Genomic DNA, 72,089 nt, shown 5'->3' on the forward strand with positions numbered 1-72,089 from the left:
ACCCAATCAACTACACTTACACAACTACACCTTTACTCTTTACACCAACATAATATGTAGGGATCACATAGGCACCGTGGGGTCCAAATACCAGCGTTTGAGTTAAGGATCGTTATTGCAACAGGTATGTAAATCTGACAGTATCCCTTCCCATTGTTTCAGGTTTGTTTTTCAAAAGGAAGTCATTTCACTGGGGGGAAGTCATACTGAAATGTAGGACCCACCATTTCCGTATCAGCACAGTTAGACAGTTTCCTTTACTCTGCACCTGTCAGATTTCCTCTGACAAAGAATGCCACAGGAATAGTCCTCCCTCCACCTGAGTTTTATCTAGGTCTCAAGCTGCATGGACCTTGTGGAGTGTGAATAATAAGGCGCTCCCTACAGCAGAGGTAGGCCCCAAACCATTGAGGGCCTCAGAGACTAGGACCAGGATTTTGAACTCAGTTTTTATAAAAACAAAGTTTATTGGACACCACTCCAGATGTACAATTTGGAGCTGATAGACAATTTAGTTCACTCTTGAAGAATGCTGTTTTATAAAGTGAAATCTATATCCTGAGGGAGACACCTTGCATTATTAATAGCAGCTTGCTTCCACTTTGATCTAAAGGGATCACCCTTTGACCCCAGCAAGCAGATCCCTAGAAACTTCTCCATCCTCCTTTCCTGGAACTGGTCCCCCCCCCAGTCTTTGCCTTCCCTCCCTCCACACACAGGTACAGGGATCTCCCTCACCTTTGATAGTGTGGTGACCTCTTGTCCATCCTCCCAGCTTGTAGTGTCAGCTCACGGTTCTTCAAAATGTGTCATTTGGGGTACCAGCTGGCCACTTCTCACTGCAGACATCTCCAGAGAGCCACCCATGATGGCTGCCAGCTCCCTCTTCCATAGAAAAGTCTCCAAGGAAGGCTGAGCAACTGCCTAATCAGGCCCCCATATTGCAGCAATAGAAACAAGAAAGGCTTCTGTGTGCTGCTGTACTGTCAGCCTGGAGTTTAATGATGCACGACGCTCCTTAGTGACTGTCTGTAGCTAGGGAAACCCCATGGATTCCCTAACTATAATTCTAAGCTTTCAACCTGTTGCTAGGGAAACCCAGGTATTTCCTTAGCTGTAGGCTGCCTCTTCATAGCCTCCTTTCCCTCTCAGGCTGTCTGTGGAATCAATGCAGCTGTGTGGCAGGAGACTTTCATGCAACTGCAGTATCACTTTACTAGTGACTACAAGAAAAAAAAAAAGCTTTACTGTGGCATCATTTAGTTTCAAGCCCCTGCCTCCCACCATACCAAAAATCTGGGAGCAGGGCTGAGATGACGATTAGTTGTTCCCCTAAGGATTGTTGCTAGGAAAAGCAGCCACCTGGCATGCTATGGAAAACCAAGTAGTGGCTACCTGAAGTGGAGAGGAGCAGTTACAGGCCACTTTTCAACATTTTTCCCCAGAAACTACCACAGGTGAAAGGAAATCTTGGAGTTTGTGACAGTCCTGGGTACAGAAGAGAAGCCCTTGGAAAGGGGAAGGGGCTTCTGTAATCAATATAATCATATTATCAGAATATCAGGACAAAGTGGGTTTGTCCATTGCTATTAGTCACATCACTGCATTTCTCTATTTTAGGAACTAAACAAGATTAGGTATAAATCAGATCAGAGTGGTTTTTGATGGATTGCAGTAGGTTGAGGTAATCAGTTATGTTACACGCTAACAGATCTTTCAGCAAATCAGGAAGTGACAGAGAATTTCAAGGGTGAATGAGGAGAAAATAATTTTTAAAACATAGGTTAATTATTTCTACAGGTAACACTACCACTGAAGTGGAGGATAGTGCATGTTTCTCTTAACTCAAGTTTTCATTCTAGTTTTGCAGCTCACCTTTAAAACTCAAATGTTACAAATTGGGGATTGCTGATGATCAAAGTAAACATCAGTTACCAATTATAGTGATACTTTGGGCTGAAAGTAAGAAGCTGCATTTTCCAGAGTTCATTGTTTCTCTCTGCCATTACATTTTTTCAGTATCTTAGGTACAGTCTAATAGTTCTTGGTCTTATATTACTTGAGGCTGATAAAAATCTGTTTATGATATTTTTATCTTGGAAAATTGATGACAGTCTTGTTTCCTATAGGGATTTTCTTTATTTGCTAATAAAGTCTTTCAAACTGAGGAGAGCAATGACATGATATTGACTAATTCAGATGCAGTTCTCTTACCTAGAAGATAATAAAACACCGGTGTCCAGGGAACATGGCATTGTAATCTCTTGCAACTCAAAAATGGCTTTCATTCCTACCAGTAATAAAGCAATTAGAGTTATTACTTTCAAGAAAATAAATTCTAGGAATTTGACAGAGACTCTCTTTTAAAGTAAATATGCTTTTAGCAAGCCTTTGAAAGCAGTATTGCAGACAGCTTCTTATCACTCTGGGTACCCTTTCTCAGATTAGAGAATTGCCAACATTTTTTCCTTCACCCCAACTCAGAGCCTATTTCCCTCATGTGTCAGATTGTATTTTATCAAATCTTTCTGTACTATAGACTGTATGCAAGAAAAATGAGGGTTTATTAATCTTGACCCTCACTGAGTGCTTTATTTCCAATTTCTTTAATATTCTTGTAGACAGCACTTCAAAAGTAGGACTTTACTATATAAGTAGGTATTAGTTTGAATATTCAAACTGTGTCTTAGTTACATTGAATTTTATTACCTTTTTCTGCCTAGAGAGATTTGTGAATTTTGTTTCTACATTTGTTATTAGAAGAGGTAAAAGAGTTGTCACACTTCAACATAACATTCCATTTTAAAATAGTTTTTAAAGGGTTAAATAATTTATAAATGTTTGAATAAATGGTTAATCGATTTGTAAGAATTTATAGAATCTAATAGATCAGTGGGCTGCTTACAATGGCTTATAACCATCACTAACAACATCTCCTGAAATGTTTATAACCATCTATAACATGTTTATACCAGGCAATAGCAGATACAGGCCATTTCCATAAATGGAACATATATATCAAATGTAACCCAAAACAAAGACCGTACAGTACAAGTCCCATCACAACTCATCACAAGTGTTCTTATACAATATTTGAATCTCAGACTTGTACTCTGAGCTTATGTGCTGCCAGTGTTTCTGTGGTTTGTCAGTGCCACTCCTCAGCAAGCTCTGAAGTGGGATGGCCACAAGGAGAACAATCAACCACAAAGCAGGGCCATCTGTGTTCCAGGGATCTAAGAAGGAATTATTCTTTCTGAGACACAGTTCCTCCCTAAGCTGCCTCCTGGAGCTGTGCAACTCCACACAACAGAGTCTGTACCTCATACACACACAGCCTAGCCCAATATTTCAGATTGATTTAAGGACCAAATTATGGTCTTTAGCTATTTGCTCAGGCAGGAGGATGGTGCACAACTCCCACACCCTATAGGAGACAATTGTGCAATCCTTCTGCATTCAGCTAGTGTGAAGAACAACTTTGCTGGCTTCCACAATGAATCTGGCTTACTCTATTAACTAGTGTGGAAGGAGGCAGGCCTATGGCTATACTACCTTCCCACACCTTCCTGTCCCCTTTAAGGTGCCGTACATATAATTTCAAGAAACCAGGAGGGCGAATAACTGAACAATCTTTATTTCATATGACCAGAGACCTTTTATTATTATTCTACCCCAAGGCCCTCACTAATGGCCTGTCTACACAGAGGCTTTTGGCAGCTTACTAGGTAGAACACACTCCCCTGGGAAATTCTGAAGCAGGAAGGCCCACCACATTCTTACTCAAAATTGGCATAGTAGGATTTTTAAAGCCATTAAGTTAGCAGACTGTCTACACTCAAGACTCCTTTTTATCCTACTAAAAGTATCTAACCCATGCTCAAACAGCATGGCTTTCTGGTCCCCTCTAGAAACTATTCCAAGTTTATGAATCAGTAGAACCTCTGCACTGCAGAAGCTGGGTTCTTCAGCTCAGGTAGTGAGGCATGTGCTTTGACATCTCAAAGTTCAATCCTCTCAATCCATGTTCTCTTAACCAGGGAACTGGTACTGCAACTGTGTAGGTTTGGAAATGAAGGAGGTATAAATTATTATTCAATATTTATATTACAGTAGTGCTCAAAGCCCCCAGTGAGAATCTGGTCCCCCATTGAACCAGATAATAGTTTCTGCCCCAAATAGTTCACAATCCAAGAAATAAAAGCTAGACACTATGTTAATATCCCAACGATATTAATACAGATTTAATGCAATTTTTTCATAGGGTGATCCAACTCATGCAAAATGTTGGGCCTGATTCTGTTCTAACACTAAGCTAAATTAGGAGTAACTCCTGAAATGAATGGAGTGTCAGACAGGCGCCAGAGGAGGAGAATCAGATTCTTCAACTTTTCTTGCATGGAGGGGAAGTAAGGGCTTGTCTACACCGTAAGGGCTTGCATTAGTCCACACCAGTGAGAGATAAATTTTAGTCTACACTAGTGTGTTGTGCACTATTGGCACGTGTGGACCCTCCTGCCATGCATTAAAAGTTCCCTGGTGTGTTTTAACACAGTCCCAATTTGAACAGCAGACAAGCCCTATGTCTAAATGATAAGAACATTAGAGAGGCAATAAAGAGACAACTTTTCTTCAGACATAGCAATTGGAGCAGGAAGTTATCTTTTCTATGCATTTTAGAGGCTCTTTTTAGTCACCATTAAGAAAGCAGTTACAATGAAAATCAAAGCCTGTATTTTGATTGGAGAAGTAGGGAACCCTGTGCATATGTCTGGATGCTCCAGGAACTACCATTCAAAGTGTACTACAGGAAACATTCTTCAGATGTTGATAGATCTTCAAGGACTGGCCACACAGTCACATTCTTAGATGAGCTTTTTTCTCCATATTTTGGCACTGCTTCATGATCACTTGTGTGCAAAAGACTCATGCTTACGTTTATGCATGCACACATGCTTGAAATATAAAATGTAGTGGTAGCTATATTTTTACCATTTGTATGTAATTTGTGTGTGCCTATCAAATACAATGTGAAAACAGATTGTACAATTTCATAAGTACCTGCTAGAATGGTAAACATCTCTAACTGAATTTGTGGGAAATTATAGCCTGTCATCCTCAACAAATCCAGTTATTGTGCTAATAATGAGGACAATGTTACAACTGGGCAATTTCAACTGCATCTAAAAATTTACTGCAAATGTCAGTTGGGCTTTTGTTGTTGGAATTTTTGGCATTTTATTTGTAATCTCCCGGCCTCAAAGAGACACTGCTTTAATCATCAGCCTTTTTCCGATCTAATATAGGTCTTTGACCTTTAAACATTGGCTTCTCATTTGTGTAACGGAAATGCCTAATAGCTAACTCAATACAGCATCAGTTCCAGGTATTTAACATTCAGCTTTTTAACTTTAATTCCTTTTTAGTACATGTAGGTGTTAATCATGGCCATGATTACACTATTTTGGGTCTGATTGGCAGATAACATCATGGCTTTGAGCACTTGAAGGTTACTATGTACTTATGGAGGTTTAAAATAGTTTCATCTCAGCTTTCCTCACAGGCTGCTCACTCCTCTTGTGACTTATGACTTTTGTTGCCTGATATGGTTATAAGAAAGCAAGAGATGTGAGGAATCGATTAGGAGTGGATTTTGTCAATGGGACAGAAAAGATTAATGCACAATTATATGGGCTGGTGGCTGCTTCTGAATGAAATAAATTGACAAAAATCTATCTCCAAGTAATAAACACAGAAACATGTTGCAGTTTTTCCTGCATTTAATAAACAAATTACACTTTTGCCTGCATTTTCTGTAGTGTACTTTGTTGATGAAATGCCAGAAAAATGACAAGTCTTTAATAAATTGAGAATCTACAGTAAAAAGCCTGGGGAAAAAGAAAGGGCAGAATTGATAGCAGATTTTAAGATCTGTTTCTTTATAATTGTGACCCGTCCGTGCCTAGGGTAGCCACCTGAAAATGCCAAGGTCAGGACAAGTTGTAAAAGGAGAGCAGATTCTCCCAGCACTGGTGGGTGACACTGAAGTCAGACTTCCCAAACAGCCACAAACAGTGCTCCCGATTCCCCACACTGGTTATCTAGATGCCAAAATAAAAATATACACAGCCCCCCTTTGCTGCATTTCAACCTCTGGCTCCCAATCATCCACTAGGTCCAGTAAAGAGATCAGTTATTTAAAACTCTATGTAAAGGTTTCTCCTGACCCCAAAGGGTCAGCCACAATACCAGATCAATATAAGTTTGGATCTTACCCAAAATACCACGCTGCCAGCCAATCCTTTAGTAACTAAAACTAAAGGTTTATTATAAAAAGAAACAAACAAACTATAAGAGAAATGTTAAAGGATTAAATCAATCAGATACATACAAATGATTTGAAAGTCCATATATATCAGGTTTCTAGTAGAATTGTGGAGTTTGCAGGCTTGTATAGTCCCTCTGGTATACATCCAGTACCTGGATGGGTCTCGGTCCTTTGTTTCATAGCTTCAGTTCAGTTGTAGATGAGATGATCCAGAGGTAGGTAGGTGGCTGAAGGCTGGTGATGACTGAAAACAAAATGGATGTGTTACAGCTGCCTTTTATGTCCTTTGGGCTTTGCCATGCTGCTTGTGGAAATTTACAGGAATAAAATGGAGTCCAGAGTCACATGAGTAAGTCCTGATGACTCATCAGGTATATCCCTGGCTTCTCCCTGGGGCCCCTTGTACCTGTGAATTTTTAATGGGTCATTAAGTAGGCTAGTGCTGCAGCCATCCTGTCTGGGGTGTCACCCAGACACAGCACAATTTGAAATACAGATATATCCATAACTTCCATTACACATATAACACATGCACATAAGCATCATCATCTTAGCACATTATAGCCTTTCCAACAGTACCTGACATGGCATATCTCATATGAATTATTATGATTTTGACACACTGATGTTAAATAATATACTATATGCACCCCTCTCCCCCCAAATCCAGCCAGCGTGCCAATAATATATTGCATAAACTAAAAAGGGGCATGTTACATTCATTGCTGAGTATATGCAAACTTGGGGTTACTGACTCTGCCATGTAAAACACGCAGTGTTGTGATTCATTATGCATGAACATTGCTACAAATATAGAAGTTTTATCATGTTCACTTCTTATTGTTTTGGTTAATTTTTGCGGAAAGTGTTCAGATACCACAGTGATGGATGACCTCATAAAAACCTAAGTTAAAAGTGTCTTTATCTCCATCATTTTGACATTGGCACCGTAAGTGTTGAGCCCAGAGTATTTTTTAAATCAGTGTACCTACAGCACATACCACTAGCCTCAGACATTTTATCAGTTATCCTTTAAAACTTTCATCTTCCTCCTACAAAAAAAGGACTCAATGTGAGTTACCACAAAGAATTTTGTCAGAGCAGCTATATGCAATAATTACATGCTACTTCCTTTGGAAACCATGGTAACAATCCAATAAGTAACATATGCCACAGCTACTGTAACAAAACATAGTGGAGTGGGGGCCAGGCAAAAGAGTGAAAGGAAATATTGTACATACTAGGTGCAGCCATTCTGTACATAGCTATTTTAAGCTTTTAAATTAAGCTTACTCTTCTCTCTGGTACAGCCCCATTCTCTGTAGATTTAGAAAACTGTGGAGTGCAAGCAAAGAAAGGATACTGGGCAAGATGGACCATTGGTCTGACCCGCTATGGCCGTTCTTATGTTCTTAAAGGAAAGCAGTCACCAGATACAAGTTGACCAGCCTAACCTGATGGCTCTCTGACAGAAATCTTATAATGTCTGCACCTGCAGCGGAGCAGGGACTGAATTGTTACTCTCACTCACAAGTTGGTCCTTTATTCCCCCTTGCTCCCTGGAGGCAGCCATCCCATTTCCTGGCATAGCTTACTGCAGCCTGTGCACTGACTCAGTTGTGCTGGCTGGTACATTAAAGGGGGCAGAGCCAAATTTCTATCTTCTCTCTGCCTCTGCCCACCCATCTGTGCAGGAGAAGGAGTAGTAGCCCAGGAGCAGGTAGCAAGTGCAGGGACATAAGAGGCACCTTACACACATTTCCTCCCCTGAGGATGCTCAGTCACAGCATAGGTTGTGATCTGGCTCTGACTCTGTCAAAAACCCTGAACTTGAATTGCAAGTGGCTGAGCAAGTGAATAGAAATGACTAAAGCAAACTAAGTATCATTCAGGTTGTAGCTCTCAGCCATGCAAACCACTCAGATTCTCTACTTTAGTTTGCTTACCATGATGGCACTTTCTCAGAGACTGAACTAGGATTAACATCTGCCATAAATGATTGGAAAGAAGCCTGAGCTGCTAATCCTTATGCAAATAAAGCTCTCTGAAATCAATAAGAGTTTTGGCTGCTTAATGACTGCTGGATTGGACTCTAGGAACATAACGGCTTCCTGAAGTTTCATCTCTTATATTATACTTAATGCTTACCTGTAATGTTTATGAAAGCAAGTTGTGTCCCATCATACAGCAAAGGCTATACCATTTGGCCAGTCACAGATCACAAAACACTGAATAGCAAAGTGAACAATTGCAAAAAAAATATCCATAGACTGAAAGCTGTTCGGCAAACACTTATGAATAGCCGTCAATTTGCAAACAGTTAAAAAAACTAAATCTGCAACGCATTTTGGCCAATTGTCAAGTTTGGCTGTGCTGCATTCCAGGGTTGGAGAGATGGAAAATAAGAGATCATGCAAAGATGGCTTTACTCTTTTGCACTCCTTGGGTTCTGGGATCAGGTCCTCAGTATAAGTTAGAGTAGCACGAAGGCTGCTGTAACTGGTACAAGTGCTCCTATATCCTCAAGGGGCTATTCAGGAGCCAGGGATAGCTTACATGCAAAACACTCTGGCTATACAATTGTCTCTCTCTCTCATCAGTCCCTATGCCAGTAGGCTTAAAGGGGGGATAGCAGGCAGCCACTGTGCCAGTTCTGCACCACCAGGGCTGGTGAGAAATCCCCTTGTAACCACTTACGCCTTCTTTACCACCTGTCATCAAAATCACAAAGAGGTCATAATGGATCTGAGAATTAGGCCCATCATTTGCAAAAAATTAGACCAGCTCTAAGTTCTGCAAACCCACAAACACCCATGCAGAATTTCTGCATGTTTTGCCTGGAGTCTTTGCTCCTGCAGGAGTCATAGATGCAGTCAAAGGATCTGCTCAGGTGGGACTTTCAGCTGTTCTTATCCCGCTGTGGCGGGGTGGGCCTATTCCACCCTGTGGGTCCTGCGCTCTACCGGACATGCCGGTGGTGCATCTGGGAGAAGGGGGAGGGACCCAACCCCAGGACCCTGCGAGGAGTGGTCTCACACTGCTTAGTCCCTGAGACCGACTAACTTCCCTGGGTCGCCTGTCCGCGGCCCCACTGCTTGTGGCCTGCTCCCTAGTACCGGTGTGAAGGGTTGTTCTGCCGTCCCCGGCTGGAACCTCTCTGTCTCTGGTATGGTGGCAGCAACGGGTGATAGTCCCAAGCTCCACAGCTGCGGCAGGGCAGGGCAGGGCAGGGCAGGGCAGGGCTCGGCTCTCTCTCCTCCGGCTGTTAACTGCCTTTCAGCCCTCCTGGACTGCCTGGAGTGGAGGCTTTTAGCTGCTGGGGCAGTTTCTTTGATAGGCTCCAGGTGGCCTAATTAGCCCAATTGCCTTGAATTAGCCCCAGCTGGGTTACCCAGGGAATGGGGCTTTATAGAGCCTGGGGCTAATATATACGCCTTCCAGCACCCTTTCATAGCTGTCTGATCTGGCCCTGTCACACCGCAGTGTGACTGCTTGGATCTGAATTGCAATCAGGCTGTGCAAATGCAAAGAGATAGAGCTGTATGGAGGCTCCATAGAACATTACCACTTGTAGAGTCACTTTTATCACTTGATTCAGCTGTATCATTTAACATGGGAAAATGAAATTTCACGAAGTGCGGCCAAATTATTTTCTCAATAATTTAGCAATTTCAGTAATTCGTTTATAATTTAATGGCTAAGTGGCCACACTTCACAAAAACTATTTGTAATCCGTAGACCATTCATTCACATAACATGTTATTATTCCATTACATGGAGCTCTGCTGGTTTTTATATGAGTTTTAACACCATCAAATCCCATGTGATACAAATTGGCATAAAACAGATTTGAAAGAAATTTGCCACACTGAGGCCCGGTCTACACTGACCGCGGATTTCGGAGGCAGTAGACAAGGGCTACGCAAGCTACATACAGTAACTTGTGTATCTCCTGTCGACTTCCTAACATCTACTTACCGCGACATCCTTCACTGCGTTGCACCGACGGGAAATGCCCTCCCATTGACGCAGTGCTACGCTTCTTGCTGGGATGAATTAACAGAGTCGACTTCCGGGTTTGACTGAGCGAATCTTCTCTGCCGCTCAATCAAATCCGCAAAAATCGATCCTGTACTGTCAGTGGTGCTGGCGGCATTGTAGACATACCATGAGTGATCACACATGATGTAGCTCCCATGACCACTAAAGCACGAGAGCAGAAGCGGTTCTTCTGCACTAACTATGCTGGAAAGAGTAAACATACCTCCTTTTTAGCAGCAGCTTAACTTATATTTTTATTTGAATATGTACTTTCAGACAGTAAGTTGGGGAGTTATAAAGCAATTTCTTTTAGGTTCATAAAAATGCTGGTGGTGTTCAGAGAGCAGATTAATAGGCTCTCTAAAGATGGCAGTGAAGGCAGAGATAGAACTTTCATTTCCATAAAGCATCATACAAACTCTCCTTTATCACAATCTGCCGCTGGCTCTAAAAACAACTAAGATTTATATTTATTTATTATGAGTTATCTCTTGATCTTAAGGAGACAGGCTTCTACACTTTACCTTCCATTAATCTGCAGTGAATTACTTTAAGAGAATTTTGTAGCGAAGCCATGCAATATAATGTAAATCCTGGGACAAATTTGAGGTTGGATAATAGATGGAACCCAGCAGTAATTCTCAATTCTGGCTAGTAGAAGAAATGAGAACCTTCAGACCCAAAATTAGAATTTAAGGTAATATTCAAAGCTATTCTGACTGAGTGCAGATTTACTCAAGCAACCCAACAAAGGTTGAGATTAAAAACAAAAACCAAAGAAATGCAAAATTATAGCTTCGGCTGTCATTCCTGTTGCTCTCAAAAAAAGCAAGGATCAACACAAGTTGTTACCTACTTATCATATACAGTGGACTACAATTAGAAGAGTGTGAAAAGATTGCTTTTTGTATTTATCTAAAGCCTAATTACAATTATATTACTGGTCCAAAGAGACTAATTCCGGCCTTCCACCAGTCTCTTAGAAAAACTATCAAACACTAAGATTAATGGAGCCTTCAAAACCACCAGTTCGGGCCCATTAAAAATATATATATTTGCAAGAAATTATCCATTTCACAAAATAGTGTCACAAGCAATGGAACTCGAGGAGATTTTTTTTTTTTTTTTTTTTTTTTTAATACCAGTCCCTTTTAAGAAAATTGTATGAAATTTCAATTTTCCACCACTACCGCCACCACCAAAGTCTCTAAGTAAAATTTAATCTAGTTCTCATTATGACACATACCTAGAGTGATCAAATGAAGGACAAAGTGAAAGTCATAGGTCTGAATTTCTTTTGTCAATCCGACTTTTAGCTGATTTTCAACCCAATTGAACTTGGTAGGATTACACCTTTTTTACATGAGAAATCCCAGGGCTAGATTTTCCTCTTTAATTTATGTTATAAGGACATTGACAATCAAGTCAGCAAATATGGGAAATGGACATTTAAGGCATGTATATGAACCTCAAAAATTGCAATCTGAGTATTCTCTTAAGGCACTCATGTTTCATCTCCAGAAAAATCTCAAAGCTTCATCTCCAGAAAAATAAAGCAATTCTATGTGATATGAAAAAGGAAGCTGAAGACTTGGCTTTAAGACAATAATTGGTTCATATGGAACTCACCAGTGTCTTCAGAATGGGCTTTTGGGTGCCTTTTAAAAAAGTATATTTGAGCTTGTCAGATCACTTGTATTTAAACTTTTGGATGGTAGCCTAAAAAGTAAGAAGATCCAAATGAAATGTAAGTGTCCTATAACCCATAAAACAGTGAAAATGTGACCACCGTGTCTCAAAGTCTATTAATAATCTACATAATAATGACAAATTAATAAAATATAAAACATTACCGAGTCATTACCGTTCATTTGATCATTGCTCACCTAGGGATTTTTTAACCCGTAACACATTGACATTTGCACTTACGTTTTGTCTTATCCACAGATTTTGCATAGTGGGCCAAAACCACTGGTGATGTACAGTACCATTTAAGATACAAGCATGGTGTAAGTAGGTTGAAAAGACAGGTGCTAAACAAGAAGGTGGTGCAACTTCACCACTTTGACATTCAGTGGGTGTGCAAAATTAACTTACAGTATCTTTCCATCTGCTAAGTGTGTAAATTAATTGTTTAATGCCCAAGAACGTCTCTCAGAGATTAACAAGAGTTGATCTAGTGTCACAGGAGATTTGCATTACAGCAGGGAAAAGTGACTCAATACATGTAATGTACATCTCTATTTTCCAAGGCAGTACATACTGTATGCACACAAATACTTATGAAAACTACTTCATGAACATTGTTTAATTGTTCATTTCCAAAAAGAATCAAAGCAATTTTTGAACTACAGGACAACAAATGAGGTAGTTTCTACTTAAAGAAATTTAAAGAAAGTTTCAGACCTAATTTACTGTACACCTTTAAATGCTTTGCTTAAAAGGTGAATTTTTTCCCAAGTTATGTATGAAGCCTCCTGAATTTAAGGGGGCCTTGAAAATGTAAATGACAAAACCATAGCTACAGTGTCAGCAGAAAGTGCTTCTATAGTCAAAAAGAATTCATTGCACTGATCTTCTTACCTCTTAAAATAACATATAGGAACTTTTCCTCTGTTGTAGTGTAAAATTACTCTTTGTACTGTATGTTGTCCACCTCCTCTAAGTTTGGATCTTCGGATCTCTTTTGATCAAAACCATAGTGGCCACAGCATTACTCTGATGAACTAGTGCCTCAATTCCTACTACTCTGTATCATTAGAGAGAAATCAGTTTAATGCTCTTGTAAACATCGTCAGAGAGCCAAGAGACTATTTGTGTTTGTTTTACTGTCACACACTAGACTGCCTTATTCCAACCCCGTCCATCAAATTAAAGTTTTGGGTTGGGTTCAAGATATTAAAAAACCTGCCATCTTCAGGCTGGCTTATATTACTACAGAGCCATTCCTCCACTTTCTAGTACAAACACCCTATAAATTTAGTGCCAAGAGCACTTCTTTTATCCTGTGAAAAGACTGAAAACTCCATACTGGAGAACACAATTGATGGAGTCAAATACTTAGATACCTTACATTTCAAAGTGCTAGAAGATTTCCAATAGCTCATTTTCATTGCACAGGAAAACAAACATTCTACTAAAACATATCCACTACAAATGTTGCATCTCTTTTAGTTAGTATATTCTTCCATTTAAAGAGTCTTCTTGTTTTTATTTATAACTATTGAAAATACTTAAACCAAGAATTTTTTCTCCATCATACTTAATAAATTACTAGTTTAGAACTTGTAAAGGCATTCTGACACCAGACTGACAATATCAAGATTTAGGGAGAAATTAAATTGTAGGTTAAGCAGAAGCAATTTTATTGACTTGAGTAACATTGCAACCAGTTTATACCAGTCTACTCTAGGCCTTATTAATTTTTATTCTGAACTTGTTGTCCTGCCTAAATTGTTTGTTCTCAAAACTCGGAGTTTTGTTCCCTTCATCCTTGGATAAGTTACTTTAGCTGTACAAATTAAGATCCTCAAATAAATTAGACTTCCTGGTGAACACATGCCTAAAATGAATGTTACCCAGCCTTGCAAACTTCTGCTCAACCAATCTCCTGGTAGAGATAGTTTTTTCCTCCCCATGGATGAATAAAATATCATCATCAGTCCTGATATTGAAAAAACTCAAGAATGGATGTAGATTTTGGGCCTAACCTGGTAAGTTTTCATGGCCATTTTACCAGGCTGAGGTACCCCTTTTACTAATTACCTTATTTTCCCTCAAATGTTAGTGTTCTATACTAATAATGCAAACCATTCTTACTGTGATCTGATCTGCAATGCCAGTAATCAAGTTCTGTTAGAGAAACTCTTACTCTGACCACACATCTTAAGTTTTGCCATTCTGCCAAGTGTTGAAGTAAAGGCTAGAATAAACTTTGAACAGGTTATGAGTCCATTGGCAGAAAGAGGTTTTTCTATTGTTTGGAACATATTTATGAATTGTGCAAGAGCAGACAAAACTTCTCATGGCAGCCAGGGTTGTACTGATCTCCAAGCTCTAGAACTAAGTTTCTAATTGTCACCGTTTTTCCTAGCTAACAGGCAGAACCTCACATCAGTGTATGGTAACACTAATCCAGAATACTGCACAGTTGATTGCCACATTTATCAGCAGACGGTGCTCTATGGCCCAATACAGAAAACAAACAAAGAACACCAATAGCTTTCCATAATCTTAGAATCTGTGATATTCAATTGGCAGCACTTGAATCAGAGGACAAGTTTGCATCATAGATTTTCTGGTCACAGTCAGTGTAAAAGTAAATGATTAGCAACAGGTGAATCTGAAAATGGAGGTTTGCTTTGGCTAACACTCCTCCTCTCCTCTCTGCTCCTCTAAGTTTTTAGATGCTTTTCTCATTCTTTTCCACATTACCAAGAGGTTCTGAACACACACCAGAGTTAAAGCAGCCTCTTACTTCCCTTTGACACTCTTGCTTCCTGTCATAGCTAGAACTAGAAAGTAACTAGGGCCCAGATTTTTAAAGGCATTTAGATGTTGCTGTGTTCAGTGTTGCAATGCCCTAGGATTTAGGAGCCTAAATCCCATTGGCAGTAGATGAGATTTAGACTCCTAAGTGCCTAAATCCATTTTAAAAATGAGATTCTCCCATAATGTAAGGGATGTACCTTGTGTCAACGGAGCCACACGGTGTAGACCAGACCTAAGGCTGGAATCCACAAAGGAATGTAGGCATTACAACACTGAGCATCACAGCACCTAACTTACGAGTGTGTAGAACGTTACAGGAACAACACTGCAATTCACCAAGCTGCGTTAGGTCCCTGGGGTCCTATACAATGAACGGGGAGAGCTAGGTGCTTAAGAATGTGATCCACAAAAGCCAGCATGCTCGCCACTGGGAGAGGTCAACTAGAGGGCAGTGTGCTAAGCTCCACCCCTCTTTCAGCGATAGGCACCTAAGTCCAGACTACATGGAGTAACCCATCTCTGCTTTGCGATCCACAAATGGGAACCCTCTGCATGGAGGCAGGCAGTTTAGGCATCTTAGCTACTTCTTGAGGGAATGAGTTAGGGTCTTGCTTCGCTCCCCTACAAAGTGGCCAGAGGAGGAGTGGTGGTGCCACCTCCCCTCCACCCAGCCTTATAAGTCTTAGCTCAGTGATTCGAGCACTTGTCTGAGATATGGGAGACCCAGGTTCAACTCCCCCCTCTGCGCCAGAACAGGGTCTCCCACCACTCAGGACAGTGCTCAAACCACCAACCTATGGGATATTCTCATGTGGGGCTCCCTCAGCCTCTCCTGCTGAAGCTGTGGATAAATAAAGAAATCATTATTACAGCTGGGGCTTTGGACTCTGGGTCTTCCACCTCCCAGGTGGGTTGTGTGACCTCTGGACTATAGAATCACACTCTCTCCCCCTCCCTCCCACCCGGCCCATGACTGTTTAAGTATCTATCCCACAGTGCAATAGTCATTGGGGTGAAGAGAGAGAAACTAACCCAGCCTTTCGGATTGCCAGGTGCCAATGGCAGCAACATTATAATGTATAATGGCTCAGCTTCTCAACTCGCCATTCATTCATTTAGCCCAGGATAGGATTATTAGCTCATGGGCAAGAAGGATCCTCAAGATATTTCAAGTTAATTCTGCAGGTTTATATTTCATTGTGAACTCAGGCAACTACTATCATTGGGACCCGTATGCTTGTCATAATTCACCAATCTACAGTGTCCAGGTACACTGTAATTGGCTTTCTGAATTTTTTTTGAGAAATGCTCAGATTTGATAAATGAGAAACTTTCATAAATGTTTTTTGATAGTTTAGCACCAATATATTTTTCTCCCAGTGAGAAGTAGAAATATGTTTGTATGGTATGTATAAAGGGTTATTATAATAATTAGAGTTAAAACTGACTATGAAAATACTTCTGGAGCTGCAGTTCCATACCATTGCTCCTTTATTATAATAGACAGCCACAGCCTAGTTTTAAAAACTACTGTTCCAAAGGATTGGTGATAGCAAATGTTGCACCAGTACTTGAAAAAGGCACTGGGGTGATTCAGAATTATGCCCCCGAACGTTTTACATCTGTAGCTGCCAAACTGTTTGAATCAATAATTAAAAATCAGAACAACAAAACATCCAAAAGACTGAGCTGACTGGGTGTAACCAAAACACTTTCAGTAAAGGAAATTCACATTTCACTAATCTCTTAGAATTCTTTGAGCAGGTCAGTGAAGTAACTATGGCAATTCTCAGCAATAAACTTTTAATCTCTTATTTTAAAGTGAACTAAGAGTGTTACTGCTCATTGTTTTCAGGTACTTTTGACGCTTGGCAGGATTCTGATTTCCACAGTTCCTGATTTATGCTAATGTAATTCCTGTCTTAGAAGTCAGTGGAGCTGCTCCAGATTTATACTGGAGTAAGAGAGATTTCACTCTGGACTCCAAAGTCTGACTTTGAATGTTCATTTTACAGTGAAGCATGCTACAGAGAGATCGTAAGACTGTGGCTCCCCTCAGATCCTTATGAAGATGAAATGTGCACATGGTGAAGCTAACATAGGGATCAACTATTAAATAAACATGTTTTATGTCCACAGAATGAAGCTCTTTGTTGTCTTTTCTAATAATCCTTTCCTCTTGACTCTTCCAGGATTTAAGCAGCTAGTATAGCCTTCAACATTACACTTAATGCACCACAAATTAAAAATTCATGCATTAAATGTTTTTTGTAATGATCGAAGTTTGGAGGGGAAGAAGGACATTCCTAGCTACTGTGCACTTCCAACTTTCATGGCAGTGTAATTTTCCAGATGAAATCCCTCCTTTTACAGCAGCAGACTGCTATTCAAAAGCTCACTGAAGGAAATCTCCTTTATCTTCATAAGCCCTCTAAGATAACTTCTGTACAACTATTAAAACAAACGTCAGGAAGCTTTTTCTACGAAAAGCGCTTGTAAGGCTAGGGGATCCTAAGTCAATTTGGAAAGACTCTTCTTTCACAAGCTCGGTTCATGTGAGTCAATGCCTGTCTGTACATTCAGGAAGGAGTGGATCAAAAGGCTCTCTTTTCCTGGCATGATTTCTTATGTTTCTAGCTGGGAAGGAGAAGTGAAGTGATGGCCCAAAGAGAAAGTAAGAGTGCCTATGAGGTAATAAACCAGCATGGAGTGCTGCAAAATGTCACTGGTTTCCTCACTTACAGACACCGATGACTTTATTTCAGTCACAGGGCACCTACTTTCTATTTGCTCTATTACATGGATTCATAGCTTGTTCCCCAAATCAAGAGAACAATTAATATCCAGGGTAAACATGTGTAGCGTCTTTGAGAGAATTTTAGCTGCAACAAAATGTTTAAGTGGATCATAAAATTGTTATCAGTGACTGTTTCACTTGAACTGATTTGGCATTCAGTGGATGTGAAAAATCAAGTGCATTACACTCCTTAACCTCTTAAACCTGATGTGTTATTTAAGCCACAGTTTGTCACAGCTCACTTGGCTCCACTAACATCTAAATCAGTTGATTTCCATCTTGTGAGCATGCTATTTTCCTTTGAGATTTAAAAACTAGCTGACATGGCCAGTTACATTTTCATATTAGTCCAATAAATTTGTGTAGCCTTCCAACATGCTTATACATTAGAACCAGCAAATGAATTTCACCTAGATGACCTGTTACCTCTTTTCTCAATATTAATTTAATTTATGCTTTTAGGGCTCAATTACAAGTTGCCTTAATGACCAGCCTAATGCAGTTTGCTCAACATGATTTTGGTATCTCTCTTCTGCCTTGGCCATAATTTCCTGGAAGCTTTGAAGAGTTTTTGCACAACATTAGATTAGTGAGAGTTCTGTCTAGGTCTCCTGCACCTAGTCTCTGTACCCTCTAGCTTATAACCTGTAACATGATCTGACTCATCACCTTGGTGCCTCCTAATGGTTATCTGGGCAATCAGCTCTCAGCCAGACAGATGCCCCTCTCTGCAGTGTCTCGCTATCCATCCTGTCTCTGCTGGACCCTCCTCATGTGTTCCCCACTTCCAGGGGATTCTGCAGTCTGTTCTAGCCACTTCCCACGGTGGCCACCACAGCCTGCCACTACTCCAATGGCCATTGGGGGGCAGGAGGGACTTGGGTCCACCCACTACTCCAGGTCCTGGCACAAGGACCCTGTGTGTAGCAACATTTTGCTAAATCTTCCCCCTCCCCCAACTCCTCCATGGATTTCCCCAGGCCACTTCCCCACAGCCCCAGGACCTTTGCTTCAGGACATTCAGCTCTGCTGAGCCCCATCAGCCAGCCACTGCTCTCTCCAGGTTGCTGACAGTCCTCTCTCTTCAAGCTCCTGGGAGTCATTCCAGTTGCTCTGCTCTGCAGCTCCCTTTTATACTGGCCTCTTGAGTCCTGATTGGCTGCCACTCAGCCCCTTCCTATTGGCTACCTTTCATGCAGCCTATCTAGGGGCCTTCTTAACCCTTTCCTAGCCAGTGAAGGGCAGGCGCCCTGTCACATAACCCAAAACAGTACTCTAGAAACAGCAGCAAAACACAAACCTCTTCCCCAGTTCCGTGATGCAGTACTTTCTCTTTTCCCCAAATCCAGTGATTTACTGACCCACCTGCTTCATTTTCTGAAAACTGATAACAGCTTGGTTTTAATACTCTTCTCTTGTGTATTATTTACGTGCCAGATGGAGTCTGGAGTGCCATTGTAAACTCCAGCGCTAGGCTATGTATCCTTTTTAACCCTCTCCATCTTTGTTTTACCACTAAATTACAGCGGAGTTAAGAATGAGAAATATTCTGCATTAATATGTATTTGAGATAATTTTGGTTAGATCTTATTCATGATGCTTTCATGTTCACTTTCTGCAAACAGCCAAGTGCTCACGCTTTACTACTTCCAAACACTTGGGAAGAGTAAGTTGTAAGCTTGACTATCCACTAAAAGCAATTTTCTAGTTGTATTTTTAACTAATATTCCTGGATGGGGGCTGTGATGATTAGTTATATGGCCCAACAGAAATACCTACTATGATTTACCAAACTAGTCTACACAACATGAGTTTCAAAGTTCTAATAGAAAATATTCACATCTGGTTGTAATCTATTCAGACACAGCCAGATAGCTTAGGCAGCTCCCTGCCTGGTGTGCTGGGTTTTGTGGATAGTATTATTAGGAGCCTATATCTCCCCATTCATTATATAAGAGTCTAGGTATCACACTTGGCTTTGTGGATCGCACTGTGATTGTCTAGGTGCCTAAAAGTTATGTACTGTGACACTCAGACCTTGTTTACACTAAAATTTATGTTGATATAACTTATATCACTCAGGGGTGTGAATAATCCATACCCGTGAGCAACGTATGTTCTACCAACCTAAGCACCAGTGTAGACAGCGCTATGTCGGGGGGAGAGCTTCCACCTCTCGTGGGAGGTGGAGTAATTAAGCCAACGGGAGAGTTCCCTCCCCTTGGCTTAAAACGTCTCCACCAGAAGCTCTACAGCAGCACGGCTGCATAGAGCGCTGTAGTGTAGATGTAGCCTTAGTGTTGCAACTCCAAAATCCCTTTATTTTCGCAGTCAACTAGGGTGGGATCCAGAGTGTTTTCCTTCACTGTTTGCTTTCTTCTGACACATGCTGTTGCCTGAGAGAAGAGGGGTTTTCAAGCATATTTGGGTCCTTACCACTATGCTGCTGCATGTTCATGTGATCATGGACTCCACTGCTGCATTACGTGATACAGCCGGTGGATGGGATATGGAATTCCAGTGAGGTACACAAGCTGTTCAGAATAGCACTTCAGCTGGACTAGTAAATAATGGCAGCCATTTCAAGCATTTATAAAGACAAACACACACCCCATCACGGGGGGGAATGGAGCGTGATAGGAGCAAAGAGGAACACATTTGTGTAACCCTTCTGCCAGGTGGAGTTGGCAGCAACAACAGCCGAGTTCAATATCTGTCCATCTTAACAATACAAAACCAAACTGGCTTAAGCCCACAGTAATCTGGGAAAACTTAACACCAGCCCTGGGCACCCCTAAGAGGCAATATTTCTCCACTCACAAGCACAGAGTCTGTGTATAACAAAAGATAATTTTTATTAAAAGGAAAAGCATTAATTTGGGAAAACACCAAGCCACATTCCAAAGCATGTGACCATCAGCAAACCCGATCCCACAGTGCATTGGGCAGTGTCTTTTGCCTCAGTTTCCCATCTTGTAGTCCCTTTAATGCATCACTCCCCTCTCCTTCCGCTGCACCCCACTCACAGTCGGCTGTCTTTGGTTAGTGAAGAGTCAGAGATCAAAAGTGTGTTCACAGGGCTTCACTTCTCACCCCAGAAAGGTGGGGGAGGAGGGGTGCTGAGCAATGTCTCTGTGGTCGCTGTGTGCCTCTGTAACTGGTTGTTTGGTCCATCCTGACCAGATTCTACATCGCCCCATCTCTGACAATCTCTATCTGGTCTGGGACTTCCTCTAACTTGGGTGTGGAGATGGTCTGCTGTTCATCCTCCTGTTCCTGGACCAGGAGAAGGCGTTCAGCAGGATGGACCATGGGTATCTCCTGGTGATGCTGCAGTCACTGGCTTTCAGGCACTGTTTCGTGGGCCGTCACTAGGTGCTGTACACCTCCACAGAGTGTTTGATCAAGCACAACTAGACCCTGGCCGAACCCATCATCTTCAGCCTTCTCCTTAGGTGAGGTCAAGCACTCCTTAGGTTCTGGTTGCACTTTTCCCCACAGCTCCGGATACATTTACTCCATCTGTGGCCCCACAAAATCGTGAGACCTCCTCATCAACCACCTCCTGGTGATGGTCAAGGTGGCCATCCACCATACCAGGAGGAAGATGCTGGATGAGGAGGTGCTCTGCGATTGTGGGGCCTATTTCCACTACTCCTTGAAGTCACGCCTCTGGGCAGAGTTCCTCTGGGCAGCGGCTCAGACTAGCCACCTGAACTCAGACCCAAGGGAACAGGCAGGCTTGGACTTGAGCTGATAGTGCAAGTCTGTCTATGCAAGCTGGGAATCACACCTCCTAGCTGCAGTGTAGACATACCGTGTAGGTCTTATGCTCATTCTCCAGGTTTACTGGTTTCCTCATCCCTTGAAATCAGTGGTTTATTTCCTTAATAATACTAATGACTAGTACCAGCTGAAAAATCAAAACACAGTTCTGTGAAAAAATTGAACATAGCTTCTGTTCCTCAGGTTTGAAATGGAAAAAAATATTGTTGTTTCAAATTTTCATTAAATGTATTTTCAAAATTTTTTCCTTTTCTCCACCCTTTCTGCCAGCTAATGCAATATAATTAATTACATCCAGGACTATTTTTTTTCTTCCCACCTTTTCATTTATTTCATTTTTCTCTTTATAATCTAACTTATCAAAGCTTCTCCAGCATTTTAGAAAATACAATGTGGCAGAGTTACAGAGTTTCATTTTCCTTTTGCCATGCTGTAGCTTTTCCAAAGAAGAGGAAGGTTTGAAGAGTTAGAGTAGCTAAAGGAAAAATGGAGGAACACACAAAAAAACCAAACAAAAAACCTAGATAGCAGTCATTCTATTGCATTCCATGGCAAAAAAAGAGGGAGGGGGGAAATGAGAGGAGGAGAAAAGACAAGCAAAAATTCAAAATTTTGAAGATTTCAATTTTGGCAACAAAACTTTTTGCTAAGTTCTCAGATATAAAGAAAGCTATTTTTCATAGAATGAATTTTTTTGAACAAAAATACTGGATCAGTTCTACTAATATATAGTGCTATAATACCTGTCATTCCAAAGTTCCACAATACAGCAGCTTATCAGTCCAGAACTTTACAAGAAATACAGTAGAACCTCAAAGTCGAACTCGGAAATGTTCATAACTGTGAACAAAACATTCTGGTACAAGTGCCCTACAGTCAGTGTCTTCTAGCTGAGGCTGGGGGAGATCTCTGCAAAGGTGGCACCTGGCAGCACTGCCTGGTTTGCAAGCAGCTCCCTGCCCTATTCCTGTTTCTTGCCTTTGGGGTGAACTGGGGGGGGGGTCCCTGCCCCGCATCCTTGGCACTACAAGCCCCAGCCCTCAGCTGCCTCTTCCCAGGGCTCACCCTGCTCAGTGCACTGCTTGCCACGCTCCAGAGGCAACACGTGGCAGGGGGTTGGTGCCAGCCGGCTGCCAGCACCCCTCCCTTCTCTGCCCCTCACACTTCCAGAGGTGCTGGCAGGATCCAGTAGTGCAGCCACGGGCAAAGCTTGGGCCATATCGGTGCACAGGCTGTGGCCCTTTAAAACTCCTCCAGAGCGCAGCTGATTCCCACTCAAGATCCAGGCCAGGCTTTGGCTGCAACCTTCAGTTCCTTGCCTTGCAGCATTAGCTGCTCAGCTGCAGCAGTTTTCTTTCTGGGGCTTGGAGGGGGATGCTTCCCCCTCCAATGGGGTGAGATGGTAGGGGATCAAACAGTGCCCTTGGCTTACAGGAACAGCGCAGACCCCTGTCTGTTTCTGCTCTGCACAGTATTTGCTTTCTTTTTTTTTTCGCCTCCCCTCCACTGCTGCCTGATTGCTAACAGTACTTCTGGTTTCACAGGGTGTTTGGTTGACCAGTCAGTTCATAACTCTGGTGTTCGTATCTTTGAGGTTCTACTGTAAGTATGGTGTGGCAAATGGGCATAACACACACACCCTGATAGGAGAATAAACTTTTTAGGAGAGGTCTACAATAGGCTCATTTTTCTAAAAGGTTCCTAGTTCTCGTTAAGGTAGTCTGAGGACTATATTACTAGGAACTAGGAACCTTTTAGTTCACGCCTGCAGTATCCACATGGGGAAGTTACAGCACAGCACTTCGGTGTGCACTGTAATTTGTTCCCCATAGTCCAAACTGCAGGGCAGCACAGATAAGCCTTTAGACTCTCCACTGCTCCTATCAGTAGTTTGGCTTCTCCAGCAGGAACAAAGATGTGAACCCTAGCGTGGACAAGCCTTTATATGGCTGCCAATGTTTTAAGTACCATGGTGTCTAAGCCTGCTCAAAGCAGCTCTGTGTGACACAGTGCTTAAAATTTAGCAGCTGCCAGTACCTTATCTTCACTTGCTCTCCTAATGTCGATATCACTGGTAGTAATAATAAAAGTGGAAATTTTACAGAAATAAGCTTAATGTCAACAAGGCCTAAGAGACAGCATTACTGAAACAATTCATAAAGGGCAGGCCCACAATTAGAGTTTTGAATGCTTTTATTTGCTTCAAATTATATTTTGCTCTAATCTCCATTCTTAACCTTTACATTTATTTCCTCTTCCATTAGGTTAGATAATTAGCTTATTCTGTTCAGTATTAAAGGCCTCGGAGTACTACATTTAAAAAAAAATGGGCAAGAATTCAGAAGAGCGCAACAAAAGTGATTGATGTTTGCAAAATAAGACTTATGGGAAAATGTTAAGAGAACTAGCTATTCAGTTCAGAGAAAATAGTTGAAATGTTATAATTGTCTAAAAATATATAAAGAACATGTGAGTGATGACAAGGCCCAGATATTCTCATTATGAGGTTCATGAAGTTGCCCAGCTCTACCATATTATAATTTGTGAGCTCAGAAAAAAAATATGAGTAGTATTTTTATACCATCTAGGAACTCGAGTCATGGACAAAGACCCCACTATGCATTGTACAAACACAACAAAAATACAGTTTCTGGCACTGCCCCAAGAGCATAAAGTCTAAGTATAACTCAGGAGACAACAAATGGATACAGACAGACTGACTGGGGAGTACAAGAATACAATGAAACAATAGTGATCAGCATGATAGGCTGTGGTATCAGCATACCAGCAGCCTAATACTTGTCAAGTTTTTGTAGGCTTCATGGCAAAGGAAACTTTTAAGGAGAGAGCTGAATGAAAATAAGGAGTTAGTTTTGCAGATGTTTACAGGGAGCTTCATGAGGGGAAGCATGGGAGAAAGCATGAATGATGTTCTTTGAAAATTTAACAAGTGGGTAATGTAGACTTGTAAGGGGAGATTTTGATAGATCAGTAAAAGGGCCAGGGACCACTTGATAGTGTAATACTGATTATCATATTTGTTGCTAACAGCAGCCAAACATGATAGGCCTTTCCACAGGCCTGTGCAGCCTTGGCATGACGAAGCCAGGAGAGGAGGGGAGCTTTTTAATTTTAAGAATAACTGAAATGTAATAACATCAAGAAATTGACCTGTGCACCAACAGTGGGTGGACCAATATGAAATAGCGTCACACTCGGTAACAGCCTTAGAATGTTAACCCTAGCCCAGTCTATGTTATTCTCTTTCAGATATTTTCCCATGAAATTTGCTTCTTGCTGTAAACTAGATTGCAACTGAGTTTTTTTTCCTATACTGAGCTCCTGAAGGCTTCTTCAGGAGCATCTTTTATTTTGACAGAGTGAACCAGACAGTATTAGGGAGACCAAAAGTCTATGTTCTACAGTCTTAGAAAGACATCAAACATTATGTGTTAAGCATGGCAAAAGAACAGTATTTCTTTTATATTGTTGCATAGATAGGGGCTCGATAGATAGCTCTCGTTAAATATGTCCTTTATTAGTCACTACTTACATTCTTCAAGTCTTAAAACACAAGTACACTTTCACAGTTACACAATAAAACAAAGTTGGCAATATTGCAGCTGGGCTCTCACTTCACTTCAGTTCATTCTTATATCTCACTGACTGACTCGCAATGCCCCGCCCCTTATATACCTGTGAAGGCATGACTGACAACATTCTAGGAGGTTTGAGGAAAATGCAGTTCTCAGAAAGTCTGGAAGATTCCATGAGATTCTACAAAGATCCAGAACATTCTAGGAGGTTAGTGAAAAATGAATCCACATATGGAATACCTGGAAACATTTTACTGCAAGCAGTCTATTTTCCCTTTTGTCACTAACAACAAAAACAGTGCCCTGATCCTGGCGCCCCCCTCAAGTCTGGGGTACCCCAGGCGGTCACCTGGATCGCCTGCCTCTAAATCCGACCCTGAATGGACCCGCTACCACCAGATATATTCAGAGCTGAATTGGGCACTCATCTGTGTGAGAGTATTAGAAATAGAAAGATCAAATGACCGTTATAAATCAAAGGACTGACTAGATCCACTTACATTGAAATGATCCTGCAGCCGAAGAGTTACAAGAGCAACCGTTTATTCGCAATGTGTGGGTTTCTAACTTGAGACCTCTTTAATGGGCCAGATATTCAGAAAGTGCTGCACACACACCACAGACTTCTTGTCATTAGGCATATCATTCAGTCTCACTGGCCCAGATCCTCAAAGGTATTTAGACTTCTAATATCAATGGAAATAGGGATTCCAACTACATTTCCAGACCTGGGCCTCTGTGTCTCAAGTCCCTATCTGTAAAATTGTGATAATATTTCCCTCTCTCACACAGGTATTACTGGGATAAATACATTAAAATATTGTGAGGTGCTCCTATACTTAAGTATGGCCCCCAATATGTACCTTACCTAAATAGATATGTTAAAAGGAACTATTAGGGGTTATGAAATAGCATCCAGGTTCTCTTAGCAAGAGAGAAAGTCAGCATCATAACATTAAGTATTATATACACCGAGTGCGAGTCTTCAGAGAGGTTTCCCTGATCTCTCATTCAGTCCAACAGACATTTTTTAGCACTGGCTGTAGGATGTAACCTGAACCACCTTGTGCAGCAGCTGGTAATAAAATACTTGCAAGCAGACAGACAGATATCCCTCACATTTGGAGATAACTGTATTCTTTCCAAGCCAGTTTGACTTATCTGTGCTTTGAATATTTCATGAAGCTCTTGAAAGGCAGTCCAGCTAATTGACATGTTACTTTTTTTTAATAACTTTATTCAAACTAAGAAAAATATGCTGTGGGATAAGAAAAATGTTTAAAGGTGTCAGCTTGATCTGTTTTGGCACCTTTAATATTGCCATCCCGCTGGCAGCCATACTGGCCATTATTTCAAAGAGTTTAATGCAATCAATATGACATTCCATTAAAAGCTACAGCTTGTCATCTTAACTTAATAAAAAGAGCAATATTTCAGAAAGAAATACCTTTCTGTCCACTGTGCAATGCAAGTCACGTAGAAGACAATGGATAACAACCCATTTTCCATGTTCTGCAGGTTTAAAGGCAGCAATTAATTATTAATTAGATAATTATTTATTTGCAATGTGGTAGCACCAATAGGCTCTGATCCTGATAGGAGTCCTGTTCTGCTGGGTGCTATACAAGTATATAAAAAGATCTGGGGTGGGATTCACCAAGGAGACTTGGGCACCTACCTGCCACTTTATGCACCTAAATCCAGCATTTAGGTGATACTGGCATTCACAAAACCACCACTCAAGCTGCTCCCGAAGTCCCTACCACCTACATTTCCACCATTGAAGTCCCCAAGGCGCCAAATTTCAGCAGCTGGGCATGCACAGCTGCTTCAGTCCTGACTCAGTCCTGCAATGTGGTGCCTAAACCCTGATGGGATTTACAAACTAGGTATTCCACTAGCTATCTTGCCTTTTGGTCCTGCTCTAGTACGCATGATCTAAACATGTCTAAACCCATGCAAAACAGACAAAAAAAGGAGGAGAGTGTATAAAACGATAGCCCAGTGGTTAGGGCACTCACACAGGAGGAGGAAGACATGGGTTCAGATGCTCCCTCTGCCTGATGTGGAGAAGAGGTTAGAATTTGGGTCTGCCACTACCCACCAGTGTGTTCTAGCCACTGCTCTATGGGGTATTCTGGAGTAGGTCTTTCAACTTCTCCTGTTGGAGCAATTTCACTGTGTATAAATAATTAAATATCCATTGGGTCAGAAAGCATGAGAATCACCTATGGCCCAGCGGTTAGGGCATTTACATGGAAGAGAGGAGACCCGGCTTCCTGCCCCACTACTCCAATGACTACCCAATGACTGACATCAATGGGAGTTTTATTATTGATTTCACTGGGCTCAGTATATGGCAACACAGGGGGCTTTCTGTTAGTGAGGTAGGTGGGCAGACTATGGACCATGGAGGAGATGAGGCGATCATGTAAAGGAGAGACTAGGCAATATGTGGAGATAAGATACATTGCAGAAAGTGTCAGGAGGGTAAAAGTAGGCACAATAAGGCAGATAACAGTAAATTTCAACAAAATAGGTCTATTAACTATAGATAGAGAAATAGAAAGTGCAGATTTGGAGAAAGTCTCTCAGACATCTGAGATACCTGACAACAAGAACCCATTCCATTTGTATTCTGCTGACCATCTGATAATGCAGATTCTGAGGTCCATCTGCCCACCGCCCTTCTTGTGGCTGAGCTCCAAAAAAGGGATGTGGTTTGGGAAAGAGAAAATGAGCATTGATTGCAAAGCAACGAGTCACTCATATTCCCTCTGAGGAAGAGGCAGATCTGGGAGGCAGTTTAGTAAGCAAAAATGTCACTGGAATTGGATAGAAAGCATATTGTGAGTGCACTTAAGCCTCTTCAGATGTTTAACTAATAGAGAGCTTTCTGGCTACCTGAGATATTCTCTCTCTTAGTTAAACCAAGGATCCAAATACATTAGCAAATACAGTAAAGAAACAAGCATATATGAATAAGCAAAAACAATGCAGCACAAAATCTGCTTTGTTCATGGGAGTACTTTGTGGAATAATATTTTATAAGAAAAATTATGAAAATCTCAGTAACAAGAGAACTCACTGCTGCTCTCTGGTATTAGATCTTTGTTGAGAAGTAAGGGGAGAGTACCATTTTTGTGGTGTACTGATTACCAAAAAGTGTAATTCAGTGAGGCAAGTGCATAGTGCAGTGGTTCTCAATCCATGGGTCACTTGCGGCCCAGTCAGCACACAGCTGTGGCCCACGTGACATCCTCAGGGCCATACAGGTAGTCTATATATTGTGTGGATGCAGCCCACATAACACACAGAGACCTGCATATGCGGCCTACAATGATAACTAGTTTGAAAACTACTGGCATAGTATATGATACTTTATATTGTTTCTCTGTTTAGTAGACAGAACAGCAGTGAAGGAAACAAGTAATATTTTTTCAATGCCACATGATACAAAATACAGAAAACGTCAGGAAGTAGGACAGATGGTTGTGTAGGAGGAGTGTGATTTGCAAGAGTGGAAGATATACATAGTGTTCTTACACATGTGGCAAAAGGGGAAGGTTGCTGCTGTTGCAAAGTTGATGGAGCACATTTGGGGATGTTTGGATCAGCATTTTGCTCCAGGCCCTTCCGCTAGTTGGGAATGCAAAGAAGTTCTTTGACAGGAAATACATGAGCCCATTGAGATTACATAAGGGGATGTGGCGTGGACAAGGTGGATCTGATCTATTTTGTTTTAACCCAGTTTAGGGTTGATCAAGGTACCCAGGGCTATTTTGATATTTGGTTACCTGATTGTCTCTAGGGCAATCATCATTTGGGGAGAGAAGGGCTGAAAGTTTGGTGAATCCAATAAGGCTTTGGCACTAAAGAAACCCTTACAAAACTAACTTTGTGCTCCTTGCCATACTGTAAATGAAGACCCTGGAGACAGCTAATGTGGTATCTAAAACACTGCAGTCCAAAGACACTGTCTCACCAAAGAATAATTGTTTCTTTGGAATACAAACTGAACTCTAATAGGGTATCAACATGAATGTAAATATGCCAATAGGTGCTATCAGACTGGCAGCAATATGAGGCATTGCAACCAAATTCAATGAAAAAAAAATACCAGAAAAAACAGTCACTTTGATGAACTATGTTTAACTGACCCAAAAAGTTTTTAAATGAATAAATTTTGTATGGAAATCTGAGTATCAATAGTCAGCTTGTTAATTCTTATTAGATTGAAAATGGATATTAGAACATTTGGCATTAAACAGCCAAACTTGCTTTCAGCTGCAAACAACAATACAAAAACAAAACTATACTAAGAGGCAAAGACATTTACTTACTGGTTTGAGAATATTTCACCCAGACAAATTTTAGCTTTGATTGTCTGATGGCAGATCTCTAAGAAACTCCATGCCAGAGACTCACTTGGCTGTCTTATTGATTACTGAAATCAGTACTTTATTGCCAAGTATCACAGGAGTCTGCACAGCATGTTTGATTTTAACTATCCCAGTGACAACAGTAAGCGTAAACATTCATTCTCAAAATTAAAGTTTATTAAGAACTACTAAAGGATAATGGATCAAGCAAGACTGAAGTAATTGGGGATTTTGCCAGCTGAGATCTAGCAAAAAAAAAAAAAAAAAATTATTGAAGTTTCCACCTGCCATCATGAAGGTATGCAAAATGAGCTTGAGATAGCTACATAATTTATACTACGAAATGACGTACTTACTGACAGCCTCCGCTAACAAAGGCCCCACTACTGCAAGCAAACACACATACACACACTTTAATCCCATTGAGTTCAACAAAACTATTTACACATATATAGCCTATCCATATATAAAGTATTTGCAAGAATCAGGCCTTAAATATGAGGGGGCCCATGAAAGCAGTGTCTTGCCACTGATCAAAACTGGTGTTTCTTTCATTCACAGCCAAATTGAGTAAGTATTCACATCTGAATATCAGAGGCATCATAGCAGAAGTTTCTGAATCCTTCATCACTAACTTCGAGCACTCAGCAGCTGACCTTCCAATGATCTGCCATACACCATCCATCCTTCTCCTCACTGGTCATGCCCTACTACCACTGTCCACCGTTCTTTCCAGAATAACTTTCTCAAGGTTATTTTCAACTCTATGCCTAATGAGATGAAAGAACATAAGTTTGCCCTGTTGATATCTGACATCAGGGTCTGCTTCTCTCCAATAATATTTCTAACATAGGCATGTGTCTTTTTCCCCCCATCCAGGACATGCGCAAGAGTTTTTGCCAGCATGCCATTTCAAAAGCTTCAATTTTCTTGTCAGCAGCATTGACTTCCCATGACTCACATCCATAAATCGCTATAGTAAAAAAAATTTTTTTTAAAGGGGGGGAGGGGAGTTATCACAAGTCACACCTTCACACATTTCAAGATGCCCTTTTTCCCCACACTTTCTTAAGTGAGGCTATCACTGAGCATGCAATCCCTAGTCTTCTTCTGATTTCCCAGCCAAATAGCAGCTACAATTTTTGTCATGAATAATGGTATAAAATATCAAGGAAGACCATTCACTCACAATATATTATATCTAGGTAGGAAATCGAACATATAAAAACTGTTGACACATTTGCTCCCGTATAAAAAAAAAGTACATACAATATTTGGTGATTGTAAGCAATACTTTTTCTGGCACAATTTTTTTACAATAGTTTAGTGGGGATTTTGTGTTTGTTTGTTTCATAAAGGAGGGTTATGTCTTCCATTAATTGTATTTAGTTGTTGTTTTAACCCTAAATAGTGAACAGTATTGAACTGTTGACATAGAGATCAGGTTGTCTGTTGAGGTGGGCATGATTACAATATTAACATTAAATTTAGCAATGAATATCTAAATTAGTAACTCACTGCTCAGGGAAGAAGTTCAGTCCAATGATAAAAGCTCACATCTGGGTCACAGGTTCAATTCCTGCTTCTGGCAATGACCCAACATGTGGCCTGCAAAAAATCACTTAAGGAAGGGATTTTCAGAAGTTGCCTAAGTGACTTAGGAGCACACATTCTATTTTAAAATCGCTGGGACTTGTTCTTTTCAAGTCTCTCAGGTGCATTGGAAATTCCATTTTCAATGTTTCAACCTGACCATCTGTAAAATAGGAATAATTATCCTTATCTAACTAATTGGGAGGCAGATATTTGATTAAGGTTTGTACTGCACATGGAGAGCCTAAGATGATATGCACTCTGTATTGTAAAAGGGAGATTATGAGAAGCCAGAAAATGTGTTTTCCATCACTCAATTTTTGGGCCTTTCCCCTTGCATATTAAGAAAGACTCGAGCACTACAAACATTAAAGTGACTACTTTTCCATTCACTAGGTAGAATACATCCTAAGATTCAAAGCTGTATCTCCAGAGCTTCTTCATCTTGTACATCACAAGGCACAACAAGAATTACAATGGTAATGTAAACAACAGTGTTACAAGTTATGTCTTGAAAAGTTCTTGCAATGAATAATGTGATTAAATATATAAAATCTTAATAATCTATCAAATATTAAGATTTCTTTTAGATGGGCACAGTATGTGCAACATTCCAATATGTATGTTTAATATTCCAATGTATCTATTATTTGAAAAACTTGCATTCAAGCAGTTTTAAGCTTGAGGTTTTAAATTAACAAAATTATGAGTCTACATTCTGATCTCAGTTATGCTTAGTACAACGGAGATGAGAATCATCCGGCCTATGAAATGTACAGCTGTGTTCTCCACAGGAGCCTTGGCATGGCTAGATTTGCATCTATTATATTTTATTGCTGAACAGTATATCCCATGTCCAGGGTTGCGAGAGCATGCAGTGAAAGACCCCATTAGAATGAAAAGCTGAAAATGAAAAGGCAATCTTTGGGACCTTTTTTTATAAGCAACTAAAATAGACGTTTAGTGAACACTCTTTGGTGTGTTTTGGTGGCATCTACTAGCCATCAGTCTCTATTCCACAAGAGGGACACAATACTACTAGGTTCAAAATGGAACATAAGACCCATTTTGCCATAGCTTTTCCAGAAAAACAATTATACTAATATTTATTATTTGTTTCCAGTTACCTCAAGAAGCTGGGTGCAGTACAAGCAATTTAAATGTATATATTGTTCAGCAACCACATTAATAAGGGCAGCATAAATACTTACCAGAGAAACAGACACACACATTAAATATAATGGAAGTGCCATCTCAGCACTACTTAGTATTGCAACTATGATGCTGTCATTATATTTCTCTCTTTTATTAACTGATCACTCCCAGTCACTGTGTAAGTAGTTAAGCAACATCTACAAATAGTTGTACCTTCTAAAATAATGATACTGAGAAAAATACTTGGATCTTTTCGTGGGAGGAGTGACAAGAAAGAATAGCTGGATTTAACAATATTAAGGTCCACATTTTCAAATATGTTAACTAATTTGGGATGCCTCTGATTTTAGATTCACTAGCTGAGTCCCTTAAGGACTGATTTTTATTTTTTTTTAAATCAATGTCATTTGCTCCATTTGAAGTCAATGGGAGCTGCAGATGCTCAGCCATTAGAAAAGTAGGCCATAGATGTCTCAAGTTGGGCACCCATAATTAAGTCACCTTCAAAAACTTTGACTCAGAACTTCAAGCTGTTAATGTGTGTTGTCAGTAGGTTTACAATAGAAGAGGCAAAACACTTCTATGTTGTAGGACTTTGTTTTTTAATTTACATTCTCAGACATTGGCATAAGAGCTGTTCTTGTCCCATGGAAGAGTAAACAATGGTTCTAGAATAGAAAGTTACAATCAAAGATTTCCTTATTGGTACTGTACAAAACAATCCATTACTTGTGCACTTAAGCCTCAATTCAGCAATGCACTAAAGCATGTGCTTCACTTTAAATGTGATTAAGTGCTTGGCTAAATCAGGGCCTTAGTCATGCAATTGTGTAATAAGGATGGGCATCTAGATTCTTGCCTCCTTCAGTACTGTAGGTCAGTTTCATAAACTGCTAGTACTTTAGGCTACTGTTGCCTAGCTAACCTTGTTTCAGCCTTCCCAGTGATTCATAGATTCCAAGATCCAAAGGGATCATTATGATAATCTAGTCTGATCTCCTGTGTAACACTGGCCGTAGAACTTCTCAAAATTAATTCCTAGAACATATTTTAGAAAAAAAACATCTGATTTAGATTAAAAAATTGGCAGTGATGGAGAATCTACCACAACCCTTGGTAAGTCGTTTCAATGGTTAATTACTCACTGTTAAAAATTTACATCTTATTTCCAGTCCGTTTATCTAGCTTCAACTTCCAGCCATTAGATCATGTTATACCTTGAGCCCATTGTCAAATAATTTGTTCCCCTTGTATGTGGGGTTTCTATTGTCACTCAGTGAGCAAAAACACTCTCAAGTGCCCACATTCCTCCATCCACTGAGATTTTTTGCCACAAAATCCAGCATGATTAGTTAAAAAAAATTTTTTTTTTAAATCACAAGTGTGTTTGCAAGTTGGCTCCACCAATTTGGTCTGGAAATTAGGAGTAACTGAACACTAAGTTTTGGTTTGTAGAGAGTCTTGCACACAGACATTTGCAGGATCTATTTTCAGAGACTTATTCACAGTGTGCCACTTGGAGTTGCATTTCCTACTGAACAAATCCTCTAAGGCAATGCCAGGCACATAGACACTTCTACCTCTCTCTCTTCTCAGGCTATCAGACCCTCCTCTTGAATGTTGTATATGTTATCTCCTTGGGGACAGGACAGTGGCCTGTTCTTCAAACCTCCTGTCACTGTACCTGGCATGGGTCACAGTTGAGAGGGCCAAGCTCAGTTCAGATTATCAAAAAACTGGGCAAAACACTCCCACACTGGTTTATATTCTATAATTAGATTTAACCAAGCCAGCAACAAATGTGCGCTCCTGGATCACTATACTAGCTTAACATGGAACCACAGACAGTCCCCCTAGACTCTCTAGACTATATGACCACTCAGGCAAACTTGATTTCTGTGATGAAAAGTAATTAAAACCAAAAATCACCACACCTTAGTTTCTTCCAACCCCAGGGGGCCAGTCACTTACCCACGTCAATGGATGCTCAGAACCTTACACCAAAGACAACGCTGTAGCCAATCCTTTACTAAACTAACTAAAGATTTATTAACTAAGAAAAAGGAATAAGAGTTATTAAAAGATTAAGGCAAATAAAATACATTACAGTTGGATCAAAGTATATAGTCCAAAATGATAGCAGAGATGTTAAATCTGCTAGTTTTCTAGAAGTCTCTCTGGTTGCCCAAATAGTTTTTGGGGACCTCAGTCCTTTAATTAAAATTTCCCCAGTTAGAATTCACCAGTCCAGAGATGGGGTAGGAAAGAGGTGGCCAGGGGCCTCTTTTTCCCCTTCTTATAGCTTGAACCTTTTAGCTGGCAAAATCCTGGCTGTGTCATGGGGTCAGGTAGTTCCATGGCATACGTGCTTTGCCATCTCTTTCATATGAATTGCAAATTCTAGTGTGCACCTTTGCATATGTGCTGTTTGAGATGTCTTCGGGAATGATATGCAGGAGCTCTTGTTTACAGCTCCTTGGTTATTCCTGAAGAGCTAACCTGTGGGTGTTTCTCAGACATACAACGGTTGAGTTACAAACATATAGCAAACTTTCATAACTCCATATACAATATCGATGCACACATTATAACAAGATGATAATACTCAGCAGATTACAACTTTTCCAATGGTACCTCACAGGCATATTTTGTACAAGGTTTATCATAATCTTGTAAGAGCGGTGACCATATTAGTGTAGATAGTTACCTTCCCCATTAGACAGTATCACACCTCCTATGCCAGATGATCCCTTCTCTTGCCTTTAAGGGACTGACAGATGAGTATTTGTGACAGTCTGTACCCTATGTTCACCCCTTTTACAAGACTATGGTAAATTTTGTACAAAGCATACTGTGTAAGGTATCATTTGAAAACTCTCAGTTTACTGATCATTATTGTCCTGGTAAAATGTGTGTGGCAACATTATGTGTAAAAATATAAGGTTCCACTGTATGATATTAATAAGACATGTTCCAACATGTTCTGGAGCACAGTCACAAGCAGGTTCCCCAGAGACAAAAAGCTAGCCGACACCTCTGCTAAGTATCAATGAGATCAAAGGGACCATCACCTAATTAAATGGCCACTCTTCAGCAAGAGAGAGGGTGTTGGGGGGGGGAGGGAGGGAGGGGAATCTACATTTTGACAAAGAAGCAGCTGAAGGTTCCTGGCCCCACAGATTTTCTGTCTCCTCCACATCTGCTGGAGAAGATGATTCTTGCACAAGAGAAAGGGCTATAAAAGGAGAGGACAGATGCTCAAATGGATTTCTCCCTTGATCTCCACCCATGGGATCATCAACACCTGAAGAACAAAGGAAGCTGCATTGGACTGTGGGGGAGATCCTGACTGCAAGAAGTTCAGCAAGTAAGACTGCTGGAACATGTGGTGAGAGAGACCTTTGCTTTCTTTTCACTTAACTTTTATTTCTTTGTAACCAATTCTGACTTATATGCTTCATTACTTGTAGTCACTTAAATCTTTGTGTAGTTAATAAATTTTTTTCGTTGTTTTATCTAAATCGGTGTGTTTGGATTGAAGTGTTTGGGAAACTCCATTTGGGATAACAAGATTTGTGCATATAATTTTCTTTTAATAAATGACGGACTTTATATGAGCGTGTGTTGTCCAGGAGGGTGCTGGGCAATACAAGATGCACATTTCTGGGAGAAAGTCTAGGACTGAAAGTTTGCTGCTGTTGCCCTGCAGTGTGATTCATGAATGGCTGGCTATAGCACTCATACAGTACAGCTGGGAGAGATTTACATGCTGGATACCATGTGTGAACAGACCAGGAGTGGTAGCTTTCACAGCAAAGCAAGGTAAAAGTTACCCCAAGTTAGAGTATTGAGGGGGACACAGCTGGGTAACATCACATCTGTGTCTTTGTGTGTGTGTATAGTGTTGCCTTGAAAACTGCTTTTAACTACTACCCTTCAAATTGTGTGTGCAATGTAAGATTTCTCAGAAATATTCTAGACGAATCTTCAATTCTGCATCACTTTTGATTTGTACTTTATACCAAGGAGACCACATTGTAAGTGGACTCTTGGGTTATATCCATTTCTTTGCAAAGAATTTTAACAAAGGCTAATCTAATCAGTACCTTTTACAACACTGTACAAGCGCTTATATACAAATGCTAGAAGTCAAAGTACTAAGATGAGTGCCTGTCATTAAATGAGGATATTGATAGAATAGGCATCACAGAAACTTGGTAGAGTGAGGATAATCCATGGTAATACAAGGTAACAAAACCAGGGAACACAGTAATAGCAGGGAACAAAATACATAGGAATGACGGAGTAAGTTGCGCTGGTGTGGGTGTGGCACTGTATGTGAAAGAAATCAGTCCAAAAAAAAAAAAAAAATCTTGTGACTTAAATGAACCATAGTAATGCTATGGATAAAAGCTCCATACTTGAATAATAAGAGTATAGGAGTACACTACCATCTACCTGACCAGGATGGTGACAGTGACTGTGAAATGCTCAGGGAGATTAAAGAGTCAGAAAACATAATAATAATGGGGGATTTCAGCTGTTCTCTTATTTACGGGGTATATGTCACCTCAAGAAATGATGAAAAAATAAAATTTCTAGACACTTAAATGACTGCTTCTTGGAGCAGTTTGTCCTGGAAGCTACAAGGGGAGAGACAATTCTTAAATTAGTCCTAAAAGAAGCACAGGATCTGGTCCATGGAGTGAATACATTTGAAATGCTCAGTCACAGTGACCATAACGTCATTAAATTTAACTGTCCTTTAAGGGGAAAAATGCCAAAGGAAGCCACCACAGTAACATTTAACTTAAAAAGGGGAAACTAACAAAAATGAGGAAGCTAGTGTACGTGAAAATTAAAAGGAATAGTCACAACATGAAACGCATGAAAAGTGCATGGAGACTAGTTAAAAACACCGTACTAGAGGCTCAAACTAAATGTATATGGTGATGGGATCCCCTAGGGTGCAACCTGGAAACTGTGGGAATGCTGTGCCCCCTTTAACACTCCCACTTGGGCTGGCTCTCTCAATGGCCTGCCAGTGAGAGGCAGAAAACCCCTTCAGGCGCTGTTATCACCTAGTCCCAGCAACATGCAAACATGCAGAGCCTCTCTCACTTAGCCAGATTGCATGGGTGTTTACCTGGTTTGGCTCTGACACTGTGATGCTGTCAGTAAGCTACACTTACAGAGACATTCATGGGCAAGGACTCACCCAACTGAGTTACATGAAGGCTTTCCTTAGCCACTCATGAACCAACAATAGAGAAAGACACCAGCCAACTCCCTCCAGATTTCCAGCAGTCTAAGTTCTTATATACTCAGCAAGATTTGAATCAAGCAATGTCTAACCCTAACAGATGATATAAGTAGGTTGCAGGTCCTTAATACACAGGCTGGACTGCTCGTCCAGTCCGGGACTCCCTCCCCAGTTCAAAAGTTTTTTATCCTCCAGACATTCCTTCAGAGGTTGAGTTGTAGGGGGAGAAAAGCCAAGTGATGATGTCATCTCCCCTCTTTTATAGCTTTTCCAGCTTGCTGGAAAGATCCATGCTATGACAGTAGAAGGTCCGCCCCTAATGGTCAAGCAGTCTTCATTGTCTATATGCTCCATCTGAGAAGCCTCCATTGTATGCAGTTCCTGGGATAAGTGGATTCTCTCCTTGATGGTTGTAGGTGAGCCATTAACACTGTCTGGCTACTCCATTGTTCTACCTGAAAGGCTGAAAGGTTGGGTGTTCCCCAACTTCACACATTTCAGTAGCATATACAGGAATATTCCGTAACTTCACATACAATCCAACAGGATATTAATGTGTAGCAGATCAAGACTTTTAAAATGATACCTCACAAGTCATACTTTGTATAAAACATCATAATTATATGACAGTGGTGAATATGAGGGTTCCAGGGTGCTGCTTTGAGACACAGAATGTCACCTATACCCCCAAATTAAAAAAAAAGTAAGGGGATCACAAAAAGGCCACCGTGGCTAAACAACGGAGTAAAAGAGGTAGTTAGAGGCAAAAAGGCATCCTTTAAAAACTGGAAGTCAAATCTTAGGGGAGGAAAATAGAAAGAAACATAAACAGTGGCAAGACAAATATAATAAGGCAGGTCAAGAAAGCATCTGAAGAGCAACTAGCTAAGGACACAAAATATTACAGTAATTTTTTTTTAGTACATCAGAAGCAGGAAGCCTGCCAAACAATCAATGGGGCCACTAGATGACCAATCAAGATGCTAAAGGAGCACTTTAGGAAGACAAGACCATTACAGAGAAGCTAAATGAATTCTTTGCATCGGTCTTCACTGCAGAAGATGTGGGAGAGATCCCACACCCAAGCCATTCTTTTTAGGTGACACAGTCAACGTGTGGAACTCATTTATAGGGGATGTTGTGAAGGCCAAAAGTATAACTGGATTCATAAAAGAATTAAATAAATTCATGAAGGATAGGTCCGTCAATAGCTATTAGCCAAGATGATCAGGGACACAACCCCATGTTCCGGATGTCGCTAAGCCTCTGACTGCCCGAAGCTGGGACTAGACAACCTAAAATTGCCCTGTTCTGTTCATTCCTTCTGCAGCATCTGCCACAGGCCACTTTTGAAAGACAGGATAGTGGACTAGATGGACCACTGGTCTGACCCAGCATGGCTCTCCTAATTAAGAATACATTTACCACTCCAGGGTCTTATACTACACCCATCACTGCAGAATCTGAGCATCTTGAAATGCAGAAGTTCTTGAACTTCCTCTCAGGTCTCTCTGACATCACTTCTCTTACTGAATTCTAAGCTCCTTATGCTAAAAAGGTGATCATAATATCTACAAACTGTCCAACATTCACCACAGAATCTTCAGAGGACAGATCATCTTATATCATGCTCATAATGAGTCAAAGGCCCATGTGCAGTAAGCACTCTGTGGGTTAAATTCTTTACAATGTTGTAAGAAAGGATCAGCATGTCCTATAGCAAACATACAGTAGGAAGCATTTTCTGATCAATTACAAGCCATTAAAAATTACAAAGAGAAAAAACCCAACAAGTGTTCTATACAATAATGGGCTAAATTTCTCCCTGTGTAACCCCACTGAAGTGAACAGAATTGCAGGAGGAATAAATCAGGCCCCTTGCTGTTAAATACTATGGGCCTGCTTCTCCACAGCCTTGCCCATTGTGTAGTCATTTACAGCCTTACAAAGTGGGTGTGAAATACTAGTGTAAGGTGCAAATAACAAGGCAGAGGAGAATCAGGTCTTTTAACTGTAAAACCAAATGTAGCCCCAGAATAATCACAGCAAAATACACAAAACCAGAACCACATCACAGAACACCCGCGGGATAGGTCCTATTTGGTAGTGGCTATTATGTAACCATAGATCACCTACAGTACCAATGCATGACACCAAGCTGCACATTAACTGCAAGAAGCCTACAGATGAATAGGAAATGCCAGTTATTGTGAAGGACGTCACTTTGTTGCTGTCCTGTGAGAGATGAAAGGTTAGCTGCAAGTGCAAACGGCCTTCACCTAGTAACATGCAAGGTGAACCTTTCCACTCGGAAGCAGATGTTAATGGAGGAAGGCAAGCGGTACAAATACGTATCCTCCATAATCACTTCATTTCAAATACTGCCACCTTCCTTTTCAAATTCCCTCTACAAGAACTGCAACCGTCCATTTAAAATAGCCAATAACTGGGCCAACGTTTAGATCCTACTGCTCTTGAGATCTATTCACATTTAACCAGGAAATGCAGCCTCAATTTCAAAGGACCATCAGGTACCATAAATTCAGCTCTTAAAATTGAAATGGCACAATTTCATTCCAAATGCACCACACGTCTTATGGCATATCATTCATTTTAGACTCAAATTTACCACATCCCACAACAATGCCAGTTTTATCCCACTCTGATACTATAAGTTACAATTAGAGATTTTTGTTCTCAGTTCTCCTCTCCCTTATACTGGTTTTACATATGTAAGTCCATTGACTTCAGCAGACTTATTCCTGATTTACCATGGAACGTTGAAAGGCAAATCAGATCCGCTATCTCAGTCTCTTCACCATGCCTGGACTAGAGTCCATATGAAAATGCCTTACCAACTAGAAGGCAAAAGAAAATTAATAATTGTCAACCCAATACACTGGCTGAACTTCCCATTTGATTCATCATCTGTCCTTTTCCCTGGCATAACCACCAAATAGCAAAAGAGACAATCTGTCTTTGGGGAAAACAAGTATTGTGTCCACAGAACACATCAGGTTTAATAAGAGGCTTCAGAGGAAATTTAGCTGCTTTCAGTAATCAAGACGATGTCTTCACCAGTTTGGCTTGAACTGCTTGCAAAATAGATGGAATAAATCTATTCGTGTGTTACACCCAGCCGTCATTTAAAGTATCTGTGACATATGGTCCTTTAGACATGGAAATAATCACAGGGGAAATTCTTGAGAATCTATTAAGGTTCTAAAGTAGCTGTCTCTGCCAAGTGGTGCTTGATGATGTCTAAATATGATAAATTTTGTCACTTGCTTTATTTTCATGAATGCATCTAAGAGAGGTTTTTTAAAGACTCTAACTCTAGTAATGTGAAGAAAAATGTATCCACTTAACTAGCTAAATAATAAGCAAGAAATGTATTTCTGATTCCATCTGACTCCAAGGCAAGTTAATATACAAAATAGAAATTTGCTGCTGAAGTTCAGTGATGTGAAAATAACATGCCTTTCTTTAATTAACGTAATCAGGGATTCAATGAATCTTAAACTTGTGTTCAGTACTAGACCTGGGCAGAGGCTGCATGATGTCTGTTTAAAAATATAAAAGATAATAATAATGCTGACGGACCTAAAATTTAATCTATATATTGTTCCCAAAAAAAGTTTAAAAAAAAATCCTCCTGACATGGAAAGAAATTAATCTATGCCCCATAATTATTGAACACCATAGAGGGCATGCCCACTGGGTTCTGGATTTATATTTGTAGATGTGTGCGTTCACGCTTCTTTACAGATCTGTAACTGAAAAAATCCTTTTTAAAAAAGAAACTGGTGAAAATTTGGAAAACATAAAACTGAGGTATTACAAAAACCAACTGAAAAATGTCATCAGATCTGCCACCATTTCTTCAATGTGTTCTTCTGTTTTTCTAAAAGATGTATTGGCACTTCCTATCACAGATTCGTGTCAAGGAATCTTGTTTAGACAAAGCAAGAGTAGTTAAAGAATTTCAAAGAACATCACAAACAATAAGTAAGTTCATGGCAGGTGACCAGATAGCAAGTGTAAAAAATCGGGACAGGGTGTGAGGGGTAATAGGCACCTATATAAGAAAAAGTCCTGGATATTGAGACTGTCCCTATAAAATCAGGACATCAGGTCACACTATTTCATGGGAAGAAGATATCCGATGGGAGAAGTTGCTTAATGACAATATCCAATAGCTGGAAGTCCAAGATAATTGAACTGATGAATTGGAGAATTGGTCTGAAATCAACAAGATAAAATTCAATAAAGACAAGTGTACAGTACTACATTTAGGAAGGAAAAATCATATGCACAAATAAAAACTAGGGAATAACTGGCTAGGCAGTAGTACTGCTGAAAAGGATTTGGGGATTATAAAGGAACACAAATTGAATACAAGTCAATAACGTGGTGAAGTTGCCAAAAAAAACGCTACTGTCATTCTGGAGTGTATTTATAGGAGTATCATATGTAAGACTGAGGAGGTAATTGTTCCACTTTACTTGCTGAGGCCTCAGTTGTAGTACTGTGTCCAATTTCAGGTGCCACAGTTTAGGGAAGGTGTGGACAAATTGGAGAGAATCCAGAGAAGAGCAACAAAAATGATCAAAAGTCTAGAAAATCTGACCTATGAGAAAAGATTAAAAAAAAACCCAACTTGCCATGTTTAGTCTTGAGAAAAGAAGACCAGGGGGAAGGGGCAGGCATTATAATAAATTTAAAATATGTGAAGGGGTGTTATGAAGGGGATGGTGATCAACTACTTCTTGTCTTACCTTCAGTGGACATTGAAAACAATCAGCTTAATCTACAGCAAAGGAGGTTACGGTTATATAGTAGGAAAAGCTTTCTAACTATAAGGAGAGGTAAGCAACTCATTTTGATTCATCCACCTGAAATTAAATGTTTTGTTTTAGTTCAGGTCAACATTTATCCCTGCCTCTACCTGAACTGCCACAATGCCTCAAAGGAGTTGTAGATTTGGGCCCTTCATCCTCTCATTCTCCCCAGAGGGCACTCTGTCTAGACAGACTACATCTCCCCTGATGCATCACAGTCTTCTGAATGAATCTTATGGGAGCCCCTAGATACATCACATTGGGTCAGCCACAGGGAGAGCCACACACAGTTTAATTTTTCCCCAGTATAAAATTCCACCAAAATCTTTTTTCCATTGAAAATTTCTATTTTGACAAAATAACATTTTCTGACATAAAAATGTTCCATTCACATTTTTTTCCACTGGCTTTAGGAGGAACCATCTCTCAGAAAGCACATGCCTGAGAGAATTAAACAGAAAATCGGTTCCATTAGAAGTGCACTTTTCACATCAGTGTCATTTGATGAGGAAAATGGGGACTCCCCTCCTATGACATAAGCAAAAAAACAAGTTTGAACTAATTTAGAGACCATATGGCAGTTGAATTCTGCTTCTGAAATTGTGTTTGTGTGTTTATTTGCATATTTATAGCTATGGGATATTAAAATTGGCTGAATAAAATAAAGCTGAATGTATTCACATAAAAAAGACAGATAGCTTTTTAAATTGGCATGTTTTCATTATATTTTAAGGATGGTATTTGGTAAGTTAGAATGAACAGCATAAATAAACCTATACTATATGTTATGTCATTTGATAGTGAAAGTCAGATTCAATCAACCATTACTACTCTCACTTCAAAGACACAAAAACAAAAACTTTTTCAGTATATATGGCAAAACAAATCATTTTAAAAAATCATAATTGTCACAAACTTAACCCCATTTTTGGCTAGTAATCATTTACAAATCAATCCTGATTATCAGTAAATATGTATTGTTTATATGTATTTACTGAATAGTTTGGACAATTTCCAGATTGTTTTAGGACATATTCACTTAACATATTTGCTAATCATTATTAGTGGTGCCTGGTTGGTTATCTACATTACACAGTATTGATTTTTCTTTCTGAATGGATTACAAAATTTTAAAACAGCAGAATGAAAAACAACAAATAATTAATATCATGATACATATTTTAGTGTTAAAAGTTTTCAGATTCATGAATATTTTCAAGAACACCCAGCAACTGTCTGAATATGTGAACATAACTAATAATGTGACCTTGTGAATCACAATGCCAAATTCAGTTCACATCTATACACAAAATGTATTCAGATGACAGCTTTCTCCTTATTCCATCAGCTTTTGTTTTCAGCTATTATGCCTGAGTCTGGGACTTGGAACCTGATGAAAGTCATGAGGTTTTCCTAGACAGATGCTTATACTGTAGGAAATTTTATTTTGTTACAGAAAAATCACAAGTGTAATTTTAAAAACAAGATCTTTCTTGTTACTGTCCCGATGCTGTCTGATAAGCAGCGAAATAAGAAAGATAAAAGGTTGCTCTTTTCCATTCACAACAGTTCTCCAGTAGTCTGATGTGACTGTGTTGCATTGTCAAAATGGAGAAAGGTTGAACATTGGATCCTTAAGCACAGAGATTAAAAATAAATAGCAAACAAGAGAAGAAATAGACTAAGATAGTGCTTCAGGCTTCCTCTCAGGTTAGATGACTAGCGAATCTGATCAGAAGACCAGAAGGGACCTCATTGATCAAAGGGGTGGAAAACATATCTTCTCAGCCAGTGTGAAAACACACTGCTCTCTCACAGTTACTAAACTGCCAGGCTGCTGTGTTGGAACACTGCCTAGGCTGAGCCGCAGTCCTGTTCATGATGGGAAGTCATGTGAAGTGAAAGGGGACCTCCTCCCCTTACCTTTGGCAGCTGAATTTCCACACTGCCAACATGGGAATTACCAAGAAGAATACTCTGTGCAAGGGTTGTTGTTATCACTGTAAATTAATCTGTTAGCACTGCAGCGTGATCTGTTGCTGTTTTCCCGGAACAGACAGCTGTTCCAGAAAACCCACACTTAGCTATGTCTCAGTTTGTTCACTGTAAAAAAGGAAAAACCAAAGAGACTTCATTGATAGTTATAATGGACAGGTGTTCAGTGCTCTATGTCTGCCCAGTAGAGGGTGGAATAGTCTCTTTTTCCTCCGCAACCTGATCACTTTCTGTGAATGCAATACATTATTTATACTGTATGTCCTCCCTCTCTCCCTCCCCTTCTGTATTCAGTTCATGATCTCAGTCTATTAGGGTTGCCCTCTCCTGCATAGCTATGTGTGATATGAGTAGAAGCTGAAAGAAAAGCTACTGTGGAGCAGTGAATGCCGTGCCCAAAAAATAAGCACTAATGGAAGAGATCAAGCTGCAATTTGCTTTTTGTACTTTTGAACTCGTATTTTAACTATCCAATAAACAGATTTCACTCACTGCATGTTAAACATTTGATCAAGGATCTGAAAGTCCTGTATGAAATATTAATTATTGGGAAGCCACACTACTGGGAGATTGGTATGTAGAGACCTAAGGGGCTGACCCCACGTTCTTTGTACACCTATATCTTCCCATATGAGCCTCTTCCCTCGACTTCTTCAAGCCAAGCCTTCGTGGTCTGATTTCCAGACAGGCTTAGCACTCTCAACTTCCACTGGAGTCAAAAATCAGACCTTAAAGTGAATTGTCCAAGGTTGCCTAGCAAGCCAGGGAAGATTCTTAGAAGGGACCCCAGGGATACTAACTCTGTTCCCTGGCCCCAACACTCTGGATGCCACTGACTTGCTACCCCAACTGCAAGATTTGTTTTTAGCTCAGATTTTATTGGTTCCCTTATTTCAACTTTCTAATGGAAAATTTTGATTTTGTGAAATGGGCATTTTCCTTTGGAAAAAATCATTCTGATGAAAAATTCCTGACCAGCTCTTCCTAGAAGATAAAGCTCAAAATAAGGCAACATGAAGAGAAAGAGCACTCCTGCATGTACATTTGCACTCCGATAGTTAAGCGTACATGTGCAGATACATTCATCTGTACTTTGGTACATGGCCATCAGAAGTAGGGCCCCAATTAGGAAAAGTTCTTAAGCACACGCTTGATTTTAAGCATGTGCTCAGGTTCCATTGCACACATAAGTGCTTGGCTCAATAGGGATCGACTAAAACACACGCTTAAATGTTTTGCTAAAAACCAAAACATTTTGTGCAGCTTGTTTTCAGATATGTTGCCTTGTTTTTCAGATACACGATCATAGCTCTTTGCATAATTTATACACAGAAAAGCCTTTTTTTAAGCGTACACAGGTAGAAAAGTTCATAAGTATGTAATAAACTGGAATCTTGCCGGGATTAAGAAGGATTTATTTAGGTTGAGTAAATAATGCACAATGCAAGTGATTCCACTGTTCTGTGCTTTTACCATCCATGATTTTGGTTGTGGAAGTTTTGCTACAATGAGTTGTGGCAAAGCAGAAAAAGGACACGACTAAGCTCTTAAACTTGCCATTAATGCAAGCAGTCAACTATCCCACTGCATGCATATTTCTGCAAGAATATGCACGTGAAGATTAAAAATGGGTTTCATCTGAACTCAAAGAAGAAACTTCATTCTGAGAATACAATATTGTAAATCACTCCCTTACAATATCAGATGCAGAAGCCCAGACAATTCCATTATGAACTGCTGCTGACAAATCTGAGAAAGATGTTTTCAGGTTTCTTATTCACAGTAAATATTTCAGCTTGCTACTTTTACATTAGTAAATCAAATCAGCACAGCAGGTATCCTTTTGAAGCATATTTTTCTCTTTGGAAACTTCTTTCTTGTGAAAAAAATACTATCAAAATATAGAGGAAGATCTTAACAGTCTTAAAGAGGAGCACCAACCCCAAATAGGGAAGTAGCAAGAAAAAAAGAAGAGAAATAAGAGGAATGCACTTTAAGGAACATCAAGGACCTGGTTCCAAGCCCATTAAAATCAATGAGATTATTTCCACTGATTTCAATGGGCCTAAGAAAAGGCCCTAACCGAGCTAGATTAGTAAACATAATCTCATTGTATATTTGGGTAAACAAGATACAGAATTGGAAGTGTTATTCTAGACCACAGGGTGAGGGAGTGACATGCCAGGCGAGGAATACAACATCGGATTACTTGACTTCCAGCTCCACAATTAAACAGCCAGACCAAGTTGACAAGAAATTTCTGAATCTTGTCACAATATCCATAACAGAAAAACATATTTTATCTCTGTCTGATTAGCTACAGGATAAGGAAAGAACACAGTCAAGCGATGCGGCGGCTGAAAGGCATACAGTTGTTTATAAAGTCTACGTTAGGGGCCTATATCTATGACTATAGGATTTCTAGGACCCTTGAGCAATAAGGATCACAGGTTATGAACTCTATTTTTCATAGTTTGGTTTAAAAAGAAATATCACAAACTAATAGCCAGACAAACAATTTTGGCTCATTTATTGAGCCACAATCCCAAAAGCTGTTCAGCATTCACAGGCTCTTTGGAAAGCTTGTGAGCTTTGCCAGTAGTTCTGAGCTGCTCGACATCATGTAAGTAGTCATTTGGAAGGGAGCAGCAAAATACTCTACAGTACCTGCTACGCTACGCTGCTCAGATCCCGACAGACAAAAGGTCAGACGTAATAAGTGACTGTTGTACATACCCACTCAGATGCCAAGGGCCTCACTCCCTGGGCAAGCATATGCCGAGGGGAAGGAATCAAGCTGCAGTTCCAGTGGTGGGGGAGCAAGCAGAGGGCTGGGCTGGAAAATGGAATGAAAAACTGTGGACTCAGGGGAAACTGAACCCCAGTCCCACAAAGGAACCCCCACACCACTCTGATCTCCCCAAACATGGTAGAACCCTTAGGTGTGCTGCCAGGGGTTTGCTGGCTCCAGACGCATCAAAAGCGTCAAGGAGAACTAAGCAGGTGTTAATGCTATTTTGGGCCATATTAACTTTGGTTATATTTATCTCCAGAGTGGCCACAGTTTCAAGGAGAAGGAGACTACTTTGCGACTCCTCTTCCCAAACCTCTCCGCAGGTATTTTGGTGATGGGAGAATGGTGACTGTTCCATGTACTGTGTAATGGGAAACAACACAGAAGGACTCCATACTGGTAACACTAAATTGGCTCTTTCTTAAAAGAACTATTTACCGAGATGCTGCAACTGCAGCTAGCTTTCTAGCCACGTGCATACAGACTGATTTTATGGTGCCACCTCTAAACTCTTCCTGTCTGCAACCTGTCCTCCTCCTTCCAAGTTCCATACAGGTTGCTACAGTGGCCTAATATTCATATAAAGGCGGGGTGTTTAAAAATATAAAATATTTTTGTTTGATGTGTCACATGTGGCCATATAAAGACTATCTTAATGTATGTGCACAAGGGACTCAACTAAAGTCGTGGGTGCAATTTTAACTTTATTATTTTCTATCTTTTTAGACCTCAGTCTGACCAATCCCTTAATTAAAAAACAAACAAAAACAAAAACTAAAAAACAACTCTTGTTTTTAAAGATAAGAAATTCCAGAAGAGAAATATTTGGCCTGTTACCACCAGAACTCCCTAGGCCATACACCTTAGAGTATATCAAAGGTAATTCCTCACTGCCCACCTTACCAAAATGTCTTAACACAGGCAGGGGTCCTTTTCCATTTTCAGAAGTGACTAAGGTGCTTATTCTCCTAAATCATATAAGTACCTTTTTACCTAGTCCTAAATGAGTTAGGTACATAATTCCCATTGAGTGGAAAATTCCAGTGAAATTTACAAAAGTGCCTCAGCTGGTTAGGCAACCTATCAGCATCTTTAGATGCCTAAATGTTTTTTTTTAAATCCGGCCCTTAGAGACTTTTTAGAAAATTCCCCTGATTAAGGTAATTTCAGCCCAAAAGATATTTAATAATCACATATGAAAAAATGCAGTTAGAAAGAAAACACTTATACAACCCTGTGTCAAAGCTCTACCCACCTATGTGGATGGAGAAGTTTCACCACAAAAAGTTGTCTTCCCCCTTCTACTGTTATTTGGGACGTGGAAATCATGCATATGGGAATAAAGAAGCACCTTACACCTACTGACTTCCCTTCCCAGGTTCATTGGGGTAGATTCACAAAAGGACTTAGGTACCTAAATTGCCCCTTAGGCTCCTGCATCCCAGAATTCACAAGACTCCCACTAAGTTTCTGCAACACCCTGCAGACACTTTAACTTGGTCAGCACCTACACTTTCGTAATAAAAGTTCCCCAAGCATCATTGTTTTTGCCTCTGCAGCCTCTGCAGCCTCACTTTACCATGTACCTAAGTCCCATAGCTATTAACGAACTGGGAAAAAATAGGTATTCCTCCAACTAACCTGCAGGGGCCAAGCCGGTTAGCGTGCTCAAAACACTCCTACCAGGACAGGCCCCATAGGTGAGATCACCCAAAACAGCTTGGGAGGAGGACAATGACCTTCCTTGTAAGCTATAGCCACAGCTTAGGGTACTCAGCTGGGACGTGGGAAATCCCTACTTCAAGTCTCTCCTCCACTAGAAGGGAAGAAGGGATTTAAATAGGAATCTGCCACCTCTCAGGTGAGCACCGCGCCACTGAGCTACAGATAGCCTGATGTGAGCCTAGTCACTAGAAAGCATGTTGCATTTTGTTTGTATCCAGACCTCTCTCTTTTTCTCTTGCTTAATATCACAAATCTCTGTTCTCTCTCGATAAAGGTATTCTTCATTTTACTGTAAAACCATCTGAGTGCTATTATACTGAAGTATAAAGTGAGTCCTCAGCTACCCTGACAAGCTGGTGTGGTCTCTCTTCGGAGGTAGCAATCATTTTCTGTGATTGTCCAGGGAGAGGGACTGGATACCACAAAGAGACATCTCAGGGAACTTGGGAACTGGGATTCGCTGATTACTTTGCTTGGAAGGTAAGAGTGGAGTTTCAAGGAGTTTGCTGGTGAGGCAGAGAGATTGGCATGGCAGAGAGCTGACACACTGTCTGATCTCCAGTAAAGCTCATTCTTTATGATCTAGGGGGGAGCAACACAGTGGTTTATGGTTATGGGTGGTCTGAGCAGAGCTTCACAACAGCCTCATGTTGGCACCTCCCATTGGCTAGATTAAACAAAGCACCACACAGCATGCTGAGTTTTGTGAATCCCATTCTCAGGTACCTATCTCTTCCCATTCATTGTATAGGGAGCCTAGGCACCTAATTTGTGAATCAGTGACGAAGTGAGCTGAGTCTCACGAAAGCTTATGCCTACAAAAATTAAGTTTGTTAGTCTTTAAAGTGCCACAGAACTCAGTGATTTTCTAGATGCCTAAATTGTAGGCGGGGCAAGGCTCAGTGTCACCACACCTAAATTCCTTGGTGAATCTAACCTATTATCATTTGTTCGATCTAGTCTAGCAATAGAGGAGGCTGTTTCTACACCAAACCTAATACAAATCTTGGGACAACCAGCTACTGACTTCCCTCCATATTAGTACTATTATTTATTTGTACTCTGCCGATCTGACTGTCAGCGTTCGTCTACACTTCCAGTTGGAGGAAACACACACACGGCTCAAGGAAACATACCTGTGCCAGCTTTAATCCAGCTAGTGTGCTAACAGTAGGAGTGCAGCAGGACAGGCTAATTGCTCCAAGTACACGTCTGAGGTTTCAGATGGGATAACAGGTGGGGAGGTTGACCCCTTCTGCTGTTCATGTCACCCTGGCTACACTTCTATTTTTAGCACACTAGCTCTGACTGAGCTAAGGTGGGTATACCTACCCAAACTGGAAGTGACACCTTGCAGCTCCAGTGTAGACATACCCTGAATCAGTTTCTAACCCACAAAAGGTCTTACCCTTTAGTGAGGCATTTTATCAGTAGCTTTCTAAAAACTCATATAAGTCATACCCATCATTTCCCCCTTATCCACTATTTTGACAAGTAATTTGGAGACATACTGTTTTTCCCTGATGTATCATGGTCATCTAAGTATTGTATAATTCTCTAATTATCTTCCCTTCTAATTTAATTGGTAATGAAGTAAAGCTCCAAGATCAGTAACTTCCAGGATTACCCCTACTCATTATTTTTAAAGAAAGTGGTTAATGTTGGCTACCTTCCAATCCTCCTGTATGGTAGCTGGTTTTAATGTTAGTTTACATACTTTGTTAGTGGCTGAGCCACTATTTCTTAAAATTCCTTCAGAATCTTGGATGAATACCATCTGGTCCCGGTGATTCAATGCAATTTAAAATCATCAGTTTGTTTCACACCTCCTGTTTTGACAATTCAGGCTGTATTTTATTTACTTTCTGCTCCTCTAGGGTGCCCACAGCCTCCCTCACTTCCTAATTCTAAAATGTTCAGGAATGTCTTATAATTTGTATTTATGTCTCTGACTATTCACCAGTCAGTTTCCCACTTCTCCCTCCTAATTTCCATTTCACCCTTTACCTTCCATTTAGCTTATGTTCCTTTCCAATGACATCACTCAGGTTGGACATCTTTTCTGGCCTTGTCTAAACTAGGAAAATGGGTCACGAATAAAAATGTGTAATCAAACATATTGCAACTAACACATTTGTAAACACCAGTGTAGCCAGGGTTTAACACTTTTAAAAAATGTTAGCCAATTGTGGTTAAACTTGGTGGAAACCTAGGCTTTATCATGACAAGCTCCAGTGTTTTTAAACATCGTCTTTGTCTACACGAGGCACCAAGTACTGTTTAAAGAAGTATTAATTGTGTTAGCTTTCACATTTAAACACACCACTCATTTCCCCAGTCCTAAACAAGCTCCCGTTTTTCCCACTGGAATAAATTATTTTATCTTGCCATTTTAACTGTACTGTTTTTCATGTGGGAGTATTCGGGTTTTTTGTAACTAATATAATATACTTAAAAATCCTCCATGTTAAGTACTTCCTAACTGACTTCTTAGCTGTTGTAATGTTAGTTTGTAGTATAATCCTTCTCTTGCCCATGTTTTACTTAACCATATTATGCTCCTGCTTATTTAGTGACTCATTTCTTGAACAAAGTCTTGTGATGTTCTGTGGCTTGGTCAAGAGTAGCCTCAGTGTGTGTGTTTCCATGAATTGCTATTCCAAGAATGCATATAATTTTGAAAAGCTGTTTCTTAACACCATGTTGTGATGAGACTTTAATTCAAGTACTTGGATAGTTGGTCACCCATTGTTACTGATTTAATAATGTGTGTGTCTTCTCTGATCTCCCTCAACACTACACACTCATAGCCTCTGGATCATCACACATAGTAAACCACCACTACTATATGCATAACCTTATGACCTGAGACTTTTTTAGGCATAACTTTTCATTCTACTGCACGGTACCCTCCATTCAGAGTCACAAGTGACAGCTGCAGCAAGCCTGCATCAGCTTGCCACAAGCTGGTGCTTGAGTCCTTTATGCCCCCTCCTACCTCTGGACTCAATTATGCTCGTTTACGGCACAATCCTGCATGGCTCCAGACCATCAGCTCAAGACGAGCTCCTGCCATTTCTTCCTAAGCTTTCTTGCACAGAGAAGGAGTGTGCCAACTGCTAGCTACCAGAGCTGACACAGCATACTCCCCTTCGCTACCTAACCTAGGCCATAGACCTGCCTCCCTCCAATCCACTGTGGCTGCACAGAAGCAGCAGGGTGTGCCCAGAGGAAACAGGAGTGCAGAAATTGCGATTCTGCTCCACAAGCAAGGCACACTCCTTGTGCCTTCTTTTGTGTGGCGTGCTTTCCTTGGTGGTATCCACAGAGCAGCTGAGCACAATCTTGCCCTCTGAGACAAGTTCCAGTAGGGCAAGTGGCTCTCTCCTTTGCTGTTGTCCTGAATTGCTACCTCCTGCTCTGTAATTTAAAGGGCAGTAGGCCCAAGAAATCTCCTGAACTGCCTCTTGTGAGAGAAACCAAAAAATACACAGCCATGAAGAAAAAGGAGGCAAAGCAGGGAAGAGCTGGAGAATGGCAGGAACTGGGTCATTTTTTGTGGATTTATGTAGGTGGGCTCCTCTTCCTAATTCTGCAATCCTCTTCCTAAACGCATCTTATTCCTCCGGACCAGAAACTTACACATCCTGTTCACTCCAAGTGACATTTTTCAGGAAATTACTGCCATTTCCTTGCAGTTTTATGAAAAATGTTCAAATTTCACACACCACACGCCTCCCCCCAAAATCTTCTTGTGACAAATATTTGTCCACGGTCTAGTCACTACCATGATTTCATAATAGTAAAGCTCCCATGGGGGAAAAAATCTATGTAAACCATATGAAAGCAATAGATTGTAGAGTTGTATAAACTCCATCCAGTTTAATAAAAACCATGAAAAATGTAAGTGTACAATACACAGCAGCCTTATGAGTATTAAACAAACACTTTCTACAAACCACAATACATCACTTATTTTAAATTAAATTATCTTGAGCTAATACTGCAACAAACTAATTTAATAAGTATATCTTTAATCTCTCCCCAGCCACATTTTAAGACGTCTCATTGTGGACACAGTAGAAGTAATGTATAATAAATTGTTTCATTGGCTTCCTCAGGTAATATTTTTGCCAAGACAGCTGGAGAAAACCATGCAAGCTTATTGGACCTTATATTCAAGTTTTGTGTCTATTTGGGAAAACACCTGGGGACTAAAGTAAAAATTTACATAAATAATCATAAGCCTGTATTTCAGAAACACACTTAGTTTAGTCATTGTCATTACTTATTATCAATATAACAGCCAAAACATTGTAGGCCTCCAGGTTTCAACAAATCGGTAATACAAAACAGGAGTTATGGCTTAAAAAAGTTATTCCTGACTATTAGTTAGTTTTTGCACAGAAAGCCCCATCATTGCTTTGCACAAAACTGATTTCTGAAGCTTCTGCAAAACTTCACTCACCTTCCCTCATGAGAGAGTTGTTCTCATTAAAATTCATTGGTATATGCACAATGTCGGAAGTAAAAAAAAAAAAAAAAAAGATAAAGCCCAGTGTTTTCCAATCTGGCTTCCTAAAGATAGGCACCCAAAGTTAGGCACCTAAATAAGTGTTCTGATTTGTAGAGGCACAGGGCACCCCCTAACTCCCATTGACATCAGCGGGAGCAATAAGTGCTCAGGACCTCTGAAATCAGGCCATTTAGTTAGGTTCTTCCTGTATCCTTACCTAAAAAGGACATTGCGAGAAGGATGTGAATCTCCTCCCTTTCACATTGAAAATGGTCAAGTGCCCTGTGGCACCAGCCTGCCTCCTCCTCTGGACACCATGAAAGGTGTCTTGTGAGGTCCATATGGGGGCTGTTAGAAACTAAGTTTGCCAGGGTTGAGGGACATTCATTGTCTGACAATCTCCAGGTCTGCAGAGCTTAGGTGGAAAAGAAAATACAGCCAGCCTGGGCTATATTGTCTTTCCACACATCCTCCTCCCAGAGATATACTCGGCCAAGGGGCATCCATGATGGAATGGCTTCAATGGAGACATGTTGTCAGGGAGCCATGACAGAGTGGGGCCACAGCTGGCGCAGAGGTTACAGGATTTAGTGCTGATGGCACTGTTTTTCCGCACATCTAAATGATCTATGGGAGATATACCAGGGTTATAGATGGGCCTCATACCCCATTCCACAGAGGTGCAAAACTTCCTCCAATGACGGGGAGCACTTCTAGAAGGAGATCCTCACCCTGGCTTTTTCACATGGAGAAATTAGGGGGAGATGTTACAGTCTTATGAATATGTATGTCCAACTTCGGCACAGAAGTTTGAAAAATTTGGCCTGAGATCCCAGTAACTATAAAAAAGTTCCTTGCCCATTCCCCCCACCCCACTATTAAAATGTAACATGATTGGACCATTCGTGGATGCCTTGTTGCCACATGACAAATATTAATCAAGAGTATTGAGTTGTAATATCCCATTGTCATGTATTTATCATTTTGATGGAAAGGGGTATGAGCAGTTCATATTAAGCCTGGCAATTTTAAATGAATGAAAGGCTCAGATGCAATAAATGTTGATATTTTATAAATTTCAGGGAGAGGGGAAAAATAAATTGAGAAAGCTTTTCTTGGTCATTTTACTCTCAAACTGCTTGTGGGACTTGGAAGAGCACACTAAGAAGGCTCAAAAGGGAATCTCTGAGCATGGCAAATGTATATATGCTGTAGGAAAATAAATTCATTTTTGGCTTTCTCACAGCAGGGGGGTTGTGCTAGACAGACAACGTTTAGGATCTCTGTAAGAGGCTTTAAAAAGTCAAACAGATGAGTCATGCTTTGCTTCTAATGGGAAATAGCACATTGCCAACAGCCTGTTCAGAAACTATCCTATGTCTATCTGCTCTCATTTACAGATGTTCTCCTAACTAAAAACTAAGCAGTACACAAGTTTTTGCAGCAGCAACATCAAGCCTTGTATTTTGTTGATCCATATGAATTTTCTATCAGTTTTGGGAAGCACAGTGTACTTGTCAATAACCATATAGGACCTGATAATGACCAGAAATCAACAGCAAAGCTGCTGACTTCAGTGACTGAACCTGCTGACCATTAGCTCCATACTACCATACTTAAACAATGGAAAGTATTCAAGGGCCGAACCTGCAAAGCCTTAATCATGCAACTATTGGTATAGGTACAGACTGGAGATCCCAGAAGCCCCAATTAAAATTTGGTCCCATTGTGCTAGACACTGTACAAACACATATTAAAAAAAATCCCAGCCCCAGAAGCCTTTGAGGGCAAGTCTCCATTACTAAATTAAGTCAGCCTAAGTTACATCAATGTATAGGCACCGGAGCAATTGAATCACTTTGCACGTCCACACTATGATCCTTGTGTTGGCAGTACATGTCCTCACCAGAAGCGCTTGCACCACTTTAACTGTCAGTGTAGGGCACTATGGGATGGCTTTTGAAAGACAGCAACAGTCAATGTAAGCAATGCAGTATCCACATTGACAATGCAGCGATCTAACTACATGGACTTAAAAACACTACGCCTCTTGCAGAGGTGGAGTTATTAAGTCGATTTAGTGGATAAGTTATATCGATGGGAGCTGCATTTTAGTGTAGACACTTACAGGATTAGGTTGACGTAAATTGTTTTATGTCAACCTATCTCTGTAATGTAGACCAGCCCATTGTCTAAAAAGTCAAGTGATATGCAAAAGCTGTGGCAGAGAGGATACAGTCACATTCACTACGTACACATACATTTGCATTTCTTTTTATTGAGTGGGATTTCAAAAGACACAGAGACTTCATTCCCATTGACTTTCAATGGGACTTTTACTCTTGAGTCACTCTGCTTCTTTTGAAAATTTCCCGCATTATGAATGAAGAAGTACCATTTATATCTATCTGCCCCTTAATCTGGTCATCATGTCAATGGGACCATTTGTGACAGTCAAGATTACTTATGTGAAAAAGATGTGGGATTTAACAGGAACAGGCCCTAATTCATTAAATACGAAAGTAAAATGCAGTTCAAAATGACAGGGTTTTTTGGAAGCAATAGCAAAATTTTAAGAATCACCTGAAAGGTAAATTATCATTAAGGCATTCAGCTACCATGGCCCTCAAGCATCAGACAGAAACAGCATTATTGTAGTTAGCTCCATCCAGTGTCTTCAAACAAGGTCATCCTATTGAAGTTGCTCAGGATAGATGAAGATTTCAGAGATAAAGACCTTAAGGGGCAGATCCTCAACTCATGTCAATCATCATAGCTCCCCTGAAGTCAACAGAGCAATGACAAGAGTGCCCCAAGCCTAGCGAAGGTAGTTAAGTGGCTACCCTGAGTAGAGATAGCATAAAAGGACAGGGCAGGCTGAGTCGCTGGTAGATTTCCAGCTCCCCCACTTTCCACAGGACTTCTAGGGCAGGCTTGAGGTCTCGTGGGATTTGGCATGAGATTTAGAGCCATAAAAAGAGTGCCTGAACATAGGGCCACTTCCTGTTCCCTGGTTTGTCCAGCAGTCAAGCCACCCACCCCTCCCTTGTCTGGTTGCTGAAGGATATCTAGTCCCTGTTTGGGAGATGGGAAGGAATTTTTCCTCATACCACCAGATTATGAGGAAGGCGCGCACACACACAAAAAAGCACACCACTCTGACTGGCCTCAGCCAGTGAAATCTAGGGCTTAGTTTTGGGCAACCATAAAGCTGGGATTCTTCTCCTCCTGGAGGGCCCAGTTTGGACTTTTGGCCGGTGGCGAGTGCAGGAACTCCCTGATTTAGGCTCCAGATCCAAAAAAGATAACATAGTGGGCATCCTAAGGGCATCTCCTTATTAGATGAGGGCAACATATCTAACCGCCTGGAGATGCTCAGAGAACCTGATTACTGGCTGCCCTTGCAGTGGGAGCATGCCAAGAATTGGCAAGGGAGCAGTGGATTGCAAGTAACAGTATGGAGCTGTCCCCCAGTAGGAACTTGGATGTAACTGGACTAAAAAAGTGGCAGCGTGTTTAAAACTCATATTGTATGTCCTTGTCTTCTTCTGTGCAGTGAGCACACCAATTTACAAGAGCAGAGGACCTTACCTCAAGTCTCCTGCCTTTTCTTGTTCCTTTACAAATCTCTGTCATTAAATGGTGTCCTCCCTTCAATTTTTCAAGCTGACATGCACTGACATACCACAATAAGGAGACAATGGATCAATTTAAAAAAAAATTAAATGAACCTTAAGTTATCCCTGACATAACACAGCAATTTTTCACATGTTCTTATTAGCAGAGTAATTCAGAAAACCATTCCAACCCCCTACACCTTTCCTATATGCCTGTTGCATGGTTCAGTCCCCAGATATTTCCCTTAAGATCCACTCCTTGGATCTGATGATAGAATACAGTGCCATTATTTCAATGACCCTCTGTGTTATATGTGGAAACGGAGAGAAAAACTCTCAGATAGGTTCGGTTTGGGATACGGGGGTCGGCGAGACAGTGATGATTCTAGAGGTTTGCTTAATCAATAAACCTTTTATTCTACAATACACAATGCTACTTTATAATAAACAGTTCTATTTCTATAATAAACAGTTCCACAGCAAGCAATTTCACAGCAAACAGTGATAGCAAAGGGCAGGAGAACTCCGTGCGTGAAAGGACAAAGTGCACCACCCAAGACTTTTGCATTCGTGATCTCTCCGGATCAACACATGGCTGCCAGCGTGTGACACTAGGGTGCCCGGTTTTGGAGTTCCCCGAAGGAGTTACAAGACAAACACAACAGAGAACAGTTAATCCATACTCACAAACATTATATACAAGTATTCCATGTTGGCCAAATTCAGTTGCCGTTTGCTTTATATACTGCAGACAGGAGAGAGCCGCTTTGAGTGATCAGTTCGCAGTGAGCGGGCTGGGGAAGATGCGTCAGCCCGCCGAACCTACACGATCAGGAGATACGTGGGGTGCCGGGTAGATTAAATTCCTCTCTGCTACCTGAGTTTGAACTTTTATAGTTTCCCGCAGTCAGCAGAGGCTAAGCCCCATTGGTTGCTATTTGCTGCATGACCTTTTAAGGTCATGGCTTGGCGTTTAGCCAACCAGGTGCTCATGATTTTCCCGGGCAGGTACTGACCAGCCAACCAGGTGATTACAATTTTCCCGGGCAGTTGCTGACCACACACCAGCAGGTGAGGTCGCTTCATCCCCTTATAAGGAGACAGATACGTGTGGGTCGTGCGGCTCGTGCTGCTGAGTCAACCCTCCCTAGGCTGCTTCTTTATCCGTGTGGGGGGCGGTGCACGTGGCGCTGCAGACGCCACTATGCGATTTTGTCTCCACATTATATATGATAAATAGAAGTTCAGCTATCACTGAGGATTAAGTATGCTTTGGGATCCTCATTACACTGGAACCTAGCTTCTTGCAGATTTATTTGAGGGGGGGGAAATTAAGAGAAATAAATTGAGAAAAAAAAGGAGTTTAATTGAATAGCTGGTTTCAGTGTCATGTATTTCAGCTGAAGATTCTTTGCTGAGCAGTAAAAGACAACATCTTTTCATACATAGTTACATAAATTCAGCTAATAGGCATTAGTTATGAGAGTCTGCCTGGTAAAAGTTCTGGGCCAGTGTCATTTGTACAAATTTATGTACTTTGGAAACATGCATTTTAAATGAGTCTTACCAATGTCAAAATTGCTTAACTGAGCTAAATCATCAACTCAATTACAAAGAGCTAGGATTTTTTTCCCCCCTCAGAATTAACAGGTCTAAATTACTATCATAATTCTAGCTTGACTACTGAAGAAAATTAAAAAGCAGTTCCAACATCATTATACCCTACAAGTGTTACTAGTACTACAAACACAGGGACAAATCCTTAGCTCAGTACATCACTCCTCTGGAACTAGAACTGCTCCATAGCTACTATTGCCACCGTCAGGACTACAGTAGTTCCCACATCTATTCACAACTCTGTGAGAAGAGTGGCTGGTACATCCATCATTATTGTCCTTGCTTTCCCCTCCCCCCACCCCCCAATTCTATCCCATGTCTTTGGGACACAGCAATTCCCCAGGCAGCAAAAAACAAAAACACTATGCATTTCTCCAGGACCTATATTCTCTGTTATGCTTTTCCCATAGACAAAGAGCCTACATTTACTTTCTCTCAATTACTTTTATTTTAGATTATTAGAAATAACAAAACCAGAAAGAACAAAAGTAAAGCGTCCAAGAGAGAGCACTGTGTGTGTTCTCTCTCCAACACGCTATGTCATTTCTACCTCACAAAAACAGCAGCTACACCCACAAAGTGCCTTAGAAACATAGAGATGTGGCATAAAGAAAATGGTCAAAATAGTTCTATAGCTAAATACATATATCTACAAGCCGGAACCACTAATTTAATGTTTCCTTATTCCACAGGCATACCCAGAAGATTACAGTTCTTTAGTCACTTGAAAAGGGGATCATGGCGGTAACTCCACTGAGCAAGGAAGTTTTGATTTTCACACATTAAGGGAAGTGAAGTCTGATCTCAAAGCACTTATCAATAGACCATTTGCATAGAGAATAAGCAACACAAAACACGGAAAGAATGTGATTGCCTAAGTAAAATCATGTAGTTTCATTCTTCCCTTGTCAATTCTAAATGTCTGAGCTCAACACAGCACTGCAACTTGCAAAAAAGATTCTTGGAATAGATCAGGGCTTACATTTCAGGGATGGGTAATTCTATCCGCCCATTGCAGCATGTTTCTGTGCCCTCAACTGCAGTACAATGTAATGTAAAATACAGGCATTTTCTCTGTTCTTAATTTGTAGTGCTATGTTTTCAAAACATTTATTGCACCGTTACGCAATTTTTTTGGCATGAAATCTAAATAAATATTCCTGTTATTCCAAATCTTTGGGATGTTTTCTCCATCATTTAGATGTATGGCAATAAAACTATTGTCTCATCTGTGATTTTCAATAAAAATTTCTGACAGTTTACCCTACCAATGTGCCAATGTATATTTGCATTCAAAACTAAAGACTAAATTTACATTGGGTGAGAGGGATGAACACAGCTGAATGAGTTCTGGAACAAAAGTTATCCCGCCAGCATGGGGCAAGCTGACTCAAGCAAATCCAGGGACACCCTTAATTTCTATTGCAAAAGACATAGCACACTCCCCTGCCTAGAGCATAGTATAAAGAGCGGTATAGGTGCTTTCCAGCTGGGATCCATGACCTCTTCAATCTAAGGTACATAAGAAGGATCATAGCCCATTCTTGAGTGCTTGATAGAGGTTGTGCTCTGCTGTTTGTTTGGATGAAACAGAGAAGAGATTCCAGATATCCCCAAACAGTACAGGGCAGGATCTAACATTTAAACAGCCAGAAGTAACTATATTGACTTACTAGGGTGACCGAAGTGATCTGCATAGCTCAGAAGATCCACTCAGGGCTCACATCTGTCCATGAATACAGCTTCCTGTGAAGTCAATCGGAGCCACCCCTGTGTAACAGAGGACATAATTCATATGTGTAGAACATATGAACATTCTGTGTGTAGAAACTTTCTCATCCTAGTTCCTCAACTATGGCCATGGCCCAATGGCCTGGAATATGTCAGCACATCTCCAGTCAGGAAGCTAACGATGAGAGAAACCTTCACTAACTGAGTTACCCCCTGCAGATTTCTACAGATATTAACTGAACTGTTATGCAAGTTCTCTTTGTCCCTAATGAGAGGTTATTAATCAATTGTGTGTTTGCTGTAATGAAAGGGCAGTTTTGAATTTTAATAAATGTCATGTATAAAATTAACAAATAAGTAATTAAGAAGAGATATTACCTGATTTTGGCACCACCTTGGTAGGAATGCAAAGACCCAGAAAAGCAATGTGCTATACAACAAATGGGTCTTACACACTTTTACAGACTGTGTCCATGGTTGCTTGTCTGGTGAAGGCAAAGTTGTGCTCTCACATGTGTAATCAAACTGGAGAAATCGAATTCCTCACTTGTCTGCCAAACAGGGGGACAGGGGAGATTCCCTTTTCCCTTCTCTCAGTTTCAGCTCAGTGTGTAACTTATCTCGTCTCACCTGTGTGTGAGCTGCAGCTCTCTGTCAACATGAGTCCTCATTAGTGGAAAGAAGCAGTGCAGGTGAGAGATGGAGTAAAAACAACAAATCACATACAAGGCAAATCTAGGCATCTGCTCAGTTCTTCTGCAGAACAGTGTGATTACAGCCAATTAGCTGTTAAAGTAAGGACAAACTTATCATCTGTTTGCATTGTGGTTACTCCCAAAGGCTCTAATCAGGACTGGAGCGTCATTTATGCTGGGTACTGTACAAACAAATAGGAAATATGGTCCATGCCCCAGATAAATTACAATCTGAGACAAGATACAATCAATATGTGTGACAAACAAAAAAGAGAGAAGGAAGGAGAATGAACCTAATGATAATATCACGTGGTTACATCAGTTAGCTATTGCACAGGCTCATGGTAACAAATCATCTTAATTTTTTTTAAATTACTACATTTATTCATAAAACTCCTGGACTCAGCTAACCATCAATGACTGGCTGTTTTTTTAAGCCATCATAGCAGAAGTGGGTCTTGAGGAAAGAGCTTAAGGAGAATAACATAGGTATGTGTTTTGTGGTAGCTCATAGAGGCCCCAATCAGGGATCACAGCCCCTTTGTGCTAAGTGCTGTGCACAAATGTAATAAAAGATACAGTCCACTGCCCCGAGCGTTTACAGTCTTCTCGGGTAACAGGAGGCAAAAGTGGATCTAACAAACTAATGGGGGGGAAAAAGGTGGGGGGGTGGGGGGAGGAAGACAAAGTAAAATTGTTATATAAGTAACCGTGGCAGCACACCGACTATCTAGTCACTGCTGAGTATCATCCCAGAAGAGAGTTTTAGAGGAGAGATTTGAAGAAAGATTGTGTAGTGGCTTTGCAGGTTTTTATGAAGCACTTATCCCAGAGGGGGCATCATAGGAAGAAAGAATACAGATGCCTGAAGGAAAATTGGACTAATAGGGGATGATAGTTGGCATTCATTGCAAGAACAGAGACTGTAGTCTATGGCATGGCATTTTCCAAAGTACTTAGGAGTTACACCATTGACTGAAATAGAAGCAAAAATTAGGCCAACGCTGAGTGCTTTTGAAAATTCCACCCTTAGCATTAAGTAGGGTCAGGGGCCTGTGGAAAAAGATAGTACATGATCATGTAATTTAAAAATGTATCATAATGAATACAGAGGGGCAGAATTAAAGTCACAGGGGACACCTTAGTTCTAGCATTTCATAACTTTTCCATAACTTTTGAGTGTCAGTAACAATCTCAGCAATACAACTACAGTTTAGGATAGTCACCTTGTCTCTAATATTATTATATAGGAGGTGGCCCATGCCATAGGGCGGCCCTGCCCTGAGCACCCTTCTGTGGAAGTTGCATTAGGGGCAACTGCCTCAGTTTCCCTTTCCTTCCACTCATGAAAGAAAACAGTTTCTCAGTGTCCAATACAAAGTACAACCCTGGTTATAATTTATTCACATATACCAGAACAGTAATTCCCCCAAAACCCGGTGGTAAAGCCATTCTCCAATTTTCACAACAACAAACATTATGTTTTTCCAGTTCCCCTCTTCAGGGACATCATCTCCAAGTCACCCACCCAAGAGTCAATAGCAACACTTTGTTCCCATTTCCTTTTTCCCCTCCTGATCCAGGATCCTGCTTGTGAGGTCTCTGCCCTGAGAGCTCCCCCTCCTGCGTTCCACCTCTCAGGCCTCATTGCTTGGGAATTCAGAGGGATCCACGATCCTCAAGTCAAACCTCTTGCTTTGAGGCTTGGCTGCCCCTGACCCAGCCGGCTTTTCTCTGTGATGTACCAAAAACTGTGTTAAAATTGTAAGTGCTCAGGAGGTTTTTCTAGTCCTGCTTGCAGAATAGGTGACTCTTCAGGGAAGCATAAAATCTGGGCCCAGCAGCAGTCAGTTTGCAGACAGCCAGTCTAGTGAAAGGTGGGGCAAGCTGTGCTTCTGTTTTAGGGAGCAGCCTGCTTTGTCTTTCTCTGGTTTGGGGTTCTTGTGTGTTAGTGTTCAGAATTCTAAGAAATAAAATAGTGCTATGTTGTTACCTTCCAGCAAGGATATGTTATGTTTTTATTTTACTTCTCGGTTATATGCCATGAAACATAACATTACCCTTTTCTTATGGGCCTGAGCCTTCCACTCTGCAGGGGTCCCCAGCTTAGTCAGTTTTCATCAATACTCCTGTTACAGTTCCCATCTGAACTCAGCTTTCTCTGCTGGGTCTCCTGAAGCTCTCTCCCAAGCAACTCCTGCCAGTTCTTCCTTGCTGTTTCCTGTCTCTTGGAGTTTCAGGCAGCTCTTACCCACACCTCTTGTATCTGACTCCAGATCTTGGACTCTCCCAGTTGCCTTTCCTTTAGGGCACAGATGCCCTCTCTTCAGACAAATTGGGAGTCAACTGACAAGTCATAGGTGCACTAGCCTCTTCCCTTTTAAAGAGTAGATGTCTCCCTTTAACAGGCCACCTTCATATTATTTCATATAGAAGTTAATATTAAATCATAGCCCTATACATAAAACATACACCACACACACACACATAGAACCTCTGCTCCCTACAAACTGTAAAAAATATGTTTTAAAATGGAGTCAAGAAAAACAAAAATTATTCAAGACCTGGAGAAATGCCTTACAGAGACGGACTTGAGCTCAATCTGTTTAGTTTGTCAGCAAGAAGATTGTGAGGTGACTTGGTTACCATATATCAATGTACCTTCAGAGGGAGAAAATGCTGGATACTTCAGTGCTCTTCAATCCAGCAGAGAAAGAAAGGCATAGCAAGAACCAACGGTGGGCAGCTGAAGCCACACAAATTCAAATGAGAAAATAAAGCACACATTTTTTACAGTGAGGGTGACCCCTGGGACAAACTACCAAGGAAAGCAGTGCACTCTCCATCACTTGGGTCAAGACTGGCTGCCTTTCTGGATGAGATGATTTAGTCCAACACAAGTTATTGCGCTCAACACAAAGTTAGCTATAATGATTCCTTCTGACCTGCATCTCTAACAGTCTAAGAATATATATTTGTTCTATGGGGAAACTGAAAAACTATAGAGGGAATTTAGGTTGCCAAACTTTTTGAGAGTTGAAATTTGGCAAGGACAAGAGAATATTTCTACTTCTACAAAATATGCCATGGGATCTTTAATGCCTAAAACCGGTCAGGGCCTCATTTTGTCCAAAAGAGGGCATCTCCAGCAGCACTGTATCCCTAAACATCCTGCTGAGGAACTGGCTCTGTGGCTAACCTAAAGCAAAGGCTGCCACCCTTTATTTCCCAATTCTACTTCTTGCAGAATCCACAGACATTCATTGTCCTCCAATCCAAATAATAATCTATTCAGACTTTGATTTGGTTTATCTTGTGTGATCCTGACCGTGTCAGAGTACAGGGTGATACAGCTGTAAATTACTGTGTTAGCCTTTGTATTACAAATACTTTATTTGTGGCATCTAAAGTGTTCCAGTATGAGAGAGGGAGGGAAGAAGGAAAATGACAGTAATGGGAGGGGAAAGGCTGTAGGCACTATTACACTATTTATTGGTGCTTGCAGTATTAAATTATCTTCTGCACCTTGCAAACAGGCAGCCCCAAATTTTTTCTGTAAATATTTAGGTGTGCCATTTCCATTTTAGCACAGTAATTTGAACTCTGCTTTGTAACCTAGGAAATCCTGGGCCAGACCCCTGATGTAAACTCAGCATGGCTCCCCTGAAGTCAACGAGCTACATCAATTTTCACCACCTCAGCATGTGACCCAGCTTTAGACTAGATCAAGACCCTGATATTTATGGGAAGAGAACTCCATGGAAAGTGGTCTCCCTACATCCCATACCAGGGGCCTGATTCTGATACTATTGAACACGAGAAAGAGTATCAAAATCACTCACGAAAACTTTCAGCCATATCGGCTCTTTGTTCTAAAATGTTCAAAGCAGTTCCAATAAATGTGTCCTACAAACTTACCTATGGATTCACTATCATCACTCCCTATATTATGAACATTCAGCCTGTTTTCCTCTTTCCAGTTTATTAAACTAGTGGAGGAGGAAGAGTCTCCACCAAAGTTCAAGGTGAAATTTTGCTAATTTTCTCTGTGTCTGATTTGTCAAATTGTAATTGCTTTCTATTAAATTGTCTCCTGTTTCTTTTATATCAGTTTTCTAAGTGTTATGTTACATCTTGCGATGGAATGCAACAGACATGAAGCCTTTATAAATGTCACCGATTAAGCACTTTTTAGAAATAGAGCTGCACACAACACTTAATCCAAGCAGTTGACAGTTTACTAAAGCAATTAGATGCTGTATACAACTCTATAAATAGGACATTAATTTCCTTATTAAACCTCAGGAGAATCAACACTTTGATTCCCTAAGGGAAGGAAATTTTCACTGACAACCAGCTTAATATTCAAAGTCTGCGGCATCAAATGAGGGATTCTGCACACACAGTACAGTCATGTTGTGGTTCTATTTATGTTTCAAGCAAAAAAGAGTGTTCCATTCCCCTCTAGCCCCTGGTTATATAGGAAAAGTAAAATGCGATGATCCCCTTGCAAAAGCCAGTTTTTTCCCTTGTAGCTCATAAAATAAGTATGAATATGAACATTACTGTGCCAAAATCTCTCATTTAAACTGTCGTTCTGAATCAATTTTCAGTACAAGAGAAGCACTTCCATTGAACTGATCTGTGCACAATCCTTTCTTATTCCAGCCAATAGTGAAACAAAATGTCCTATCCCCTATCTGCAGCTGTTTTGATTGGGTGTTAGCTTCAATAAATTCTGAGAATAATATTCAATATTGTTTCTGAAATTCCCTTTTCTGGTATAGAAATCTTAAGCGATGGCACAGTTCTACTGCTGTAGCATCCGCTACAAGTTTAATTGAAGTCAATGGTAAAACAGACACTGACTTTAATGGAGCTGAGTCAAACCCATATTCAGCTGTTTTCTATTTTTGTATCATCCTCCTAGTAGATACATGAGTGAATAGTCCCAGAGCTAAAGATTTAAACCTACCTTAGCTATAGTAAAAAACAGACCAAGAAATGAATGCATCAATACTTACTTACAATCTAAAGTAACTGGATGAAAAATTGTAGCCACAGAAGCTTGCTGGGAAGTTTTGCCAGACATCTATAATATTAATTGGCTCTGTAAGTGCTGCACATAACATGAAGCCAAGACTCTTATTTAAAGAACTGTGTATCAAAATTCAATAGGACACCTGAAGCAAGGTTTTAATTTATTTTTACATTGTAATCATGCAGTCTTTAAGGAACCATTTGTTGTACAACACCAAATATATTTCAAACCATTTGACCTTCTGGTTTTCACATGTACAACTGCAGCTTTGCCATCAAATTTCTACATCACTTTTGGATCTCAGTGGTTTCCAACATGGCAGGTTTTATTTAGATGTAACATTGTCTGAAATTTTTGTTTTTCCCTTCCAAATACCATTCATGATTCAGTTCCCGACAAAAAAAAAAAAAAAAAAAAAAAAAAAAAAAGGTAAGATTTACAGAAAAGGACATTACCATTTAGAAAATTCATGACTACCAAAAATTTTCATTAAAGATAAAGCACAGTAAAAGGTTGATTCTAATCTCTGCAGTATGGCATGTAAAATTAGAGCCTGGTCTTGAGGCTTAAACTCTGGCAGTAATGTAGCATTCACATGTTATGAATATATTTTGTGAGGAAGGTGGGTGTTATTTTTAAAAACAAACAGCTGGGTACTGGGTGGGCTCAGCACGACTGGTAATAGGACATTGGTATTTGTCTCTAGATCTAAGATTCAAATCTAGCCTTATGAGTAGCAAATGAAAGTAGTTACTCTTCAAATGGCTGTTTGGTGGTATATACGAAAAGAATTTTATAGTAGATCATTTAGTCCAGTCTTCAGCAGAAACAGATGGACAGCTAAAATCCCATTGCAATGGACAATTTTATCATCAGTCTAATCAGAGAGGCCAGGAAATGAAATGATCTACCATTGTTCCTATAGAGTTCCTTTCTAGGTGGAAGACCATCAGTGGGAACATGTGGGGAAGCTTGCTGAAATGCCACACTGACAGTAGTAAATTCCTTTAATTTTTCCTATGCTTCATGAACTCCTCTGGCATTATGCGGGCCGGTTACTTTCTTCAGCATTAAATCAAGCAAAAACTCATACTAGGATGACTTCTGTTGTTAAGAGGTCTTGATGAATAATTCATAACAAATATATTTGTTATTTTCTGTTCTCAGATTGTCTACAAACAGATCACAGTGTTACCAGCTCACCTATTCATTTCTCTGACTAATTTGTGGTCTGTAGCTCAATTGCTACCATTTCTTCCATGTATTCAACATGTGACATTGAAGCTGTATTGACTGCGTGCATGGCTCACATGATATGTTTCTGCTCCCTGACTAGATAAGTGTCATTCTGAGAATCTGATTGCTGGTGCAAATATTGTGATAACAAATTTAAAATTTGTTTTCTGTGAATATTCTGCAATGTTTGCTTATATTTTTTTCTATTTCCATGAATGCTGCTGACAGTAAACTCCTTTGCAGAAGTATTCATGGAAACAGAACAGAAAAAAATCAAAATGGAAGTTCAAAAATGTGAATGAACATTCAAATAATTTTTTTACGGTATTTGCCCACTTTACATGTTAAGCACAATTGTAAGTAGCTATTCTGAATTTACTGTGGTGGGTAGAAGTCTAGGCAAAAACTCTTTCAAATTAGGTTGTGTTTTTCACACTTCCCAGTGAAAAGTTTCCATTCCTTAGCAAAAGGATAAGGACTTCAGGTTTTGCTCAACTCTCTTAATTAATAGAAAGCTATTAGTTAGATCACAGCTTGGTAATTATTTTAGCCCCACAATATATGCCACTAAAATTATTTTTACAGAACTCTTCTAATGAGCAGCTATTCCTGTAGTGCAATTGCTTTAAATCTCATGAGGCTAATGTGTAATACATGACTGCTCCAGTTCACATCTCTCAGTACTCAGAGGACATAAATCAGTTTAAGTTGTTCATTTGTTATGGTACTCAATACCCTATTCTTTTTAACCACAGAGACAAAACCATTTGCTTTTTTCAATTTGATATTGGATTATGAATGATTTACATCCATAAATACTGTAAATGCCACATGACACTAACCCCATCCGCTGTGAGTTTACAACTTGCCTTTCTTTAGGTTCTATTCTTAAGTTTGCAGCAAGTTATCTGCTGACATAAATGGAGTACCATTACCGGATATGATGGTGTGGGACCTTAGTTTGAAGACAGGCTCATAAGAGATGACAAATTCATAGTGAAGGACCTTACCATTCATCTATGTTAACCAACGTAGTATGCCATTCATGGTACTACAGTATCAACAGTTCTTTGGTGCTTGTTAGAGGCGTTACATCTATCAAAATCAAGCTTGGACCTTTTGGTTTAACAGGCACATAAGTAAATATGATAAACCTTCTTGCTCAATATAACTTTGTCATCTTTAAATGGGGTTTTCAGAATTTCTTGAAGGGATATGTTATGAATTAATAAACATTGTAACCAAATAACTAATCTAGAGATAGGCAGGACCCGTGAAGTTCAGATTTGGATCCAAACTTTACCCATGTCTGAGTATTCATAGCTGGGGTTCCAACTTGGTTCCAAATGTAGTCATAGGCCCTATTTTTGCAGTTGGATCCATGAAGGTAGACTCATGGACTCAGACTTTAAAACCAGGAGGCAACATTACAATAATCTAGCCTGAGCCCCTGCACATCGCAGGCTACAGAACCTCACTCACACACTCCTGGAATAGAGCCATAACTCTGGCTGAGTTACTGAAGCCTTCAAATCATGATTTAAAGACTTCAAGTTACAGAGAATCCACCATTTTACTCTAATTCAAACCATCCATGTCCAACATTGCAGAGGAGAGCAAAAAAAACCCCAGAGTCTCTGCCAATCTGACTTGAGGGAAAATTATTTCCCAATCCTGTATATGGTGATCAGTCAGATGCTGAGCATGTGGGTAAGACCCACCAGCCAGACACCTGGAAAGAATTCTCTGTAGTAACTCAGAGCCCTCTGCATCTAGTATCCCACCTCTGGCCATTGGAGATATTTGCTAATAGCAGTCACAGATGGGCCACATGTCATTACAGGCAACCTTATCATACCATCCCCTAAACAGACTTATCAAGCTCAGTCCTAAAACAAGTTATGTTTTTTGCCCCCACTATTCATTTTGGAAGGCTGTTCCTGAACTTCACTCCTCTGATGACTAGAAACCTTAGTCTAATTTCAAGCCTAAACTTGTTGATGGCTATAAACTGGCCATTTGTTCTTGTGTCAACACTGGCCCCTAACTCCTCTCTCTCCCTGGTGCTTATTCCTCTGATGTATTTATAGAAAGCAACTATATGTCCCTTCAGTCTTTGTTTTGTTAGGCTAATCAAGCCAAGCTCCTTAAGTATCCTCCTGTAAGCCTTCCTCTGATCATCATCATAGCCCTTCTCTGCACTTATTCCAGTTTGAGTTGATATTTCTTGAACACGGGAGAACAATATTCCAAAATACTTCCCTATCTCTACTTGAAATACCTCGCCTGATGAATCCTAGGATTGCATTAGCAAAGTGAATTCCCTTGAAGTCAGGCACAAGGGTCCATCCACACAGATCCAATATCAAGATAAGGACTTCAGATGGTATTTCAGTTAGATTAGGTTAATAGTTCTTAGAAGGTTAGAATGACCTTTCTTTCTTGAGTTACTTCTCAGAGTTCTCTCCCTCTAGTTCCTTGAAACATTAATTCCACTTCGCAAGTTCCTGGTGAATATCTTTAATTGCTTTTTATTTCTTCATCACTGCATGTTCCCCCACTCATTTGTTCTGGGTTTTGTTGTTATCATTTTAATATATTATAGCTTATTGCTAAGTGCCATGGTCACACTTCAATATCTCATCTGCTGACACAAAGCTGAAGTAGCTTAGTTTATAGGCCATGAAATTTTGATGAGATTTAGTTAATTTTGCATGAAAATCAGGAAGTTGGGGCAACAAAGTTAATTCATGGAAAGTTCTCTCTCATGGAAGAATGCTCTCAAGTTGAACTTGTTCCTTGATTAAGACTATTTCAAATTACATTAACCATATTTTTCCCCAAGCTCTCACCATCACGAAGCTTGTTATTTCATTTCCTGAGGCCCCAGAACTTTTTTAAATAAGAGGTTCCATATGAAAATATTAAGCCTCATATCTAATTTCAGCCTGTCTTCAATCACACTATGGAAGCAGAAATATCTGAACTTTGTATTTTGATAGTGGACTTCTGAGTAGAGTATCAGATTAAGTGTTTTGCTACAAAAGCAGTCAGGACCTAGCTGGTGTTAAATGCCTTCTGACGAAGTGTGTTTCAGTTTTTTATTTTACAAATTTGTATTTGGTTTTGACTATAAATATGCACTTATTGCACAGACACTGGGTGGATAGAACTAGAACAACATCAAACTGTTTGACACATGCCAAAAATGAACTTCCTTAAATGCACTCCAATCAGCCTACATTTACCACTCATGCAAAACCTTGAGTGAACAGATAAGCTTTGCATTATGCTTTGAAAGTCAGATTTGAGCTCTGTCACAGCATAGGGAGAAATGAATTCCAGAATTCAGAGTCATCCACCGAGAACATTCCACAACCTGTCCTCCAGACTTCAAATCTAGGGACTGTTAGAAGAAGTGTTCCCTTTCTCAATTGTTAGAATGAAGCAAAGGGGGAGAGGCAATTTCTGTAACAGCCAGAACTCAAATCATGTAAAGATCAAACACAGACCTTGAATTGCACCAGGAAGCAAACTGGGAGACAGTCTATACAGAATACATATAAGATACTGTACATGATTATTACCACTAAGTAGAGCTGGCTGAATACTGAGTAACTTGATTAATTAATTTATTTGTAAATTTGAGCCTTGAGTTCAAATAGCTATTTATGGGTCTTATTCATCAATACTTTGAAAATTGGCTTTGAAAACTCCTGCTCGTAATTCAATATTCACAATAAGTGAAATTCAGCTTCATGCAGGGAACCAGCACAAAGCCTATATACCATTTCAGTCCTCATTTGAGGGGCAGAATGTCAGTTCAGGTGACCTCAACAGAGAGGCCAGTAATTATCTTGGTCATATATTTTCTTCTATGTACCAGCATAATTTTTGTCTTGCCTGACGCAAGCATCATCCATACCTCTATCTTGGCCAGAATCCATCCCAAATACTATATAGTGAAAGAGAGAAATAGAAAAAGTCATTCGGCGCCCAAACCCCTCAATTTCTTTAATAGCCTCTGATATACTGCAATAAAGGGGGTGACAATGAAAACTTTCAGGGCAAAAGCACATCTGTTCAATTCCCCCCGCCCGCTGAGAATTCTCTAGAAGGAAGTCATGGTGCCACTGGAGCATTGCTGTATCTACCCCAACAGAATCACAGACAAGCCAGCGGAACCTTTTGGTCAATGGTATTAAATGCTGCTGACTGATCTAAAAGAACCAGCATGGTTGTTCGATCTTTGTCCTTCACCAAGAGGTGATCACTCACTAATAAAATCGGAGCAGCATTTTATGTATACCCTCACCTCACAATGTGTTGTGAGGGCATGTATGAGAACTGCTCAGATACTACCGTGATGGGGGATAGGAGCACACAGGTATATAGATAGGCAAACTACCGCTCCATCCACCCTCTCCCCAGATATGGCTCCCATCACCTAGAATATAAGAAGGTTGCTGATAAATAAATATTTATTAAGGCAAATGTTACTGCTGCTACACAGTTCTTGCCAAGTCTTATGACAGTGGAGGCAAAATGTACATACTGTGTTCTGAGACCAGATGTCAGCTCAGCATTGACTGGAAATGCTAAGAGAAGAGACAGACAGGACAGAAGGATGAGTCTGAAAGTGTAACCTCAGAGCTATAATAAATACCATGATGAATTATGTTGTTAAAACTTCTTCACATTTAGTGGTTTGGAAAATTCTGTAAATTCCGATTAGGTATATGCATATCACTTCCTTCATTTTATAAAATCCTTGTATTGTTTATGGCAGTTTTATTATGTGTTGGAAGAGTTAATATTTACTAATAGCTTTCAAAGCTACAAAACAGTT

Source organism: Emydura macquarii, unplaced genomic scaffold (genome assembly GCF_026122565.2).
Source record: "Emydura macquarii macquarii isolate MOO-44397 ecotype Brisbane River unplaced genomic scaffold, CSIRO-AGI_Emac_v2 contig_1043, whole genome shotgun sequence".
NCBI classification, from domain to species: domain Eukaryota; kingdom Metazoa; phylum Chordata; order Testudines; family Chelidae; genus Emydura; species Emydura macquarii.